The sequence below is a fragment of the Cryptomeria japonica genome, chromosome 8 (assembly GCF_030272615.1).
Source record: "Cryptomeria japonica chromosome 8, Sugi_1.0, whole genome shotgun sequence".
NCBI lineage: Eukaryota > Viridiplantae > Streptophyta > Pinopsida > Cupressales > Cupressaceae > Cryptomeria > Cryptomeria japonica.
This window is the reverse complement of record NC_081412.1, coordinates 55,380,744-55,452,832: the sequence shown is the minus strand read 5'-3', so window position 1 is coordinate 55,452,832 and position 72,089 is coordinate 55,380,744. Positions and strand designations below refer to the sequence as shown.

The following is a 72,089-nucleotide window of genomic DNA, read 5'->3' as shown; positions in this document are numbered from 1 at the left end:
GTACCCTATTGGTAACATCCACTAGATGTGGGATTTACCACTTCTGCACTAGGGTTCCAAACACTGACAAAGCTTTCTTAATCGATTACAAATCATAGATCTCACCAAATCACTTCAAACCTCTATCAAATAGGTTAGATGTTGCCAACACAAGCTCTACTCTACTCTATTCGCTCTTTGTGTGTACACAAGAATGCAATGTGACAAATTAAATTCAAAAAGTTTATTTTATTTACCCATTATCTACCGTATTAAATGCTATTATTGGTAAAACCCTAAAACTCCTTTTAACATATTAATACATACTACCAGATGCCAAACATACATCATTTCTATTGGTTATGATCCAAAAATACTTTATAACATCATAAAGTATCAAAATATATAGATCAAACTTACTCCATATCATCTAGGGGTTCTTCTAAATATTTGACAATAAGCTCTCCCCAAGTTGTATAAACAACTCAATTTACCAGTGAAGGGTTCTCCACACTAGGTGAAGAATTAGACTCCTCAGATGGTTTATCATCACTCTTCTTCTTCCAAATCTTATTTATCTCTGCTCTGATTTCCTTAATACTTACTTTCTTCTTCCCTTTCTGATCTATAGATAGATTTACTGATTGATTCTTCTGTGCTCTACAAAACTTAATAAATGTGTCCCAGTTGGTGACAATGATAGCAAGCCATTCCAGATTCTCTCTAAGGTCCTATATTGCCTCTACCTGTCCTTCTCTAGTTCATAGCCACATGTCAAAAATTATTACAGATTGTGCAAATCATATTTATTCTATTTTCTATCTCATAGGGGCTAGACTGGTTAGCATAGGGTCTCTGCCATTTTGTATTTCTCCAGTCATTGAAATTCCTTCTCCAATCACCATCAGATCTCTGATTCATGTGAGGTGTTGGATTATTTTCTCCATACCTACACTCAATAGATCTATGCCCATACATGTTGCATGTGTAACAATATCCATTAAATTTTGTAGGCACATATCTTGTATTAGGTCTATAACCAATATTGGCATCATATATGCTTCTGCAAACATTAGCAGTATGTCTTGGTTTATGACAATTGAAACAAACAAGCTTGTAGGATTTCTTATTGATGGATTTAGGAGAAGATTTTCCTTCATTCATGTTGTCCTTAGTACCAGAAGACTCATCTTTTTCAAATACAGAGAATCCCAATCCATTTGTATCACCTTTCATCCTCTGAGATTGGATTTGTTCATCAAGCATGGTATAACTTTTCTTGAACTTTGCGAGCTTCTCATTAGCATCAACAAGTTCCTTTGTAAGATCTTCATTCTACTTCATAAGGGTCTCTCTAAGAGACATTTTCATATCAAGATATGCCTTTATTTCTTCTTTTTCTTCTTTTTCCTCATGCCAATGAGCATACAGGGTGTCGACTTCCTGATTCAACTTGAAGATCTCATGTTATTTCTCTTTTATCCTGTCTTCTACTATCCTCCTTGCTTCAATTTATTGACTCATTCAGATTGCAAGGGCTTCAAGTGCTCTCCTTAAATTATCCTTCTCATCATTCAGTTTCTCCACTTCATCAACCAATGCATCTATGCTTGCTTCATTAGAAGAGATACTTTCAAAGACCTCCAACAGTTATTCAGTTAGCTCTTTTCTCTTAGAAAGTGAAGCCTTATACTTGCCTCTCAATGTTTCTAGGGCTTCCTCAGTTTCTGCAAGTTTCTTAGACATCTCTCTATAGCTCATTCCTTCCCCCATGTTTGCCTTAGGGATCCCTTCCAAGCGGTTAAGCCTCAAGGAAGTTAGGATCTTACACCAATTGATAAACTTATAAGGCACTGAGAGGGGGGGTGAATCAGTGCAAGCAAACACAATATGAATCTGATCACCAACTTAAACAACTTAAAACTTAACAAGCATAAGAGGAATATCACCACATAAAATAATTTCCAATAAAAAAAATCCACATAACACAAGATATTTATATGTGGAAACCCAAAAGTGAAAAACCATGGTGGGAGTTAACACCCACAAGATTCACTATCTACAGAATAGAAATCTTGACCAGTTAAGGTCTTACAAATATGCCATGTTAGGAAGAGACCTAATTAGGAGTCACCTGGTTAAGGGATTTCAATGATAAGACATGTTAGGAGCTTTGACATGTTAGGATCAACCTCATGTTATGTTGCAAACTGTTAGGATAACAATAGTCAATAGATCTTCATATAAAACCTTTTGTGTCTGATAAGATCCCCTTCAAATCCTCAAAACTTAAATAACACTTCATTACAGAGCTTCCCTAATCACCACACAATCACATTCACAACATTCTCTAATGATCTCATACATTTACTCACACCGACTTGATACCTCATCACACTTTTTAGAAACATCAACTTTAGTCGGCTACAACCTTGGAACAATTTACTAGGTTCAAGGAATCTATACATTCTTACATTGCATGCCTTAATTATGTCATCCACCAGCATAAGACATCAAAAATAAAACAAATCTTGTGTCGGTTTACCAATTTTAGTGAGTTTATTACTATCGGTTAAGTGTTCATCAAAATGCCTACTTTGTACATCAAATCTGGCTTGTCCAATTGAATCTGCCAATGCGGTCATGAATATAGCTCAAAATACTTGTCTCCAACATTTCTTTAGAACCGCATCATCCAACTCTTCATCGATCACCTATACCAGTTGTCAGAATGCAACTCAGTCCATATTCATTGGTTGAAGTCATAATCACCGGTTCTTTGATAAAGTGTCTTCACTATCGGTTATACCTTACCAGTTGTCTTGTAAGACTTATATGACCACAAAAACATAGTTTCCATCAATGACAACATAAAACTTATTCATCAAACATGAGTCTCAATCTCTTCATCACTTTACACCAATCAATCATTTATCGGTTGCATATAACCAACAGTCTTTACCAGTTCAGTCAAATGCCAACATACATTACTATCTCTCCTATTATGAGGATCATGAACTTTCAAATACTTATCCTATCATATTCCCAGTATCTCTCTAAGTTCATTTTTAAACACCAATTCCAAATGTACCTAATTTCCCCATTTCGTCACTGACCAACTAACTCAATATGATTCCAAACAACACTATCATCATATAAGAAAATCTAATTCTTTTCCTTTCTTAATTTCATCATACAACCCATTGAGATAACATATACACAACCATAAACAAGTTTATACAACAAATGATAGTTACTTCCAAATGAGATCACTTGTAAAAATATTAACTAATAACACCATCTCTACAATAAGGGCACACATAGCTAACCATTTCAAATCTTATTCCATATAGATCTCTATCTCTTTTCTACCTATTGAACATTTTTATGACATGTATCATACAATGAACACAATATTTTATTCCATTACTTGGTCATAATCTCAACTACTACATCATCATGTCCCATTACATAAGAGCACAAGATACAAGTACGTAGTCTATTTTACATTTTCAATGTCAACATGGTTCATTATATTATCTCTATACATAGAGATTAGCTTCACATTAAGGATAATCATAGACTTCATTCAAACCTACAACTACTCATTTCTTTACATATTTTGAGGATAACTAACATTATGGATTAGTATCTTCCAAGTCAATGCATACATGTTCATTAACATATCCACTACCATCCACAAGATATACACAAGATAATCCAATCAAACTGCTTAATCATTTAATTCCTTCCTAATCAGGAGTTACTTACACATTGAATATCTATTACAACAATCTTATCTAGTACATCTCATTCTAAAATCAACCTACTACAAGTCCTAGTACATACAATCATAAGGTATAAATTGCATAGTTTCCTTTACTATTACATCTTTCCTACAATACAAAAACGCATTATAATAGTTCTAATTACATGAATTATGCTCCAAAGAAGCATCAACAAAATGAGATGATATAAATCTATATCCATGTATGCAAGCATCCAACAAAGAACATCCCAATGGAAGAAGGCATCAAACCACCTGACCATGTGGAACCAAATAGGAAACACCCCTCATGTTAGGAGATGAAATGGGGTTCCAACTCACACTCAAGACCTAAGCTGGCACCTAACAACCAAGGGAACCATGACATCCAAAAAGACAACAACCATAAAAATGAATCACACCACATCACAAGGCTGAAGTATAACAACAAACTCTCAAAGGCATGAATACAAACCAAGGTATAAGGATCATGGTCACATGTAGGGGCAGAGTGTCATCACACACTATCCTAACGAAGAAGGGAACAATGCCAAACCTTGATAGACATGCCACTATGTGTTATCCTCAGAAAGAAGGTCAATCCATACCCATGGTAGTCATGCATGTTATCCTCACAAAGAAGAGCATATCCATGCTCCTAATATACATACATGATACCCTCACATAGAAGGGTAATTTCAACCCCCTGATAGATGTGTGGAACCATCTCAACCTATGTGAGAACAAGGGATATTATCTTACCATCTCAATGGCATCAAACCAATTATTATCTTACTAAGTGAATCCTAACCCAATCAATCAATTATTAATGTTATCACTTGTTATATCAAGAAAACTTCCAATGTGCTCTGGCAATCTAGACTCCAAGCATCCATCACAGAACTACCTAGTGGCCAATCGCACTTGACCTCGGTCATCACATGAAATCCCACTCCCCCTAACCATATGCTAATACCTTAGGGTAAAACATACATCAAAATAATATCACAATAACATCATGAATTTGCGGGAGGAGGGGAGCTGTGAGAGGGAAATTCAAATTTCAAACATGGGGATGGCGGAATTCATGGGGATGGCAGTCTTTCTGCAGTTGGAGCTAGAGATCATGTAGGTTCACAGGCTTCTTAGGGTACTGAGGGGGACAAGGCGGCAGTCAAATCAGCAGAAGATAAAGATTCCAAAACTGGGGACCCACATGATAGAGGTAAAGAAAAGAAATGGACATCACTTTTTGGAGTCAGGCCTTTGGTGCAATTTGGACATCTAAAAGTTAAAAATCTTTCTGATCCGGTGACAAGGTTTTTTGCTATATCTGTGTCAGATAAGCTAGTTGATTTCATTGTTTCTAGCTTAGCTATGACCTGGTTGGACGGTTTGCTGGTTTTAGACCTAACATCAATGTTGTAAGGAACTTTATAAGGAGAAAATGGGTTCTCAAAGGTCAAGTGGATGTGGCAGCTTTGCCTTGGGGTTTTTCTCCTTTGCTTTTAATAATCAAGAAGATATGAATAAAGCACTCTGTGAAGGGTCATGGATGTTTGACAAGTCAACTTTGGCTTTACAAAAATGAGCTCCTAACCTTCCTTTGGATGATTCCTTTTTTGTGTTGACACTTGTATGGATGCGTCTTCCTGGCCTTCCATTGGAGTTCTGGAATGAGGAGGTCTTTAAAGGGATTCCGGGATCATTCAGTGAACTTCTATCAAAAGACCCAATGGCTGCAGCCAAATCTAGGTTGGTTTTTTCTCATATTTGTGTTAATGTTAATCAAATGATGGATATGCCTCAATCTATTGAGATTTTTTCTAAACTGGGGAAATGGACCCAAGTGATTGAATATGAATCTCTACCATTTGTGTGTTTTCATTGTAAAAATTTGGGTCATTGGGCAAAATCTTGTCTATCCAAGAAGGGTAAGAATAGTAAAATTGATAGCAACTTGAAGCAGAAATGGAAAACGAAAGGGAAGAATGATGATCCACCTTCAGAGGTTGTCCCTAAGAAGTAAGTGACCGAGAAGGAAAATGAGGAAAAGAAGGGTTTGAAAAATAACAAGGAAAAATATGTTTGTGCCTGTCCCAATAGTCAAAAAGAAAGTAACAAGGAGGAAGAGTATGGGACTGAAGAAATGGTTCAAAAAATTGAATTAGAGGATTTGAAGGTTGATCCTATCATCCAGGGTAAAGTTGATGAGTTTTCCTATGATGATGCTTTAGCTTCATCTAATAATAAAGACAATGAGCAAGACTTTAATGAAGCGTAGGACTGTAATATTTTGGAAACTATGTCATTGTTGTTTTTAACCAATGGAAGTCCTAAGTAGAGTAGAAATATGATCCTAAACTCCCAATGCAAAACTCCTCCTAAAAGCATGGAGACAGTGGGTATTAAGGGAAATCCTAGGATTTTCGGTATTAAAGAAGGCAAGTCAAATAATGGAGGACCCAATGGAGGTATTTCAACCAAAAGTAAGAATAAGAAGGTGGCAGATGTTGGAAGTCATAGCAAAAAATAGGGGAGACCCTCTCTAAATAATCAGAGGGAACAGGAAAGTTGGAAGAACTATGATGATGGAACACAGAGCTCCATTGAGTCAGCCTTATCCCTAGTTAAAGTATGAAGATAATTTCATGGAATATTAGAGGGTTGAACGCCCTCCACAAGAAGGTTGTGTTTCATAATATTGTAAGAGATCATAAACCGGATGTAGTTCTTATTCAGGAAACTAAGATGTGTAAGGATAAAGTAGAAAGGATTAGAATTTTCAAAAGTAATGGGGTAATTGGAACAAGTTCGAAGGGTGCCTCTAGAGGTATAGCTATCTTTTGGAATCAAAATACTATTAAAGGTAAGGAAATTGCTTCAGGGGTTAATAGGACCTCAGTTTTGCTTGAGCATATTAAGGATAACTTTTTCTGGGTTATCACTAATATCTGTGCACCTAATTCTAAAGATGGAAGAGCTAAATTTTGGAGGAGCCTGGCTGAAGAGAGACAAAGTTTTTCTGATAAAAGCTGGATGATCATGGGAGATTTCAATACCCCTTTAAAAGAGGATGAAAAGATGGGAGGCCTTCCTTTGTAGCTAGAGGGAAGACAAGATCTCATGGAATGTATTAATGATCAAGCTTTGATGGATGCGGATCTCCAAGGGATTAATTACACTTGGACCAATAGAAGAATTGGCCCTGATCTCATTCAAGTTAGGTTGGATAGATCCCTGATATCTCCCAATTGGCTCTCTAAGTATAATTATTCTTTGGCATCTATCATTAAGATTGGTTCTGATCATTATCCTATCTCTTTCACTGCCAATTCTACTTCTGCAAAGCAAAATTTCCCTTTTAGATTTGAAAAAGATTGGTTGTCCCACCCTTCAATGGAAAACTTTGTTTCTGAATGGTGGAATTTGAAGGTTGAGGGTACTGCCTTATTTAGAGTGGCCAAAAAGCTTAATATTATCAAAGCCAAAGTTAAAATCTCGAATAAAGAGACTTTTGGAGGTATCTTTAAAATGAAATCTCATATTAAGACAGATATTAAAGAAGTTCAAGATAAAATTCAAGTGGAGGGTCTTTTTGAGGATTTGAGGAATGTTGAAAATGGGTTGCTTTCCAAATACCATAAAATTATCTCTAATGATGAAACCTTTTGGAGACAAAGATCAAGAGCATTGTATTTGAAGGAAGGTGATAAAAACACCCGATTTTTTCACATGACTGATCTTAAGCATAGGACGGCCAACATAATTTCTAGTTTATCTAGCAATAGGGGGAAATTGTTGGATGAAAATGAAATAAGAAAGGAAGTTGTGGATTTCTTTATTAATCTTTTGGGAGGTGTGGACACTCTGGATATCAAAAATCAAGACCTTCTAGCTCAAGTTATCCCTCCTATTTTAAATGAGGATGACAACAAAAATCTCTCTCGGATCCTTTCGAATCTGGAGATCAAAAAGGTTGTGTTTTCCTTTCTTAGAGACAAGTCTCCTAGTCCGGATGGATTCCCTATGTTCTTCCAAACAATTTGGCATATTGTGGATATTGATATTTGTAATGGAGTTATAGAATTCTTTGGATCTAGGTGGATTGTAAAAGAACTCATTGCTACCTTTATCGTTCTTATTCCTAAGATCTCTGGAGCTGATTCTCTCAATAAGTTTAGACCTATCAGTCTTTGTAATTATGTTTACAAGATAATATCTAAGATACTGACTTCTAGAATGTTGAATATCCTTCCCTGCATTATTTCAGCTCAGCAAAATGGTTTTGTCCCTAGTAGATAGATTCTGCATTCCATCATTTATGTCTATGAGAATATTCATTCAACTGTAGCTAAAAAACAAGGCTTTTTTCTTAAGCTGGACATGTCCAAGGCCTATGATAGAGTGAATTGGCAATTCCTTTTAAGAATAATGAAAGCTTTTGAGTTTGGGGAAAAGGTGATACAACTTTGTTCTCAGTTGACTGGCACTACCTCTTCTGCAGTTATTATTAATTGATCTCCTTCCAGTTTCTTCAAAATTTCTAGAGGTCTAAGACAGGGGGATCTTATCTCTCCTATTTTGTTTACTATTCTGGCTAAAAGTTTGGGAAGATTTATTATGAGAAGTGTGGGAGAAGGGAAACTCAAAGGCCTTAAACCTTCCTCGTCCAACTTAATCTGTACCCATGAACAGTTTGTTGATGATTCTATTACCATGGGAGAAGCTATCATAAGAGAAGCGAGAAACATGAAGAGTGTTATGGATTCCTATGAAGCTGCTTCTGGTCAAAAAATAAATTGGGATAAGAGTTCTTTGTTCTTCATCAATACCCCTATGGAAAGACAAAGAGGGATTGAAAGGATCCTTGGATGTAAAATTGTTGAGTTCCCTTCTACTTATTTGGGTCTCCCTCTGTGCTTAAAGCCTTCAGAGAATTTCTGGATGAAGCTGGTTGATAGATTCAATTCCAAACTGGCTGGATGGAAAGGAGCCCTCCTTAGCCAAGAGGGTAAGGTGATGATGCTTAAGGCTACCCTTCAAAATTTGCCTATCTATGCCCTTAGTCTGTTTAAAATCCCTAGGAAGTTTGTTGAGGCCATTGAAAGAATTCAAAAAAAATTCTTATGGTCTAGAGTGGAAGATAAAAATAGAATCCCCCTTATTGCCTAGACTAATATTTGCACTTCTAAGGCTTTTGGGGGTTTGGGAATAAGGAACATTATGACTATGAATAATGCCTTGTTAGCTAAACAAATTTAGAAAATGAAAGGGGAGGAAAGGGAATGGAATTCTATTTGGAAAAATAAATACCTTCACATGCAACCATCCGAGGAAGAATTTATGGATAAATCTTTTCTTGTGGAAGGTTCTACAATTTGGAATGTAGTTCAAACGACTAAAGTTTGGGCTATTGCTGGAAGAAAGTGGAAACTGGGGAATGGGAGAATTATTAGATTCTGGGAGGACAGATGGCTAATGGATAAACCACTGGAGGAAATCTCCATTCTTGAGGAATGGAAAGATTGGTTTAAAAGAAGGTATGCAGACTTTGTTAGGGACTACTGGAGAAATGGGAAGTGGATAGAGTTTAGCCAGCTATGTCTAGGAATAAAATTTTTGGAGACCTTGCTTTCTTTCAAAATCTTTATGGAGCATTCTGAGGATTGTTTGATTTGGAAGGAAACTTCTGATGGGAAATATTTCATGTCTTCAGTGGTTTCTATCCATTACAAAGTTCTGGAAGAGATCCCTTTGTGGGGGAAAGTGTGGATAAAGAAGTTGACGCCCAAAATTAATATCTTCTTTTGGATTTTTATCCAAAATAATGTGCTAACTCTTGATAATATCCATAAGCGTGGATTTGTTTTTCCTAATAGGTGCTCTCTTTGCTGCAAGGAGGAGGAGTCTTCCTGCCATATCCTCTACCAGTGCAATTTTAGTCAGGAAATTTGGAATATTATTCTTAGTAAGTGGAAGTTGAGTTGGGTTTTCCTGAACTCTTTGGAAGAGTTCTGGCAGCAATGGTATTGCCCTAGTTCTAATTCTAAGAATGTTGAGCTTTGGAAACTTACTCTCCCTATTGTCACTTGGAACATCTGGAATGAGCGTAACAACAAGATTTTTAGGGAAAAAATTATGAACCCTAAAGTGGTGGTGGATAAAATCTATAGAGGGATCCATGAATGCTTATATGGAATTGATAATGGTTTAGCTGCTAAAGAAGACTTTAATGGAAAATGGAACCTTTCCAATAATAGAAACAACAAGGATAAAGGTAGGGATGGTACTTTCTGGTGCTTTCCTTCCCAGGGATGGATCAAGGCTAACTTTGATGGGGCCTCTAAGGGAAATCCTGGGAATGCTGGTTATGGGGGCATTGTCAGGAATTTTGCTGGAAGTTGCCTTATGGCTGTTGTTGGCCCTTTGGGTAACCAAACTAGTCATTATGTTGAAGCCTTAACTGCCTTAAATACATTGATTGTAGCTAAAAATCTCAATCATGATAATCTATGGTTGGAGGGAGACTCTCTTAACATTATTAAATGCCTTAAGGGAGAAGTTGAGCCTTCGTGGTCTATAGAAAATATTATTTTTAAAGCCAGAGAAATTATTTCTAGCTTTAAATCAATTATTATTGAGCATGCTTTTAGGGAAAAAAATGTCGTAGCAGACAGTCTTGCTAACCTTGGCGTTATTTTCGAAGATCAAAGCATATGGAATGGGGAAGATAATATCGATTTTAATATTAAAGACCTCATTAGAAAGGACATATTTATGGGGAAAGAAGGATCACATGTTAATCATGGAAGTATTAATGATTAATCATCAAATATTTAGAAAGGTAATGATAGCTTGTCAGAAGGGTAGAGTGTTAAATAAGAATACAAAAATTTTGCACGTTTTGTGGGTGTATTTTCAAAAAGCTGAGTGTCATTTGGAAGATAGCTCTGAAATTGCAGAAGCAGAGAAATTGTAAAAACTAATTCTAAAATGGGAGGTGATCTTAGAAGAGAGGAACCTGATAATATTTCTAGATGGCGGGAGATGCCTAAGGTATGGACAAAGTTGGAGAAGGGTTTCATGACTCATTTCATGGAAAAATTGATGGATTGTGACAAAAGAAGAGTTAACCTGGTGGTTACCAGAGTGACTGAAAACTGGAAAAATGGCTCCTTCAAAATTGATGGTGTTAGATTCAAGTTGGGCGTAGACCTCATCTCTATGGTCATAGGTATGCCCCATTCTGGTCTCAATTTCTTTAGGGACCTGAAAGTGTCTAATAATGCTATGAAGCTCTTTCCGCTCAAAAAGAAGGAGAGAGGGAAATTAGGAAAAGCTTCTGGGGGATATTATGATACTTCTAATATTAAAAAAATTTGGGGTTGTGTGCTTAATGCCATTATGGAGTATATCATAGTGGAGGGTTGTTTCACTAGGGTCCATACCTACCACTTTGTGCTTTTGAATCACTTTAGGCATGAGAAGAGGACTTCTCTTCCCTATTACCTTTCCAGGTCTCTGTTGTGGTCTTTGAACAAGAACAGTAAGAACCCCTCTTCTCTTGTGCTACATTATGGCCTTATTTTGCTCATTTATGAGCATGGTAAGATTTTGGCAATTCAAGAAAAAAAATGTTGTCGGTGTCATTGGGGAAAGGAAAGAGGAAAATTGAGGAATCTAGGCCTAGTAAGGATGAGTTGAAACAGAGTAAAAAGGTTAAAAAAGCCACTGTGGAGAAAATTCAAGAGTACATGGATAAACAAAAGGATACAGAGGTTGATTATGAGGATATGGGAAAAGAAGGAAGTGAGATGGAGACTGATGAGTTTGTCGGAGAGGAGAGATAGAAAGAAGAGGAAGTGGGGGAAGAGGAAAGAGGAGAAGAGGACGTTTCTGATCAGAACAACCCTACCCACATCGTGAGTACTGGTAATTTTAACAATCAGCCTATGGAGGAGCAGGACAACTAGATTAATAAGGAGGAAAGGGAAATGGAAACTGAGCAGACCAAGGATAAGGAGGATACGAGTAGGGAAAAGGATAAAGCTAGAGATGAGATTATTCTGGATAAACTCAAGAACCAATCTGAGGCTCGTCTGGGTTTTGATAGTTGGGTATATGAAAGAATTAATAAACTGGAAAAAATTGCTAAGCAGTAGGAAGAGTAGGGAAAGAAAGAGGAAAGTAACCAGGAGCAGTGAAAAAAGGTTATGGATGAAAAAGTGGAGAAGCTGGAAGCTCAGATCAGTAAGCTAGAGGAAGGAAAGACAACCATGAAAAACTTCCTGATTATGATTCCGGATATCCTCAACTCTGTGACTAGGAATATGGAGGAAATTGCCAAGTACCTTGATGGCTCCAGCACTTCCAAACCTGTTGTGGACCTTGATGTTGATGATGATGCTATTGAGGCTGGGAACATGGATAGTGCTCCTAGAGGTGCGGCCAAAAGGACTGGGGTGAGTATGAAAAAAGTTGCCTTGGCCTCTTCCAAGGAAATCCCAATGCTTGGGGATAATATTAAAGAAATGCAAGGGATTAGTGGAAAATTGGCTAATGCCCTTAAAAACATTAAGTAATTTGTCTTTTTTCTATTTTGGCTGGAAGTTGTTGGTTTTGTTGGGCTTTTGTGCTGGCTTTTGCCCAGTACTTTGTTGGTTTTTTTGCAGAATGTCTTGTCTTGTTTCTTAATGCTCTTATCTTTTAAGGTTCTTTTGTAAAGGGTTTTGGGATCCCTTCAAAACCTTCTTTTCCCATAATCAAAAACATCATGAAGGCTCACAAATCACATAAGCATAGTCACAACATCACTGCCACAAACTAAAGTACAATATGAGGCATACTTCCAAAATGCAAGCAAGAGCCTTCACCAAAGCAACATATAAATGATCCAAAGCATACACATGAGATCAAAGACCAACCCAAAATCAATTCCAATCCTCAATAGAAAGGCAATAAGATCCCAATGTAGCTCTCATAAACTTTCTTCAATAGCGAGGCATTCTTCCTCTCACTTGAGCATACAAGTACAATAACCTCAATAGTAAGGCACAAAACCTCTTACCAGAGCACAAGGTAATAATACAAAGATCAAAGTGGTATCATAGAAAACGTAGAGAACTCAATACAGATCCAAAAATGTCTCTGGAAAATGCACAAATCCAAAAAAACTAATCACACAAGTCAAAAATGTCAATTTTTGTACCCCTGGAGTAGTTTAGCACTCTCAGGAGCTAGAGTAGCACATCTAGGAATCAAATTAGTGCTCCCATATAATATTTTAATGCTCATGGTCTTAGAAATAGCATTCTAGGTCTCTAAAATGGCATTTTGGGTTTTATGTACAAAAATAAGTGAAAAGGAAAGAAATTGATAACAACACTTACCCAGATTGCCAGGCTCAGTTTGACCAAATGACATTCCTAGGAGGTGTGGGAGGATTATAACATCAAGGAAACACATAATTGATATTTCGTTGTCTTATGGAAGAAATTCAAATCAATTTCAAGCCTCATACATGCTCAGAAACATATAGAAACTCATCAACACTTGCACAAAAACTAGGGAATAAAAGATAGGACCAAAAAGGGGAAAACAACCATCATTTCTAAGGCATTCTATTTCCAATACAATAATAAACCATTCATAGGCCAATACTACAACAAAAAATGCATCTACAACACTCAAGAAAATACATCTCCGAGCAATGACATACTCACATCAATTTGTAAATTTCACAAAGACTGAGGAAGATAAAAAATAAATAAAAAGGTATGCAATATCAATTCCAAAGGCTTAATAAAACTCAATCTGAGTCACAAGACAAGGAAATCATAGACTCAAGAATGAAATGTTCAGAATGTGCATTCATGACAACTTCTCAATTTCTAGATTTTAATTAATCAAATATAAATCCTCTTTCCAAAATATTTCCGTGAAACCACATTTTCAAATCCAAATAACAAATCCAAACCCCAAAATGATCTTTTAAAAGACACATTACAAATAATCTTTATGAAACAAAATTGTAGAGAGAGAAGTCAAAACTCCAACTCGGAATCACAATCCAAGACAAAAATCAATCGATGAAGAGAAATCAATCCAAAAATCTCCAATCCAAATCTTCAATCCAAAACTCCCAGCAATCCAATACCAATTCGATCAAAATCCAATCCAAATTCAAAATTCGCAGAGAAGCCAACCCAACAAAGCACGATAAAATTCCAATAAAAAAAATTAAACTCCAAACTATAGAAAATCACTGGCCAATCAGAAAATTCAATAAAATAATATATTATACCTACCTCGCATAGTATCGAGGTAACTATTATTTAATAATATTATTTACTTACCCCACTCAAAATCAACGAATAGAGATAAGGGGTAAGTAAACTTTATATTATATCCAATTATGCAAATAATTATAAAATAATATTATATTTTTTTTTTTGATCGATAACATTATGTATTATATTGCTAATAATAGAAAAGTATTACATCCAAGGAGCAGATAGACAATCTGCAACACAAAGGGTCACTCCCCTACTACAAAAAAGAACCCAAGCACCATCCCACCATGACCCATAGCCACAAAAAGGGTCGCTTACATAGACAAAAAACCACACATTAAACCCCGACCAACCCAAACCTAGCTACAAAACCACCCCAATGCCTCCTCTCTTGAGAAATTGGGAATACCCCTGCTAGGTCCAGCCTCCTACGTCGTGCTCCCTCCACTTGGCACCATTCCTGGCCTGCTTCCACATAATGATCCATGCTCCACCACCTTCACTGATTTATTTGGAAGCTGATGCCGAACCAAAGGCCTCCCATCCTCATCCAGAGGGGCCTCAGACCAAGTGGGAGTCACCTTCCCGTGGATCTTAACACGTTCAGTTGGCCCCAATTGGCGAACAAAGTTCATGATCTCACCCCAGCCATTCCTTGCGTCCTCCTCCTGCAAAGCAACCGATCGAGAAGTAGACCAGATGACAAAAGGCTACAGCTCCCCAACAGCCACTCCAATCCTCCTGCTCGGGCCTTCCGCTATCTTCAACCCCTTGCCAATGACAGCTCGGGCCACCACTTCCTACAAACCTCCTGCCCATTTGGGTCTTAACACCAGTGAAGTAATCTATTGCACTTCCTCAACCGAATTCCCCACCTGCAAGGCCAAAGCAGTAAAAAGCAATGAAATGTCAAGATTTGTTCTAGGCTGCCAATCCTGAGTCAGAAATTCCTCTCCCAATAGTAGCCTAACTACCCTCCAGGAAATGTCTCCATCCACTCTGAAGATGTTCGTTAACCTAATCCTCGAGACCAGCCCATGAAACGCAGGCAATTGTCCATCCGATTCCAAGGAAAAATTCGCTTCCATCCTTGCGCTCTGCTGCAAAAGATGAAACCCTGTACACTCTGCCTACCACCAAGAAGTCACCACAAAATGCCAGGAATCAAAGCACAAAGGCCTTTAAAGCCACCTCCATCACATGTCATGAGTACATCACATGCTTCGCTGAACTCAAAACATCATCACCAGTCACTCACACCGCTTGCCTCCATCATCAACCAACACCTCAAGGCCACTTGCAATAAAATTGTAGAACACACACCACGAGGAACTTAAATTCCCACAGAACCATGGCAACGAATGGTCATTTCAAATCAAGCTTGGGTTCACTTTTCTAAATAAGCCTTCTACTCAAAATCATAGTCAATAGGACTACAATTTCTAAAGTCCTCAAACAAACTAAACATATTTTCCAAGGAGCCATTCGCTCCCACATTGGAAAGTTTGTCAGCTTCCAAGTTTGCTTCCCGAAGGATGTGAGTCACCTTAAAGTCTTCAAATTCATTCAGCAAAAGTTGCATTCTACGCACCTGCTTGTCTAAACGCCATGCTTCCATTCGCCCTCGAGCTATCCCATTCACCACAACCTAAGAGTCACCTTCCAAATGAAGTTTCTTGACCCCCAATTTCCTAGCCATTAGGATTGCTTCCAACACTGCATGACATTCAGCAACGTTGTTCATTCCATCCACTAATCTCTTGGCCCCAATGGCCAGAATGTTTCCCCGATCATCACGAGCAATCACCCCAACACCCGAGGCCCCTGGTTTGCCCCTCGATGCGCCATCAAAATTAATCTTAATCCATCCCTTCTCAGGTGGAGTCCACTCCGGGATTGATATGCCCATACTCTGAAGATTAGCCCTCAGCAGCCCATTAACAGGCCATAAAATAATATTATATTATAAACATTAGTAACAAATAATAAATCAATCCCAATAATAATTAAATAAGAAAAAGCTTATATAAATAGAAAATCAATATTAAATATAAAATCGAATCAACAATAAGGCATTAATCAATAATTAATTCTTAAACAATAAATAATAAATAAATAAATATACATTAAACAACAAATGAATAATACACCAATAAATGATTAATGAAGCATTATATCAATAAATCAAACTCAATTAAATAAATATAAAATCTCAACAATAAATAAATGTCACTAAATTAAACAATAAATAAACCAGATAAATAAATAGCCAATAAACAATAAGTCAATTAATTAAATAAATCAAGCTCAATTAATCATTAACCAAGCCAATAGAAATAAATATTAAATAACCATGCAAATGATAATCAAATAAGCATACCGTCAAATAAATGAACCATAGTATTAATACCATACTAACCAATATTAATTGCTTATAAATCACATACTCATAACACCTCAAGCAACCCAACATAGGGCTGAACACCAACACAAGATTCTAACCACCAATTGTGCCATAACACAACTGACAAGGTGAACAACTTAAGTCTAGATTATGAGAGGGAAACACATGCCATCTTTGACAACTTGCCATTGGGATAGGACACGCTCAAACCTATGAGACCAGGTAGAGTCGATGTCTGGTACCTGCAAACCTGCAACCACCACTAAACATGATATAACATATATACGTCATAAATGATCAGGCAAGTGATAGAGAATCACAATGTCATATCATGCTCGCAATGAGTCTTATGACATCATCTATAATCATGAAGACACTAGAAGATAATCACAAACATCGTAGCATCAATTCAAACATCGCAGTCATGGAGTAGGGTTAGCATAATCATAATATCATCAAAATCTCATGAGCAATATGATTCATGGTGAATAATGAACACATATAAATCATCAAATATAGATCCATCTTTATATCCAATTCAATCATGAAATAGGGTTAGTACATAGCATGATACCAACAAATCATCATAAAGTAGACTAAGCTAGATCAATATAATCCTCCGAAGTACAACAAAAAAAAAAGAGAGAAAAAAAAAGAAGAAAAAAAGATGAGTCGGTGAGGGGCACTACATCATCACCTTGGATGGCCTTAAAAATCCATTTAGAAGCAAATTCCATGTGTTGCAGTTTTAGGTCTTTTAGACCCAACCCTCTTTTTTCTTTGGGTAAACAACACCATTTCCAAGAGAAAATGTGCCTTTTTTTGTTCCTCTTACCATCAGACTAAAGTAACTATCTTAAGATATTTTAGAGCTTATTAAATTGAACATTTGCAAACAACCAAGTAGAAGAATGGTAGGTGGCATGGGATGTGAAAACCTTTTGTACAACTTGCACTTTTCCAGCCAAGGAGAGGAGGAGGGTTTGCCACTTATCATGTTTCCTTTCAATTTTTTTGAAGATCCATTTCCACGTTGTCTTGAAAGAGGGAGATATAGAAAATGAGACACCTAAGAATCTCACTACTTTGAAGGGATTATACCACACCAATCCTAGCCTTTAGTAGAAAACCAATGAGGAGGCTCTTCTGACCATCCAATGATAGGAGACTTGTGAGGAGCAAATTTTGAACCCGAGGCCTTACAAAACAACTGTAACTTATTAACAATATTATCAAAGTTTTCTTTAGATAGTTCAATAAAAAGAGCCACATCATCAACAAATTAGGCACCGAGAAGCATATCTTTATTAGGGAGTTTGATTTCTTTTAAAGGGGGAGAAATAAGATCTGACCTAAGAATATAGTAGAGAGCATCAACTGTTATTACAAACAAGATAGAAACAATAGGGCACCCTTGCCTAATAGAACTTTGGATAATGATAGGTTCAAAGATATCACCATTAACATCAATAACAATGCATGAATCATTAAAAAGCATGTTAATCCACTTGCAAAACTTTAATAGAAACCCAAAATATTGAAGCATACCTATTACAAAAGTTCATTCAACTTGATCATAGGCTTTCTTAATGTCAAGCAAGATCATTGCCACATTTTGACCATCTTGTTTAGCCCAATGCATACCCTCCCAACTTTTGATCTTCCCAACTTTTGATTAGATTCTCAAGAATAAATCTTTCTTTAATAAAACCGGTTTGAGTTACAAAAATTATCTTTCCAAGCACATCTACAAGCCTTCTGACCAGGGTTTTTGCCAAAATTTTATAGGACAAGTTTAACAGAGTAATAGGTCTCCAATTTCTAACAAGGGTTTTGTCCCTCTTCTTGGGGATGAGCTTGATAAGTCCCTTATTTATATTGTCTCCTAACCTGAGTTATTGACATATGCTACCTTTTAAAGCTCAAAAATCTCTAAACTAATCCAATCAATGTTCTTCTTATAGAATTTTGTTGAGAGCCCAACCAATACATAAGGCTTCCCATTGGCCGAAGATCTAAAGGTGCTAGATAAATCCTATTCTAGCATCTTAGCATTATCTTCAATTTTTTTTTTAGGAATCATATTCAGACAAGGCTCCACGACTTCTTGATTTTGGGGCCCCTATTTAGAAGAGAATAAATTTTGAAAGAAAGCATGAAAGGTTGCCTTCAAGAAAGCCCAATCACTTGAGGCTTGACCATTATGAGAGATGAGGCCTATGAATTCTATATCCTATTTGTATATGATTAAATTGAAAAAATAATTAGAACCCCTATCTCCTTTTAGCCAATTCATTTTGGCTCTTAACTTATGCCCCCAATACTTGAAATTCAGAATTTTTCTAAGAAGGGCCTTAGTCCTGACCAATTTAGCCTCAATAAGTTGATCAAGACCACTCTCCAACATTTGTTCTTCCAGGTCAAAGAGTTTCTGGTGAAATAGATTATCAATCTTATTTATGTCCATGAATTTTGTTTTTCCCACAATTTGAAAGAGTTTCCTTCACACTTCAACTAGATAGTCCCAAACTTGAATAGAGGTTTTATGCTTATTGAGGGCTTTTGTGATTGTAGTGGAAAATCTTATAACACCCAAGTTGTCATAATCATTGAGCTACAAAGTATTAACCTTAAAAAGGCCAACCCTTAGAGCTATCTTTGGAGCAATAAAGGCACCCCAAGTAACATAACTAGCAATAGGAGAATGGTTTGACTTTGAGGAGGGTGTTAGAATCAATGATAGTCCCAAAGACACTGAGAGGGGGGGGGGGTGAATCGGTGTCTTACCAGTTTGTATAAATTTAAACTTATTTATAACTTCGCAACCCAAATCAATATACCGATAAACAAGAAATAATGCAGTAAAGAGAAATAATAGAGACAACATAAATACACACCATAGCACAGATATTTTTAGCGAGGAAAACCCGGTGTGGGAAAAACCTCGGTGGGATTTGTGACCCACAATATTTACTCACTGGCCAATATGAATAAATATTACTTACAATAAAGGCCTGCACATGCACGAAGGCCAACAGCTTGGAGTGCACTGCTCAAAGAAGAGTCTCACTGACTACAAAATGGATAATTAAATCCAATACAATGTATTGCTCAAAATAGCATCTATAATGCCTGGTTCAGTATCGGTTTAAGCTCAGTCAGATACCTTAACCAAAACCTTTCGTTGTCTTACATATACCAACAATAATTATCCTATCATATGTCACACCTTATACTACTATTGTTCTCATTATATCAAAATGACCTACAAGATCTCATACATATATGAGTCTTTTACAATATATCAAGTCGGCTTACAAATAATTAATTATATTTACAATACAATCCATATAAGAAAAACTTGTCCATGTTGGCCTGAGTGTCAGTATACTTCTTTTCTGGGTAATCTGGATGTCGGTGAAAGTGCCTCTTGGTGTCGGTGCCTACTGGTGTATGATGTTTGCGATGCCAGTGCATATGTAGAACGGTTGGTTGCCATCAATGACAAAATCAACCATTTCTCATAAGAGTGTAGAATGCCAACAGAGGGAATCACTGATATTGGATTACCACCACTGGGATAATTGAAAGAGAAGAAAAACCTATTAACTTTATCGATATCAAGTCTACAATAGATTCTATTATATAGAGATTGATTATTGCACTAGGCAAACCTAGTTTAAAGATCTCTTGAGCTTAGACCAAAAAAATAGCTCATCGCCTTTCCCCCCTTTCTTATCTTCTTTATATTCCACCATATTAAAATACCCAATACAAATCAAAGGCACCTTAGGAAGATTAAAATCCATCAAGTTTCATAAGACTAATCTCTCCCTATAATCATTGGATACATATAGAGAGTAAATACCAAAAGAATCATTCCCAAACTTCAAAGTAACCCACAACAATCTATTGCAAGGGAAGGTACCAAAAAGTTCCACATTGTCCCCCCGTTAGGGTGGATCAAAAATTAGTAACCCCCTTTCCTTTTTCATGATATCAAATAATTGTTTTGGCCTTCCTCCAAATGAAGTTCAATACATTGTAAGCTAAACCAACCACTCTAATATATTGTAGATACAAGAAGTCCAAATTAGGTCTAGAATTATAGAAAGCTCTAGCAACATACTTCACATCCCTTGATTCCAATCCTCTCACATTCCAACTACATATGTCAAAATTCATTAAGGATTAGGAAGGGGGGGGGGGGTTGATTATCTATCAAAATATTTTGGTTCATCTCTTTCTTTGTTTTTTGTTTTTTTCTAGACCCTAATTCTAAATTGGTCTATCTGTGTTTGTACTTCCTTTTCTTGTTGTCCTATTCACTACAGATCAAGTTTTGATTTATGGGAGGATTATGCAGAGAAGGGTATTGCAAGCTAGATGCCAAATTAACTACCACAAACTCTTTACCAAAGGCCTCATCACCATGATTGATGCTAGAACCAATAGACTAGAGTTTATCTAATATCAACTATGGAAAAGGTCACATGATTTCTCTAATTTTAGTTGTCTTGTCCAAAATAGAGTCTATAGAGAGCTATTGAGTGTTTTTTCTAGGTAGATAGGGATTAGGAGGGCTTCACTAGCTAAGCAATATTATATCACATGCGTTCTTTTTTTTTTCTTTTTCTTTCGGGAGGGGTGAGGAGGGTTTAATATCCTAAAAGTTGAAAATAATATATTGCTTATTTGGTATAAATAGGTGGGTTTTTAATTCAGGCTATGAAAAAATATAATATTTGGTAAAAATAAGCGGGTTTTAATTTAGGTTGTGTACTGGGAGGGGGTGACAAAAAAGGAGATTAAAGCAATGTTTTTTGAAAATAGGGGGATTCTTTTGTATGTCATGAATGCATGTGATATAACTCAAGTTCACTAAGTGAAATCCCTTGTGGGTTCTACCCTGCTCGAGAACAAGAGAGGGATATATGAGCAATTGAGCCTTTGGCAAGAATAATTTCAAGTTCTTCTTCAAATAGAGGTCCAATAAGGACAATAACTTATTAATAACCCGTAGGGAATATGTTTTAAGAACATCTTCCACATAAAGGTTTGAATTTTTGTCACTACCAGGTCATTAGATCTTACAGAGTTTGGCCCATGTATGTTTATGTGAGATTTTGCCAAGATCAAGAGCTCAATGAAAAGTACAAAATAGAGAGACAAAATATAGGACAAGAATAAACTGTATTCTCATCAATAGATAAATGATCAATAGTTGTTGCATACAATAAATATGAGCCTTCTTATATAGGCAAGGCTATATGGATAAGTGAACACACAAACATGACATGTGGTTCAATAAGAAATAAGGGTAGGTAGGAGAAACAATATAATATTCCTCAATAGGTGGATCACCCACCAAATATGGAATGTAAGAACAAGATAAGACCACAAAAGGTGGAAATTCTCCTACACACACTATCCCAATGTGGCACAAACACCCAAGTGTCTCATACCCAAACTACTATGATATGCATGTACCTAAGTAAACTTAAGTAAGGTGTAATACTATCCAAGATGAATAAATAATTACAACAACACCCCCCCTTAAGTGCAACTTGGGAATGCACTTAATTCTACAATGCAACTAAGCAATGCAAGATGGGTCCCGACTAAAAGGCAATGTTAGGTACCCATGTACAAATGCAAATGCATGCAAACAAATGTAATGAAATCTCTCACAAAGCGGGGAGAGAGAGGAAAACCCAATGGGGAAAAACCCTCCCCCAAAAGAGAGATGAAAACTATACAAGAGAAATCTCATAGAAGTATGTGAGGAACCAAACCCCATGTGAAGAAAATGTCCCCCCCATATGAGAGAAGAAGAGAACTAGGTAGCCCCCTCTCAATGTAGAATCTACACCAATGGTAGAATCTCGAGAATGAATGAAGAAACTGCTCCATGAACATCGAACAACATTCCTCCCCTTAGGAAGAAACAAAACCAAAGGTGAATCCATGAAGTCTCCCCAATCATGAAGGGAAGATGTAGGAAAAAAACTCATGATGAATGAAATCTCTGAAAACTGCTCAAGTGTCCCCATGTTGAGGATGAAAGATACCCCCTCCAAAGGTGGTGAGCTGCTCAACACTGCTGAAAAAGGCACACCAAGATCTAGTGGAGAAGAATATAGAACAAATCCCAAAGACTCACATGTCTCCTCTAAAGATAAAGAGACCTCCTCCAACTGTTGTACATAAGTATCCACAATCATGTCAACCTCGAAAGATGATCATGTAGAGAATGAACAAGAGGGTCAAAGTGTGCCCTCACAACAATCAAAGAAGGATCATCTTCATCAAAGAGAAGATGAACATCATCGATGATGTCTCCCAAATATGCAATGCTTGTCAAGTAATCATCCCATTAAACCGAAGCTAGAAGACAAGATATATCTTGTTGCACTGAATCACAAGAAGGAAAAACTATTGCACTAGTTGCATCATCAGGTGCAATAGGTGATGTGATATCAATAGGAGGAGATGAAATGGAAGTCTCAAGAATGGGGTCACATGTGAGAATCCCCAAGTTCAAGTACCCAAAGTTCTCCTCAAAATATGAATCATCACAAGAAGTGTGATCATCATATGTAGAATCGTCATGTGTAGAATCATCATATGTGAAATCATCCTCATCAACAAAACCTGAAAGGAAATATAACCAAGATGCATGATCAACCACCACAGTTGCATTGATAGCTATAGTCTCCAAGTCTCTAATTAAAATTGACTCAGGTGTGAACTCCACAATTCTCTTTGTTGTGACATGTGTGATTTGATAGATGGAAAGAAGATTGTTTGTCAAATGGGGTACACACAACACATCATTGAAGGAGCTATCCCCAATGGAAATAGATCCTTTCCCAATCACATCCATGTATGTATGATTGCCCATCAAAATCTGTGGCATGTGGCAAGGCTCAAATGTAGAAAACATAGACTACAAAGATGCCATATGATGAGAAGCCCCTGAATCTAGAAGCCATCTCCCTAAATCATGACTTGTAGTAGCACAAAAATCTTTTCCTTTTCTTGTCCCAAAAGAGTGAGTCTTCCCACTTGTTGAATCCATGAATGCTTTCCCTTTGCCTTTTGAATAAGAGGAAGTGGAAGTTGATGAATCCTCCTTCTTGTAGGAATTAGACAAATCAATGTTGTGCTTTTTGAGGATGTGTGTGAGCTCATCAATCTTCTTAGAATGGCAATGATGCTCCTCATGACCAACCTTTTTACAATAGGCACAAGTAGGTCTCTCCTTATTTGGTGAATTATCGTTCTTGGAAGAAGATGAATCTCCTTGTTGTGGAGAAGGTGGTGCTTTGTCCTTAGGCTTTGATTTGCCTTTCTTGTTTGAGTTGTCCTTTCCTTGAGTTCCTTTGTTCCCTTGATTTGCCACTAATGCTTGAGACTTAGAAGCCTTAAGAATGCCCATTCTTATCAACTTAGTTTGTTCCATTATCAACATTTTAGCGAAAGCATCAAATGTAGGCATTGTGTAGCTTGAACCCATTGTCATCATATGGGTTTGGGAACTAGAAACAAATGCTGCATATTCTTGTGGAAGTTTGCCCATCAAATTGAAGATCAATTGAGTATCCTTCTTATCAATGCCACAATCCTTGAGTTGTGCCCTCAACTCTTTTGCCTTAGTGATATAGTCTTGTATAGTATCAAAATTCTTGAGATATAACATGGTGAGATCACTATCAATCTAATATCTCCTGATCTCATCAACTTGACCATACAAGTCTTGAAACTTTTGCCAAGCATCCTTAATTAGGGTACATTTATCAATATGAAATATGAGGTCCTTTGGTGCATACTTTCTTAAGGTACGAATTTCCATGATGTTCTTAGTGAGACAATCCAAGTGAGCATTAGGATCAGCCTTAGGATCAACGGGAGCAATGATAGTTCCATCAATATAATGAGTTAATCCTTTTTCCATAAGTTTACTCTATGCATCAATTTTCCAAGTAGCATAATTATGAGGAGTTAAAAGATGAAACTTTGGAGAACCCATAGAAACAAAAGGAAAGAACACAAGAGAACAAAAGCACAAGAGACACCCCCCCAAATTCACTCAATCAAAGTACCTCCCCCCCAAAATGATGATTTTGGCACTTTATACGTAGTGCGTGTACAATAGGACACTTGCAAACAAAGGCAAGGTGAACTTATGATGTTGTTTTACAAATGCCCCAATAGGTTGAGAACTACAATGCAAAAGACTAGAAAGATAGATCTATGCAATACAAGTGCCAAATTGGCCAAAAATGACCATATAATGAAAGTACAATTTACACTCAAAATCACTACAAACTAATAGCATATTATGAAAGTAGATGAAAAATTATGCACTTAAAAAAAATGACACTTGAAAAGGATTTTGTATGAGCCCAAACGGAGTCCCGAAAGTTGCAAAAATGGGGATTGGATAGGTATAGTCACCAAAAACTAAGATTTATAAAAAAATATGTCCTTCAAAATCAGAAAATAATGCCACCACAAGAAATTAAATGAAAAATTAGCCCACTTCAAAAACAATTGCACCAAAAAAGGAGCAAAAATGAGCAAGATATGGCCATTTGAAGTTGAACTACAAAATCAAAAAACTCAATGGGAGCTGCCTGCCAAATTTTTTTAAAATGATGACATTAGAAAAATGCGAGGTTAAATTTGACGACCATGTGATCATCACCAAAAATTCACCTCCCTGCTTATGCATACGTTCGTACCGTACAGATATGACACGTGGCAGAAAATGATTGGTTTGCCTTGATGACATGGTTGTATGGTCTGCTGACGAGGCGACTGCATGTTGTGTTGACATGGCACCGTACTAAGTGTATAATCAATGATGTGACAACTAGCTATGCTGATGACATGGTGGATGGGTTGGCGCCAATTGGGTCCTGAGTGTGCAGGTTGTCATGGCAGTGATGTGCCATGTTGTACAATGATGACTATGCACTACAACAGAGTGACATGGTGGAAAGTTCACCCAATAAATGCTGATGCCATGCATTTGCTTCGAGCAATGTTCTCGGTCGGTGGAAGCGGTCAACGGTGGGAGCTTGGGGGTCGCGACAGTGGGAGCTCGGGGTCTGAAAGAGCACCGACCAATGGGGAACCAGGAATTGGAGCGGACATGATAGAGCAGGTCACTGAGAGAAGACAGTCATCGCTGGTTGACAATGAAAGCAGGTTGACCAGAGTCATAGGGAGACTGCAAGCAATTGTTAGTGAGGAAGCACGAGCCGACAAGTGGAGCGACGAAACATGGATGAGAAGATGCCAAAAGAGATAGTACGATCCTGCAAAAATGCATCCAGGGTACAGTACAAAGAGCGGGGTGGTCTGCGGACCCCCCTCCCCCCCTAAAAAAAACATTTTTTTTCTCATATAAACTTTTCACCAATAAAATGCAACATATTTTGAAAAAGAAGTTGAAATTTAATTAAAATAAAAATATTTCGCAGAAAATATAAATTTTCTTTTTTGAAAATTCGTACCGTAGCCCAAATAGGCTAAATTTTCCTCCAAGCCCGAAATTTGACTTTCACCCAATATAAGCGAATTTATAATCAAAATTCATGGAAACAGCTACCCAAACATGACGGTGAGGTCAGATCTGGTCTAGGACGCCTCTAGAAGATGCTTCTCCTCAGATCTACCTCTTGACGTCCTTCAAAATCTCTCCAAAGATGAATCAATGATGCTCTAATGGCTTTGATACCATGTGAGATTTTGCCAAGATCAAGAGCTCAATGAAAAGTACAAAATAGAGAGACAAAATATAGGACAAGAATAAACTGTATTCTCATCAATAGATAAATGATCAATAGTTATTGCATACAATGAATATGAGCCTGTTTATATAGGCAAGGCTATATAGATAAGTGAGCACACAAACATGACAGGTGGCTCAATAAGAAACAAGGGTAGGTAGGGATAAGTAGGGGTAGGTAGGAGAAACAATATAATATTCCTCAAGAGGTGGATCACCCACCGAATGTGGAATGTAACAACAAGATAAGACCACAAAAGGTGGAAATTATCCTACACACACTATCCCAATGTGGCACAAACACCCAAGTGTCTCATACACAAACTACTATGATATGTATGTACCTAAGTAAACTTAAGCAAGGTGTAATAATATCCAAGATGAATAAATAATTACACCAATAGTCTATAACCATGTAACTATCATTTGGCCCCTCTTTTTCTAGAGGTTAATTGTTATTTTGAGTTTGACTTGGATCATGCTTATCATCAATGGGATTTAAACCACAATTGGTTTCTGTATGATGTTAGGGAAATCTTTTCTAAGTTGTTCATTTTTATTAACAAAAGAAACAAGCATTAAGAGTCCACAAAACTTCCATATCCCACACAATAGCCTCATTTTTAATACCCATGGAATTTTTGTTCTAGATGGCCCCTTTAGGATCTAGGGCAAATAAAAACCCTAACATTTATGTGAGGAAGTGTAACTCGGGACTCCTCAATTTGTGTAACATTACCTATGGGTTTCAAAATCGAAGGTAAAATTTCCTAGAATTTATTTTTTAACAATCACTCTTGCATACCATGAGTCCTAAAAAACACAGCAAATAAGCCCTTCTAGATCATTCTGCAAAAATTAACTTGTATTCCTAATAGTTTTTCCCCACACAACATTGATCTGATCATCAAAGAACTTACAAGAAGAGAGTAGTTTTGATTCAAAGAAAACAAAGAAAACAACCACATTTCTCATCCTAAACTGGTATGCTTTAATAACTTTTAGCATATCCTGATTTGGTGAAATGGAAAGTACTTTTGGATTAGAGGAAGACACCTTACCTATTTTTTTCTCTGTCTCCAACTCTTCCTTGGATGAAACCTTCATTGTTGGAAACACCAATGAAGGAAAATTGAGAGGGGGGGGGTGGTGAATCAATTTTCACTGGATTAAACTAATTAAGCACAATCTCAGATTTCAATCAATTGCAGCAAGAATAAATATAAACACAATAACAAAAACACACATAACACCAAGATTTTGATGTGGAAAACCTAGTTAACGGAAAAACCACGGTGAGAACCTGTATGGTGGAAAAGTGGGCTAGTAGAACTCAAAATATGAAAATATTTCAAAATACTAGTCCACACACACACACAGGACTTCTTGGTGCAAGCTATGGAGTAATGTAGTATTACTCAGCTTCCCAAGGAGGGTCCCATGGTTCTCTATCTCACAATGTCCCTCAAACCAATGTTTTTGCTCTCAGATCACTGAGCAAAATGGTTTAGGGATGACAAATATGAGAACGAGAGATGCTTTAATAAATTTTAATATGAAATGGATGCTAAGCTATGTATGATCTTAGAAATGCAATAAACTAGATGATAAGATGACAAGGTTAGTATGAATACTATCCTAGCATACTATATTTAGTCTATGATTGAGCTAAAATGATAAAGAAATTACTCTAAACATGCATATTTAGTCTACTTCCTTATTTAAAAAGAGGCTAAATGATGAGCATATATGAAATGAAAGCTTGAATATATTTGAGCATAAGTGTGATACTACAAATTTGAAGGATGATTGTTAAAAATGGAGGAATGAGAGCTCTATTTATAGTCAAAATAGGGCAATGGATGGTCAGGATTGAATGATTTAATCAAGGGTTCAGTTTGAAAGTTGGGGATCCATGTTTGTAATTGGCACCAATGAAATGGTGACAAGTGTCAACATAGGGTTGGTTTGAAAGAAGGGGTTGGAGGCATTGAATGCCTGAGAAGATCTCATGGTTATCTAGAGGCTAAGGGTCAAGTCTAAGTTAGGGTTACCCACTGGATTAGGAGTTAATCCAAGGATAAACCTTTGTGCAAATGATTAAGAGATAATCATGGTCAAAGCATTAAAGGCCTGATGAGACCCTTGGGTTGGGTAGAGGTTAAGTCAAAACAAATGTTTTAACCATGTAGGAGGGTTTGGGTTAACCATTAATGGTTATTGGAGACTTTGTGGATTAAGTGGTTGAAGGTTGGAAGCTTTCAAAGGTTATCAAAGACTTTGAGACATTTAGTGGTTGAAGGTTGAAAACCTTTAATGGTCATTGGAGACTTTTGAGGTTTGAGAAGTGACTTCCCTTTGCTTAGGGATGTGACAAAGTTTAGAGGAGGGGTTAGGTTAATTAGAAGTGATTAGAAGATTCTAGAAGGGATTAGAAAGGGTTTTGGGATTTTGCAAGTGGATGGGGGGATAATAGGATTTAATTGATTTAAATGATTTAATTCAATTTGGTTGCCATTCGGGGAAATTAAATAAATTAGATTTATTCAATTTAGGATAACTATTTAATTAAATTTGAATTTAATTAAAAGTGGCTAGGGGGATTTAATTGAATAAAATGATTTATTCATTAAATGGTATAGTGAATTTTATTTAAATAAATTGAGTAATTTACTTAATAAAATAGAAGAATGTGGATAATTTAATTAAATTGGATTTAATTAAATAGAGAAATGAACATAAAATATTCATTTAGGAATATGGTCATTTTTATACGTCTATAGAACCTATCCACAATAAGATGATACTCTATAGCAGTATGTGTAAATATTACAATGGAGAATGCACATGCATTAAGACACACTACTTAGAGCTTACTGCTCAAGATATAATGACCCAAAAGGCTTCAATCCTCAAGGGAGGTTCACTACCTTACAATAATGATCAGACTACAATCCAGATTACATGAACTGTAAAACAACATCCGCTAATGCTTGATGGCAGTTTCAGTTAAGCTCATTTGTCTGCCTTGCAATAATCTCTGCTCAATACACCACATTGAAGGATAACTTTGTTTATGCGCACATACACCACTCTCTGATGATGCAAGCACTACAACCACACCCAGATTACATGAATCTAACACTTATTTATGCAATTCATCAACCTTAACTACAAGGTCAACCAAACCCTCAACCCTTAATTACAAAATTACATCACATGATACATAAGTATACCATTGAACCAATATAATACCATTGAACCAATATAATGCCATAGATGACATAAAATGGACCTAAATCAAATCTCCAAACACTCATCACCAACGGAAATCTCATCGAGATCAACTGCAACATGCTAAACCACTAGAAATACCACATAACATGAAGAATATCACTGGATCAACAAAATCACCAATACCGTGCAAAAGGATCAATGCAGACCACCAAAACAAATAGGACATGATTAGGAAACACCAACAAGCAAATTAGAACCATCTACAATAGCTGCACCAACACCACTTATTCAAATCTTCATCGATCAACACACTGACTCTCAAGAACATTAAACAACAAAAATTCAAACTATAAAGATGACTTGTGGAGCACCAAATCACAAACCATCTAAAATAAAGACACACATGAATATCCAAAACATTGTCCCAAATCTGCAACCAAAGATATGATCATACTGGAGCATGATGGATCAAATACTAGAATCTGCCAACCACTGAACAAAAAGACTAAACTTCAAACCGGATCAAATGATATGATCAAGTAAACTTCTGGATCATTGAAACCAACAAGGAATGAAGTATGTCAGCATCCCAAACAGATAAACTAACCATATCAACTCACTACAAACACTGGATCACCAAACAACTTTTTGCAACACTAGAACACAAGAATATGTTGACATCAATGACAACAACATATTCTAGCAGCAACAATATCCAACATTCATTTTGATCTCCATCTCCTCTTTCTTCCATTAGTTTCTCACCTCCTTGAGAGCACCCTATAGCCAATTTCACCCCTCCATAGAAGGCAACGAATAGGGACATTGAGTTTCTCCTGAATCCATCACAAGGGCTTCCCTATATGAGTTATTCTGCACAAAGGGTTTACTCAACTAAATATGCTCATCCACATTATCATCAGAATCAATATTATTATCATCTTTGTTTTTAACCACATTGTCTCACTTCTTAATATCCAAAACCGAGGATGGGAAAAATTGAAGAAAAGAGTCAAGGTAGGAAACAAATACAAAATTTAAAAGTACACAACCCTACAAAAAACTTAAAGAAAAATGCAAACTCCAATCTTACGCACAAAATTCAAAATGATGCACAACACCACAAACCAATCAAACAAAGGGGGAAGAAGAATCTCAATCGTGACAAAGAACACCAAACTAAGCACATAGAAGCGATAACAACACTTTGAGGACATCAATGGTAGAAACCCCTTCTACATCCCTACAACATTGCTCTCACCTAACAATTGAAGTGTTCCAAAAAAATCTCTTTTTTGGAAAGCAATTTCAAAATTTAAACTAAATATCTCCATTTATCACATTTACTTTTCATTATTTAACATTTAATATTTTAATAATGCTCATCCACATTATCATCAGAATCAAGATTATTGTCATCTTTGTTTTTAACCACATCGTCTCCCTTCTCAATATCTCTCATGAGCCAATAGGCTCGGGAGGCACCACTTATGTCGTTGCCAAGTAAAACACTTAATGCTAAGTGGACTCCAAAATCAAGGATAGGGAGAAAAGGAAGAAAAGAGATAGGGCATGAAACAAAAAAAAAAAAAAAGTACACAACCGTGCAAAAAACTTAAAACAAAATGCAGAGTCAAATCTTAGGCACAAAATTCAAAATGACATATTGTTGGTAAGTGTCCAACATATCCCCTCGGTATTTGTGACATGGCTTAACAACCTCCTATGAGATCCTTAATTGGGATGGTATCGGTTTCCTAAATAGATGTATCTTTTGGGAAAAACAGGCAACTCAACTCCCTATAAGTGGTATCAGAGTAGGGTTGTAGGTTTGAATCCCCTTGGTTAATGTTGTGAGGGGGAGATTGATGGTAAATGTCCAACATATCCCCTTAGAATTTGTGACATGGCTTAACAACCACCTGTGAGATCCTTAACTAGGATGGTATCAGTATCTTAAATAGATGCATCTTTTGGGGAAAATGACTAGCTCAACTCCCTATAAGTGGTATCAGAGCAGGGTTGCAATTTTGAATCCCCTTAGGTAATGCTGAGGGGGAGATTGTTGGTAAGTGTCCAACATATCCCCTTAGGATTCGTTACATGGCTTAACAACCCCCTGTGAGATCCTTAACTGTGATGGTATTAGTTTCCTGAATAGATGCATCTTTTGGGAAAAAAATGACCAGCTCAACTCCCTATACACACAACACCACAAACCAATCAACACAGAGAAGGAGGAAGAATAATCTCAATCATGATGGAAATCACCAAACTAAGCACAGAAGCAAGAACAACACTTTGAGGGCATCAATGGTAGAAAACCCTTCTACATCCCCAGAGCACTACTCTCACCTACCTAGTGCAATGTTTCGTAAACAATCTCTAATCTGAAAAACAATTTCAAAATTAAAACTAAATATCTTCATTTATCACATTTACTTATTATTTAACACTTAATATTTCAAGATTTATTAAAACACAATCTAAATTAATTTATTATTATATATATATTTTCTTAAAATGATTAAACATTATTTTTCCTTTACAATATAGAATTTCTATATTATTATTTTGATGAAATTATCTTATTTAGTTTACATTAATAAAAAAATAAAATATTAAAAAATTCTAAAATATATATATATCCCAATTCCACGAGACTCTCAAAATATAATCAAAAGCCCAAGCCCCTTCCATAGAACCCATCGCTCCAAAAAATAAAAATAGAAAAACCTTCAAAATTAACGAAGTAAAAATGCTGGTGGGTTAGGGTAAGATTAGGGTTAGGATTGTTGCGAAAATAATTTATAAAATGACTGCCCGAGGGCAAAATCATTTCATTACTTGATCTTATCTGAGCGGTTGCAGCTGCTCTCCCATCGTTTCTTGACCATGTTAGGCATTGATTAAAATGTCTGTCGCTGCTGCTGGACATGGCGGCCTGGTGGCAGATGTTTTGTCCGTTAAAAACCCTAATTTTGGCCAAGGGCGATACAGAGGGACTGTTGAAAGCCGCAGTGAAGATTGCCTGCAGATTGAGCCCTTATATTTCCGGGCTATGATGCATAAGCAGGCTCCCCCCACACAATATTCTGGTTTCCCCTATTTATTGTTTAAGATTTGTATTTAATGTAGAGGCGCTCAAAATCAATATTTTTACGGGTGGTTGCAGAGATTTGTTACGGAAAATGGACGTGCCAAGCCAGTGAGCTTGTTTTCGCAGGATCAGCGATTGAAATGATTCCGTGGAACGGAGGCGCATGCAAAAGGTACGGATTTTTTCAAGGTACGCGGGTTTGCCGAAACGAAGGCTAGGGTTTTTTACATTTCCTGCATTTGTAGAACAGGGCATTTATCTGTAAATTTATTTTTGTCAAGAGCTGCAGTTATTTTTGTTCCCTTTTTTCTCCGATGAGAAATTCTCTCAAAGTACTGTATGTCAATGGACTTTTGCACGGGAAAAAATGAAACCGGAAAGGCTTTTTTATTCTGGTGCATATGTAAATTTGATTCTGAACATTGCTGTTGTGTATAGCGGATGTGTGTGGGTGAACCCACTTTCATTGTTTATTTATTTATAGCAAGGTATGAAAAAAGTCAGATGCATACTATTTTGATAGGTTATCTACTTTGAATAGTACATAAATTATTTTTAATAAAATATTGACGAGCAGTAGGGGAAGTGTACAGATTCTAAATGATGTATTGGAATTTGATAATTAATCCCATTATAGGTGTAAAGCAGACAAAAATGGTCACCTTTACCCAGGTAAAGGGTACCAATAAAGTTGCACAAGATTTGTGCCATAGTCTATTTTTATATATTTTAAGTAATTTATAAAAAGGGACATAAGTGTAATTATTAATAGTAAATGTTTTATATAGTTGTTTTACTTTATATTAACCATACAAAAACTTAATAGTAAATGTTTTATATAGTTGTTTTACTTTTATATTAACCAAGGACGATGTAAAAAGAAATAATCAAGGTCATATCATTCACATAAGGAGGTCATATCATTGGTCAAAGGATTTCAAGAGGAAGGTGTAGTGTCCCTAAAGAAACTAATGAATAGCAATGTAAGTGTAGAACCAAAGTAGAACCAAAATAAATGAATAACAATTTTGAGTCCCCAAACCACAAAAAAGTTTTGTTGATTGAGAGGTGTAGTTTGGATTGTAATCTATTGTCAACTCTTTTTATTTTTGTTAATAATGCACAATCAAAATGTAGATTAGCAAGTGTTTATAAAGAAAATGATAACCAAAAATATTGGTATTCAAATGTTAATAGCTTACTTAGCGTTTCTTTATTCTTAAGTGAGAAATGAGGCAAACAAAATAATTTCTATGTTTATGGGAGTGTTGTTGGAGAGGAAGATCCATTTGAAGATATACATTTTATGAATAGCTTGAGCATTATTAATTTTTTAATTATAATAAGAAATCAAATTTTATAGTGAAATTTTTTATACAATAAGATGATTGATTTGCATGAGCTGTTTGTTTATAATATATCGCCATACTCTACATTAGAATCCTTAGAATTTAAAGGGAATTAAAGAAAAATTGATAGTCAAAACACTAATAGCTTGTTTAATATTTTTTGCTACAAGAAAAATAAAATTGAATTCGAAATTGAACTCATATATTGGCCTAACTTATATGCTCTTGTAGTACAAGGGTGACTATCCTTAGACTATTGTTTGCAAATGTTTCAACAAAAAATCTTAATGACACTTATAACAATCTACGCTCAAAAGATAATGACTCATTTGGACATCAATTTGAATGATGTTAATGGATATTGTGATGTTTACTAATGATTCTATGCATAAATGCTCAGGCCACCCTAACTGACCCATAAAGAGAAGATTTGAGATGATTTCCCATTAATTAACGAAGAATAGAACAAGGCCTAACAAGATGAGCCAGATCGTTTATGTAAGATTGTATGCTATAATCATCGCAATACAATTTTTGAGATTCTTGAGAAATCAAGATCAACCAAAACCAATTTACCAAAACAAAAGATTGTTAGTCTTGCATCAATCCAATCTTATCTATAAAAAGATTCTATGCATAACCACAGGATTATGATTGAATCTGCATAAGCACACCGATATATATATATATATATATATATATCTGCTCGTCAATGGAACGAAGAAGAGAACAAGGCTTAACAAGACGAGCCAGATCGTTTATAAACACATATATACATAAATATGTAAAAACATATAACTAGAGTATGCAACCTTAGTGAGTGGAAAGTATAGTGGGTAGCAAACTTAATTGAAAACAAGAAAATTAGAGGAATTTCAGACTTACTTCCATTTTCTGCTAAGATTGTATACATGTTAACTTCGCTAAACTATAATCATATAACTAGAGTATGCAACCTTAGTGAGTGGAAAGTATAGTGGGTAGCAAACTTAATTGAAAACAAGAAAATCAGAGGAATTTCAGACTTACTTCCATTTTCTACTAAGATTGTATACATGTTAACTTCGCTAAACTATAATCATCGCATATACCTGTTCATCAAAGAGCCCTATGTCGAAAGCTTACTATAGCATTATAATAGTAACAAAATTGTCCTAACTCTGCTAAAATAAACGGTCAAGTCCAGTATTTGCAAAAATAAGTGTCTAGAAACAAACCAGAAGGGACAACATACAAGCCCTATGATTCCCTTTCTTTCGAGATTTGCCTTCCTCAATTGGCTTAACAAAGGACTCCCCCAGTTGTGTTAGGTAATTTACTCCTCATCGTCTGGCACTACTTCAATACCTTCCTCCAAGTAGTTGGCAAACCATCTCTTGCATATCAAACGTTTAACATGTAGGATCCACATCAGAAAATAAAAATTATGCTGCCTAATTGGTCTATATGCAGCAAAAGCTTTTCCTCATCTTCAATTTTCAGAATTGGAAATCTTGGCACCGGTTTGTTCTTCCACATAAATCTATCATAGTGCTTCAGCTTAGGAACAATTAGGTCATCAGACACATTGATGACCACCCTATCCAGCTCACCCAAAAAATCCTTCTTAAAGACACTTCGGCACAATTTCTTTTGCCACCTCCTTTTCTTTCTCGAAGTGCATGGCCATGCTAAGAACATGGCTGCTATGTCCGAGTTTGCCCAAGTTTTGTCTTCATTTATTATATACTCCTCTCCTAATGTCTTCTTGATCGCTCTGATAACTAAATCATGAGGAAAGACGAGGATGCCTCTTAACCTATCCTCTTAAGATTAGTCCGTTTGCTTTTAGATAAATAAATTATATGTGAGGAAATCTTCGCTTAACAAGCGTGCAAACTAAAATTGCCGCTTAACAAGCGTGTGAACTAAAATCACCATAAAAAAGTGTCAGATAAATAAGAATCTAAGGCAAGGGCTTATGATGAAAATCATTCTTTGAGATCAAGTTACTTAATACCGATGACTACACTGCTTCCAATGAACCCAACTATGATTGAGCCTTAAGAAAATATCATAGACTATTAAAATCCAACATATAATATTTATCCCTATAGACGTTACTGGATCAATGAATAATTGTATATGCATTTAGGCCACTGAAGCCTTGTCGATTTAATAATAGGACTAATCCTCTTCGAGAGTCACCTAATACTAATTATTTATGCTTCTATATAATAATAAATGCGTGTGTATATGGAGCTATATATATATATATATATAGATTAACCTACACCTACTTTTTCTTCCCAAATACCATTGGCTCCTTGGTTAGCTAAAGAGTCTGCTAACATATTACCTTCCTTGTAGATGTGGTTGATTGTAGTGTGCTTGAAGTATTTCAGCAGTTCTGTGGCTCTTGACACCAGATTATTTTATTTCCAGTTTGGAGTCTTGCCCGTCCTGATTGCATTAATGGTTATAGCTGAATCTCCTTCTATCTCCAATCTTTTGATGCCTAAGTCTTTACGAGAGAGGAGACCTATGATGGGTGATTCTAGTTCTACCTCATTATTTGTGGCCAAACCTATAGGTTTTGAAAACGTTGCTACAGTTGAGCCATCCCATAAATGGACCACCACTCCAATTCTTGCAACACCAGGGTTGCCTCTAGAAGCGCCATTAAAATTGAGTTTGAACCAGCCTTTGCTTGGAGGGGACCATTTGCATTCATTCCTTAGAGATGCTGATTTGATTCCCCCGAGGCCATAGAAGGGGGGAATAGTGAGTCCAGACCAGTTTTTCCTAACTTGTTCATCCCTAGTAGTAAAAGATAGGCTATTGTTATGTCCATTATTTAATCTTCCATTAGCTACTTCTATGATAGAAGCTTCAATTTTGTTTTAGAGTCGATCAGGGGACATTGCCTTATTTTTGAAAATCCTTCTATTCCTTTCCTTCCATATTTCTCATAAGAGGATCGAAGGAGAAATAATCCATAACAGTCCATAAAGATCAGACTTGAGATAGTTTGGTCGACATAAAAGGAGTTCTAACAAATGATTGGAAAGGACTATAGCCCAATTTAATCTATAAATTAAATGCATCCAACATCTAAGAAGTAGATGATCTACAATTTCTTCATTACTGGGGCAAAGAGGGCATCTACTAGGACCAACATACCCCATCTTCTTAAACCATTCTAAGGTCAAAATTCTTTTTTGCATTGTTGTCCATAAGAAAAGGCCTACCTTCGAGAGGCATAGTTTGTCCCAACATAATGATATAGGTAGCTCTGTTTTGGAAGGGAAGAGATTTTTGCATAGGGAGTTATATCCATCCTTGATCGTGTAGTCTCCAGTAGAAGAAGTAGACCGCATAAGACGATCATCTTTATTAGTAATTGTTATTTTCCTTTGAGAAAGGACTTATGCAAGATTTTTACCATCCTCAATAGATAAACCCAAATCATCAGATGATTTCCATCTCCATCTAGAGCTGGCTCTACTGGGTGACTGATGATATAATCAACCATAATTTTGCCAATTCTTTCTTCCATGCTATTTTTTAAATTCCGATCACTAAGGATCGTAAGGATTGGTGGATACCCACCCCACGAGTCTTCCCAGAATAATGCTTTATCCCCAATCCCTACATTCCAAGAGAGCTCATGAATGAGCACCTCCCTGCAATTGATAAAGAAATTCCATATTCTCAAGCCTTGGGGAGGGTTAAGAATTCTAAAGATACTATTTAGGTCTTGAGAGTCTAAATATTTACTAGTCAGGACTTTCACCCATCTTTTATGTGGTTCCTAATAAATTTTCCAAACTAACTTGGCTCCTAGAGCCTTATTTTGTAACTCTTGGTCTCTAAGTCCTAACCCACCTCTGTCTTTAGGTCTGCAGAGCTTCTCCCAAGCTATAAGTGCAATTTTTTTCTTGTCTACCAGTCCTTGCCAAAAAAAAGTTATGAGCTTTTGGTCCAATTTCCTTTTCACTCCTTTTGGTAAGGGAAAACATGTCATCTGATATTGGGGAAGGGTAGGGAGTACAAAACGAAGCATAATTAATCTACCAGCTGCTGACAACCATTTGCCCTTCCAATTTTAGAGTTTTTGATCAAGCTTGGTCAGAATATGCCCCAGAGAAGCGTTCCTAACCGGAAGCCTAGAATGCTAGCAATATCTTTACTTAGCTTCTCTTTTGTGTTGAAAAAGAACAGGTTTGATTTTTCCTTATTGACCACTTGTCCTGAAGCTCTGGAGAACCGGTCTAGGATAAGTTTAAAATTTCTAGCTTCTGCCAGACTGCTTTCCCCAAACAACAAGGTGTCATCAATAAATTGTTGATGTGTGATTGGGGGAATACTGCTAGAGATCTTAATTCCGACAATATTACTCAAACCCTGAGATTTTTGAATGGTCCTACCTAAGGCTTCTGCTATTATGATGAAGAGGAAGGGTGATAATAGGTCACCTTGTCTCAATCCTCTTGACATTTCAAAGAAGCCCTCTGGCATTCCATTGACTAAGACTGAGATCTTGGGACTTGAAATGCATTCAAAGATTAAATTAATCCAATCTTTGCTAACTTCCGAAATGATGCTTGAAAGCAACAGTTTTAGTCGATTGGCTAGGGCTTTTGAATTTTGTAGATAGTATTATAGAGTGAAATAGGTCTAAGATCGTTCATACTATCCACATTCTCCTTTTTAGGGATGAGGGCTAAAAAAGTGTGATTTATTTCCTTAAGAAATCTACTCAACCGTTTTGCTCCTTCCAAGGCATCTACAAAATCATCACCTAAAATATGCTAGTATTTCTGGAAGAAACATGTCGGGAATCCATTTGGACCTGGGGCCTTATCTGGGTGAAGTTGGAATAGAGCCTCTTCTATCTCCTTTTTGGTAAATTTTTGGTTTCAGAGTAAATTTTTTCTGTCATCAATAATTTTGGGGATGTTGTTAATCAAACTGGTTTGAGCTGCCAAATCAGAGATAAGTTCTTTGCTTAGTAAGTTGTGGAAGAAAGACACGGCTTCCGATGCTATACTTTCAGGGTCGTCTACCATTACCCCTACCTTGCTTCTAATATGGGTCAATTTATTGATTCTACTTCTAGTTTTTGTTGTAGCATGGAAAATTTTAGTAATTTGGTCTCCTTCTAAGATCTAAGTCACCCTAGATTTTTGCCTCCAAAAACATTCTTCCTTTGTCAGAATTTCTTTATGTTTTCGGAGAAGCTCTTTTTCTAATAGGAAACTATTTTGATCCATACCTTCCATGATAACTTTTTCGTTAAGTTGGGCTAAGGCTTCTTCTATATCCCTCTTAGAAGCAAAGATATCTCCAAACCGGTCCTTATTCCATTGGATAAGTTTTCTCTTAATATTTTTAATTTTAGTAACAAAACGATATAATTTTGACCCCAAAACTTCTACTTCTTTCCACCATTTTTCAATATTTTCCATAAAAGACTCATTTTTCATCTACATTTTCTCAAACTTGAAAGGGCAATTCTTAGGTTTAACCTCTTCCTCAATGGTTAATTGGACTGAAAAGTGGTCAGAACCTATCTATCCTTTCTGCAATATTACTAAAACCCCACCTTCTGTTATTCCAAGTGAAGGTGCCATTATCGATTTTTATATCTATCATGTTGTGAGTATTAATCCAGTCTCTGAAATCTATCAGAGCTTGGAGTTCTCTTCTCAGACCACCCGCTTTCTTAGAGAGATTAGAGATAGCATTGAAATCCCCTCCTAAAAAACAGTTCCACTCTGGATGGGAAGTTAACACCGACCCCACTTCATGCCACACTGTTGCTTTCTCATGTGTCAAAATGGGACCATAAATATTAAAAAGAACAAAATTTAAGTTACAACTCAGATGCTTGGCAGAAACAACCATCCAATACTTGTTATTGGCAATCATATTGATTACAACCCGCCTAGGATCCCAGATAATTCCCAAGCCCCCTGAGGCACCCGCCGCAGGTATTGCTTCCCACTCTAAATGACCTAGTTTCTTTTTGAAGACTCCAATATGAGATTGATTGAGTTTTCTTTCTTCTTAGATTAAGGTTAGTTCTTCTTTTGAGGCAAGGATGCAACACTTTAGTATACGTTGCTTGTTAGGAGCATTTAGGCCCCTAACATTCCATGTTAGGACCTTTATGGTTGAGTGGGAAGGAACTTCCCCTTCCTTGCATTCATGATCGATGTTATTTTTGCCTGCTCAACAGCTTCCCCATCCTTATTTCTAACCTCAACTATGGATTTCCTGCCTTTCTTTTTTGGAATTGAGTCACAATCTGGTTTAGTCTTCCTCCCTAAACAAAACCATAACCCCAACTTGTTCTCACCTAAGGCTTTACCCTCAATCCTAGGGGTTTGACTCCCTAGCGCAACTGCATCATCTTCATCTATAGCAGTGAAATGGTCAAAAGGAAAATCCATCTCGAAGGCAGGGTCCAGACCATTCGTTACCTGGTCAATAACAACGTTCTTATTGATCTCTATTTGTTGTTCCAATAAATTCAATTGCTCCTGCACATCCGCTTTGAATTCCTTTGCATTGATTAACAAATTTTATAACTTTGCTTTACTATTAAGGTGTTCTATCCTCTTATTCCTATTCCTATTAGAGTATAGACTTCTACTAATACTACAGGCTCCATCACCTCAGATTTCTTGAGCTGAAACCCTATCTAAAAGAGGGGTTGCTTTAGCTAGCAGAGGAGAGGGTTCATTATTAGGGTTATCAGATGAAATTTTCTTAGACTGTGAAATATTTGGGTTCCTGGCTATTCATAGAGGCTTGCTTCGGGACTTGCTTTGATTTTCTACTTCCTTTTCAAAGTTCGATAGAGCCCTAGAGGGTGACTTAATATCTACCGGATTTTGACCTGACATTCCTTTCTTATTTGGAATATTTGTAATTGATACAGAATCTTCATTGTCAGAAACCTGTTCGTCCACAAGGTTGCATAGGAAAATGTTGGAGGCGATGATTTCCCCTTCGTAAAAGGAAGGATTAATAGTCCACTTACATGCTTCTGAGACTATCTCAATCGGACTTAGAAGTGGATTTTGAGAATCAAATTGAATGAGAAGCTTAATATCTTTTGCCAGATCTTTATATAGACATTTGATCCCTATAAAGTCACCTAAATGCGAGCCTATAAATTCCATGATTGCAGGGCAATGAAATTCAACCGGTAGAGGACCTATATTAACCCATTTAGCAGTTTTCTTAGGTTGAAAATTTTTGGGGTTAAAATTTGGCATCCATTCAAAACACTGAAATACATATCCTTCAATCTATTCTCTTGAACATTGAAAAAACAATAATATACTATTAAACATAAGAGAATCAACTCTTTCTATTCCTATGAGGATGACAGTATCCTTTTAGAATGGAAACTCACATCTCTTATGTTCAAAGGGAGTCTGCTAAACAATATACCTAAGAGTGTTAACAAGAAAGAAATAAAATTGAAACCCCTTGATAAAAAAATTGTCAAATTGAACATTGATGAGGCTTCGAAAGGAAACCCTTGTATTTTGGGGGTGGGGTGTATTCTTAGAGACTCCATGGGGTTGGTTGTAGCAGCTCTTGCTACTAAAGCTCCAAATGACACTAATAACATGGTTGAAGCAAGGGCTTTGGTTGTGGGTCTCAAACTAGCAATGAAGTTTAAGGTGAGACAACTAATCATTGAAGGGGACTCCTAGATTATTATCTTAGCATTTAAGAGAAGGGAAGCTCCAAACATGAAAATTAATTACATCCTGCAAGAAGCCTGGGATTGTCTTCCATACTTCCACTATCACCATCTCCTTCATTGCTTCAGAGAAGCAAACAAGGCTGCAAATGTGTTGGCAAATAGGGGTTGTTCCCAAGTTGTTGAGGACGAATCCTTTAATCACCCTGAACTTATGGCAGATCCCTTAATATCCTCATTTGTTAAGGATGATGTTAATCATATTTAACTTATTCATTGTTGGTCTGCTCTTAGGTTTTGGTATTTCCATCTTTCTCCTCTGCAGTTTGTTCTTAGACTCTTTTGGTGGCTAGATGCTCGTGGTTTCAAACACACTATTCAAAGATGCTTTTGTGCTCATTCCCTTGCGTGCCGCTCAACTTTGAAGCAATATGCATCTCGTGACCCCTTCAACTTGCAGGTACCTATGTTCTCAAAGTCCTTGTTTGGGGATTGGATCAATACGTTTTGCTGGTCACATTTTCTGCGTATGGTCTAGTTAAATAATCTCACCATGCATCGCGTAGTCCTCTTGATATTTTCTTGAAACCTTCAAGTTGTATGTTGCTATTCAATCTTCAGTCCTTTGTGTTGACAGTAACTATGTCAGAAGATTCAGTTCTCCGCTCCTTGCAGTTTGTAGGTCCCTGTTGCTTGAATCCTTGTTTTGGGGTTGGATTGGTACGTTCGCTGATCACATATTCTTAGCGTGATCTTGTCAAAGAATCTCAAAAGTTGGATTTATTTTGATATGGTGTACTCCTGTATGCCTCTCCTAAATCCTCTCGTGATCAAGGATCGCATGCCTCATACTTTGCCTCTTTCTAAGGCTTTCAATGGATTTCAATCACGAATGCCCTCTCAAATATCTTAGATCTAATATTTTGATTCCATTTTGGGTTTCATTGTGTATCTAAGCAGATTTGTCACTCTATCCGAAATGTCAACATACTTTGGTGTGTCATGCAACTGTGACAATGAGGCCCTGGATTAGCAATCCCATCAACTCTTTCATTATGAGGATGAGCATGTTTGGGAGGCAATATCCCTTATACTCAAGGACAACACTGGTGGAGATGACTCTCATATACATGATGGTCATGTTTTTGAGTTTTTATTCACCCCATTACTCCAAATAGTCCCATTCTCAGACTGGGTTAGCATAGTGGGTAGTAAATTGGTGGTTGTCTAGTATTGGCTAAATGTAGCTCAAGCTTTGGGTGGTATTGAAGCTGATCTGATCTCGGGCTCTTTAAGTAAAGCATTTGATCTTTCAAGGGAGGGCAACAAAGATAAAATGAAGGAGGCATGAAAGCCCTTCAAATCTTGTGTAATCTATGACAACTATGTGCCCATGAACATCTTCTATTTAAACAATGAGGATTTCTTTCCATAAGCACACAAGCATAAGATTTTGGATTTCTTTACAGGCCTTGCCACAATTGTGGCCAAGTTTAATTAAGGGCCTCCTTTGCTAGTGCCTCTCTCTCATGTTTTGGTTTGTTTTAGTGCTGCCCCTCAGTAGTTTTTTTTTGCTACATGTCTTTAGTCCAATCAAATGGTATTAAAACTCATGATTTTATAATATTAAAAATGATTGAAATTAAAAACCTTCACGGAAAAAAAAATGATTGAAATTGAAAATCTCTACTGCTCGAGTTTCTGTAATCCTACAACAATCTTTCCCACCATTGAAATTATTATCACTATTTATTTCCACTCTTACCACAATCTTTCCCACCATTGAAATTATTATCACTATTTATTTCCACTCTTACCGACCAATTTGTGGGGACAAAAGAAAATTCTAAAAAGACATTGCATGTGAAAATAATTAAACTAAAAAGGACTTTATTGAAAATGACAATTTAATTAGACGACAACTTCCTGACCATTGATTAAATGTCTGGCTCTCTCTCGTTGTGGACCATTGACAAATACAAATTCATTAATGCCTAAGCAAACATGTCACGTACGCTACGCCCTTTTCACGCACTTACAGAGGCCTGTGTCTATGCAGCACCCAGACTGTATCATTGATCGTGTTTCTTAAATAATTAATAATTAAAATATAACAAGTATTTCTTTTTCAATTAATTATTAAATCTAATCAATGATACAATTTGGGTGCTGGATAGACATTGCCCTTACAGAAGCATCATTGATAGATACAAATGGTCTGTAACTGCTTGACTTGATAGGAAACAGGCCAATGAAATCTCTACACACATACGCTACACCCTCACGCTTGCATCTTTTTTTATTTAAAGTTGTTCTATTCCCCTCCCACTGCACAGTAGTAATACGATCATCCGTGTAATTTGTTATATTGGAGAGTCAGTAACAAATGCAAGTTTGTTTTTCCAAAATTAGTGAGAATTTGATGGAGACACTTAAGGTTCATATTTCACAGTACTGATCTTTATAACGATTTGGTTGTCTCACACCAAGAGTTATACTCAACCACGCTATATTACTTATGTTATAGTTTGGTTATACTCAATCACTTATTGAGAATAACTGAAGAGAATACTCAAGTAGAAATGGTGCCTCCTTTGCACGCAGTAATTGTGGCCTGCCCTGCACAAGGCCACTTCAATCCAATAATGAATCTTGCAGAGCTGCTGGCCATGCGAGGATTTTTCATAACCTTTGTTACTACTGAATGGATGGATCAGCGGCTTCTAAAAGCAGCTTCCAAAGATGCAGCTGCACGTGACCGTGAGATTCAAGAAAGGGGCTTCAAATTTCGGTTTTTAGCTATCCCAGACGGCTTACCGCCGGAGCATGGCCGAACTTCTGAGATTGGTGAGCTTTGGCTTGCGATGCAAAGTTCGGGACCTGCTTTGGAAAGTGTGTTGACTGTAACAGATAAATCTGTACCGCCAATCACATGCATTGTTTCAGATAGCTATTTATCCTGCACAGCAGAGGTGGCTAAAAATCTTGGGGTGCCCAGAGTTATCTTCTGGACTAATTGTACTGCATACGCCACTATTCAGAAAAACGCTAACTTTCTCTGGGCCATATCCCTGTCAAAGGTATTTATCTTGTAAATTTTTTGTGGTAGGAAAGAATTTATGGTTATAAATTTATATTACTAATGCCCTGTGTTGCCTGTATCATTTATTTCGTAATGCCCTGTGTTGCTCTGTTTGCCTGTATTATTTATTTCATTCTTGTTTTTTGTTCTACTTGTTTCTTTTGGTTCGTCCAGTCACATTAAACTTATTTGAGTTGGTTTTGTTTCTCGTCTAATCTTTGAGATACAATTAATTGTTCCATTAATGTCTTCTCACATGATGAGCATTGCTATTGCAGAAGAGGATTTAAAGTCTAAAGATAAACTCATCACATGCCTTCCCGGAAAAATCCCACCTATCAGGCCTACTGACATCGTCTCCTTCCTCCGGGAAAAACACATCTCTGAAATAGTTTTCAGTGCCGCTCTCGACGAATCTCGCTTCCAAAACATAGGAGACTACGTGCTAGTCAATACTTTCGAGGAGTTGGAAGGAGGTAAAGATGCACAAATGTGTCTCAGCGTTAATGGATGCCCTGCTCTAGCAATAGGCCCTCTGTTTCTTCCAAATTTCTTACAAGGTAAGAATTCCGTGTATAGTATGTGGGAAGAGGATAGAACGTGCTTTCAATGGCTAGACGGTCAAGCGCAGGGATCTGTGTTATATGTTTCCTTTGGTAGCATTGCTATAAAATCTGAAAAGCAATTGCATGAACTGGCTCTTGGCCTAGAGGCTTGTGGGTACCCGTTCCTGTGGGTGGTAAGATCAGATATAGCAGAAGGAAAGTCCCTTGATTTACCAGAAGGCTTCAAGGATCGAACCAAGGATCGGGCTCTGATCGTTAGTTGGACGAATCAGTTGAAGGTAAGGCTGTTTCTAAACTTCTGATTATTGTAACTTTATAAATTAGTTTTAGTTGGGAGGATAAGAACGGATCATTCTTTGTTGTTTGTTGGGCTGTTGGTCATTCTTGATTTGTAATTTTCTTTTGTGTTTAATAAATCTTTACTTCTTTTGTGTGAGAGTTAAAACTATTTTTAAAAAAATGTATGTAGGTGCTTTCTCATCCATCAATTGGAGGATTCCTTACACATAGTGGGTGGAATTCTTCTTTGGAGGCGATTAGCATGGGAATCCCGATGATTGGATGGCCTTATTTTGGCGATCAATTTCTTAATTGTCGGTTTGTAAAAGATGTTTGGAATGTTGGATTGGACTTTGAGGGTGTTGATGTAGATGAATTTAAATTAGTGACAAAAGACATTGTTGAGAGTACAATTAGAAGTATAATGGAAGGTTCTATTAGAATGAAACTATGTGAAAATGTTGTGAGGCTAAAGAAGGCAGCACACAAGACAGTGATGGAAGGAGGGACTTCTTATACAAACTTGAACACTTTTGTAGAGGATATGCAAAAGATAGCAAAATCAAGGGTCTAAGGAGTTCCCAAGTTTACAAGATTTTATCTAGTGAAATGAATGAATTTTAAGATTTTAATCAATTCAATATAAGAAATCATATACTATTAGTAATGTCAAGGAACCTTTAGAATGATATCAATGTAAATTTTATATTCTTTTTGTACTAGCATATTGCTATAGGAAAATTCAGTGCTTTTATCTTTCTACTATTTTGCTACTTTTGACTTCTTCAATATTCAAACTTCTAATATATTTTATTATTCCTTAAATATTTGGATTCACTCTTCTCACTCAACTATTAACCTTCAACTTTCTTACCGCTCTCTTAAAGTCAAAATGTTCTTTCTTAACACAATACTTGAAAAAAGTGAAAACTGAACTCTACCACTACATTAGTTTATAGGGTTATTGGGCCTAAAGACACTAAAATTATTCACCTCTTCAAGAAAACTATAAATTGAATTAAAACTTTGAACCAATAATTATATTAGTAGATATTCCTTATTATATCACTAATGAGATTATATTCAAATATTATGTACCACTATAAAAGATAATTTTTCTAGAAGAAATAAAAGATGATTTATGTGTTTAATGCATGAAAGAGGTTTAATTACAAACCAAGGACGATGAAATTAAGACAAATAAAGTATTTTGTTAAACTAATAGTGATAAAGCAAAGGAATAGGACTTATAGAGACAATCCAAAGTTGTAGAAATATAATTTTGATTGTAAGTAGGCGCTCAAATTTTTGTAATATAAAAGGTATGATGTGAGGAATCATAACAAGAACTTTCCAAGAACATTATTTTTTCTAGCCCATAGATTTGTATTCAATTTCCAAGATTTTAGAGCCACTATAAACTCTATAGCTACATTAATTCTTTTCTAGAGAATGTATATAAAGATGGTAATTTTTAAAACTTGCTTGGATCATTTCTTATAATGGACTTAGTCTATTTGTGTGCCTAAGGGATACTTGAGCATAAATTTTACAATTGAATAATAAAATTGATACATTTAGACATTAATGGGATCTTCTTAATAAACCTCATGAGAAATGTGTACCATCTAAAATAAAGAAAGTGAAGAATGTGAAAGAGAAACAAAAGGGAGACTTTGAAGAATAAATTTTTGAATGAGAGAAAAAAGGAATTGGATAGCTAAGAAGCTTGGTGGTGTTAGACAAGGGAGATGAAATAGAGAACAATGAAATCCCAAACTACAGAAACTCATTTAACAAAATATGAAAAATGTATAGAGATCACAAGAGGCTAAGAGAGAAAATATCTTAAAGTACGGCATTAATTGTAGAACACATACATATGAAAATTAAGGAGAAGAAAGATAAATAAACATGAAATAATGTAGTTCTATAATTTTAATAATATCAAATGTCCCAACCAGATGATGTTATAATTATTTTTAAATCTTGAATTAATTATTTCACATAATTTTCATATGTTGCATTTTATTTCTCTTATTGAGTAAATGTTTAAGATATCTGGACTAATATGCCATTATTTAGAAAAATGCTAACATTCTTCTTTCTTTGGACCATATGCCTGTCAAAGGTAATTTATCTTCTAATGTTTTTCAATTTTTTTAAATTTTTGTGGTAGATGAGGAATCAATAATTAGACAGGGTTGCCCATTAATGGGCTTGTTTAGGTTGATCTGATGCAACATGAAGAGAAGGAGCTAGGATGGAAACCACCAGAGCCAGGTTGGATCAAGTTGAACTTTGACGGTGTGTCAAGGGCAACCCAGGGCCCTTGAGTGCGGGGTGTGTTGCCAAAAATAGTAAAGTATGTCTAGTGGCTACAAGGAAACGTCGTCTTTCACCTGGGATGAACAATGAAGCAGAAGTGAAAGCAGCTTCATTAGTTATCCAATTGGCGATTAACATTCAAACGTTGAAACTACACCTAGAAGGCGACTCTTAGCTAATCATCAATGCTATCATTCAAGGGAATGACAACATGGAAGCGGATAGGCATGCTAATGAAGCTTTTGATTTGCGAACATGGGAACTAAAGATTGAGGTGGTTTAAGATGTCCTTATGCATCGTGCACTTCAAGTTAAATCGATAAAAAAATTTGCCCATTTGTAAAGGTGGCCAGATGAAGTTATTGCGAATAGAATGTGGAGGATTTTGGCGGTAGTACGAGATGGCAAGAGGGAATGAGCCCAACCCCTACGATGCATCAACATGTAGGCATGCAGTTATATATATATGTAACATGTAATGTATGGTTAACATGTATTTTATGTATAGGATGTGGTAGGCATTGCCATGTAGTTATATGTATGTGTAACATGTAATGTGTGTATAATATGTATTGTATACATAAGATGTCGGTGCATCGTAGGGGGTGGGTAGACGTTGCCATATCTTTCCATATCCTCGAATATTACTCTTTGATCGCTCCATCAGGCAAGGTGAAGTTTTTTGGTTGGCACAGGCTGGCAGTAACAGGCTGGTAGTGTATCAACACTGGCTACCCACGCAGCAAAATGACATGGAGCATCCCCATCCATGTGTTATGTCTGCATACCCATCCAATGTACGTTGTAGCAACTGACATTTACTACATTTACTTCCTTTGCTGATTAGGTGTCATGTCCAACAAGTACGTAAATCCTCTAGTTTTAGATGTTAAAAGCAAAATATTTTAGATTATTTTTTTTTTAGGTGAAAATAATAATAAATCAAGTTTAACTTTTTAATGTTAAAAGCAATTTTTTTATATACAAAAATCTTTAGTTTCAAAACATTTTTCTTTTTATTAGAAAATAGTAAGAGTATAAATACAATTGCACATTATTTAAGAATTCTTGAAATTCAAACTAGTTTTTATCAACATTTTACGTTTCAGATAATATTTTATAAAAATAATATCTTTTTGATATTTTTAATAGTTAAATTTAAATTATTAAAATCTAGTATTTGATAGTTTAATTTTGATTAATTGTTTTTTATGAATACTTTCTACTAAACTTGCACTAAAAAAAAAACAGAAATAGTACATTATTCACAATGTTGTCTTCATTCTTCGGTACCTAATTTATTGTTGTTAATAAATGAGACATTTAAAAAAAAAATTGTATATGGTAATTTGAATGAACGTTGACCATTTTCTCCATTAAAAAATAAGATTATTACAATTCTTAATCACTAACATGTAATACAATGCAAAAGTAAATTTACCTTAATTGTGTATTAAAAATAATTTCTTTAAATAATCTCTCTTATTATAATACTAATTAAAAATATATAAAAAATAGTTTTGAAATGGAATAGATTTAATGCAGAGGTTTATAGCAATTTTACACCTTATCAATGCTAGGAAGTGATAAATAATTGTCATATTTTTATTGGTCAATAGTTCAAATTGTATTATTGTGGTAATACTATAATACTACCATTTAAATTAACCACTATATTACGACCATTTAAATTAACATCCATAGTACTATATGAACTATTGATATATTTGTTCAAACTAGTCTTTTACTATGAGGATATGAAAAAAAAAGCCTATCATGTCTTTATACAAAAATTGTAGTATTATTTTTTACATTAAGTGTTATATGGTTAAAGAGTTCTTTAAAAAAGATTATACATAATGATTTTATTAGATTGAAGTAATATTCTTTAACTAATTTATTTGCATCATAATTTAGATTCTATTATTTACAATGGCATTAAACTAAAATAATTAAACTACAAATGTAGTATAGAATAGGAGCAAGGTCCCACTCTTTGCGGAATTAGGAGTCATTTGTACAACTTGGGGGTAAAGATAACTCTTTGCGAAATAATGAGTGACTTGTTTGATTTAGTTTTAAACAAATTTTCAACTCTTGCATACAAATATATCATCTATACACTAAATTATTGCTAAGGGATGAATGGTAAAAACAAGTTCAAAACAAACAAAAAGAAATAATAGAATAAGGACCTAATTCTTCTTTATTCCTAGATAATTTTCTTATTTATTACATTTTTTTCTTTTTATTACCGTTCTTTTCTTTATTTTTTCTATTTCTTAGATTTTATTTCCACTTAATATCTAAGAGTGTCACTAATGTTGTTCTTAGATATTTTTGACTTCTTTGCCAAGAAATTAAACATATATGATTTATAAGAATTTCTTAGAAATCATTGTTTCAATTTCTTACTTTGTTCTTTTATTTATTTTCTTATTTTTTTTATTCTTTTTCGTTTTTTGGATTATCTTTTTTCGTTTTTATTCTTATTTGAATGATATCTTTTTTATATCATTAAGAATTTTTGGTTTTCCTTTCTTTGTCTTGTTTCCACTATTTAGCATTTTTTATCTGTCCCCCTTCCTATAAATTTTTATCTCTTCCAATTATTTTTCTCTTATCTTATTTTATTTATCATTCAATCTCTTAAAATAATAAATAACTCTTTTCGGATATCTACTAATTTCTTTTTTCTTTGATTTCAATCTCTTAAATTTTATTGATTTCTTTGATTTTTATTTCTTTGTTTTTCTTGTTTCCTTTAATAAAAGATATTACTAAGAGTTTAATTTCTTAGAAGTTCACTATTTATTTAGAATTATATTCTTAGTTATCTCTTTTACCTTTATTTTTTGATAAATTTTAATTGTCTTTTCTTTCTTTTTTATTTTTAATTTTTTTTTTCAATATTGAACTATGTGCTCTTTTCTCACCTTCTCTTCTATTTTAATCAATCTTAGTTTACTCATACAGTTGCTCTCCCACAAGATGTGGATTATACACAGTTGATATAGTTAATACAAGAGCAAATATGTAAAAATCTTAAATCTTAACTAATCTTATACAACATTTAATTTGACAATCAAAGATAAATCTTAACCAATGAAAATATGACAATTATTTACCACTTCCTAACATTGATAAGGTGTGAAATTGCTATAAACCATTACATAGAATGGTATTTAAAATAGAACTTAAAACACCATATAAAGTGGTCAATGTCTATCTAAATTACCATATGCAATTTTTTTAAAATTTATATTTATTAACAACAATAAATTTTTCATTTAATAAAATTTAGAAAGAAGTATTCATTAAAAAAATTATTAACCAAAATTAAAATATCAAATGTCAGATTTTAATAGTTAAATTAATTTTTTTAAAATATATTATTTATACTTTTACCATTTTCCAATTTTATTATTTTTAATTCTTACAAATGACATGTAAAGGGTAAAAATTATTTTGTGGATTGAAAAGCATCTACTTTACACAATGTACCTATTTTCTGTGAACCACCTGAGGAAATTCCATTCTCTAATTGTTTTAAAAATTTCTTTTAACATCTAAAAATTTTAAATGTAATTTATTTTTATCTTCACCCTTAAAACCTATTAACTATATTACATTTGCAGTTAAATTTCACCAAGATATATTATCATGAAGGTAATTTTTTTTATTTGTTAAAATCTAAACTATTGGCCACTCCCTATGTCCGTCAGATTACTTTCTTTGTGCAATCTGTCCTGTCAACGTTTGGATTGAGAGACGTTGGTACTTACAGGACAGGACACCGTAAATGTTAGCCACTACACCGTACATTGTGTTAGCGCATGCAACTGTGTCTCATGTGTGTTTGGTGTCCATGATTTACGGGAAACTATTGTTCCACTGTAACAGGCACTCATGCATTGCATAGATCTAAGCTAACAACAAAGAGTTTGAGTTTTAACTCTGCCTCCTTCAGAAATTACTCTGCTCTCCTCCATAATTTCAGCTCTTACGGGAGTTCAATAATTGTATTTATATTCATGTAATCAGTGTAATTAAATATACAAGAGAACCATTCAGATCTATTTTTAGAACTCTTTTTATCTATGTTTTTCTGCAAGTTTTGTTTCTTGCTTTCTAGCTAGATTTGTATTTTTTGCTATGTAGGAAATTTAACATGGTATCAGAGCCAGATTGCTAGGAAGAAGAAGCTAAACACGATTGTTTGTAGGCAGATTTCTAAAGATTAGCATTACCATGGAAGCTGATGTAGACCTCTATTTCTAGATGCATGCATATTCTTTCCCTAATTTTTTCACGCTCCTTGTTGTTTTCTCATATTGATTCTTTAAAATTGTATGTGCTTTGCAAGCACAACATGATAAAGATCTGGAAAATTTGGGGCTTTGTAAAAATTAAACTTTTAGAAAGTTTATAAGGGGTTTTTGCTTAATGCATTTAGTACAAGTTTCATTTAATAAGTTTCCTGAATAAAAATAAAATATTAAAATTGCTATACACTCTTCCTTCAATTGATAGCCAAAAGTATTCTTTTGTTCTAAATTCCTATCTACATGAGATTCCAATGTTGCAACTTTGTTTGCTCCTAGAGATTCTTTCTAGCGGGGTTCCTAACTACATGAGATTCCAGAGTCGCATCCCCGAGTGCTTCCAGAGTTCTAGTGGGACATTATTGGGCAATGGATATACAATGGCATCATCCCAACCAGAGGACATCTTTGCAATTCTTTAGTTTGGAGCACATTGTTTGCAGATTCATATCTTCATGTCTTTAGCTGATTAGTTTCTATATTCAGAGACTGTGTCCCTGTTTGTTCATCCATTTGAGCAATGCAGAATATGTACAACTATATTTTCAAAGTATTCTAGAGGTACCCATCCAGTGGTTTCTATGATTTTGATACAATCCTATTGCAGTGTGGATTCATTTGTAGTTCTTCTTCATCGACAATTGCAACTTTCTTCTTTAGTTTGAATAAATGGTTATGAGATTTTCTCAATTGGGTTTTATCCTTTCTTCTATGTAATTGGGTTCCTCATCACGCTTTGTTGCCAGGATACATATCTCTCGTTAGTTAGGCTTAAGGGGGGTGTAGCGCATGCAACTGTGTCTCATGTGTGTCTGGTGTCCATGATTTACGGGAAACTATTGTTCCACTGTAACAGGCACTCATGCATTGCATAGATCTAAGCTAACAACAGAGAGTTTAAGTTTTAACTCTGCCTCCTTCAGAAATTACTCTGCTCTCCTCCATAATTTCAACTCTTACGGGAGTTCAATAATTGTATTTATATTCATGTAATCAATGTAATTAAATATACAAGAGAACCATTCAGATCTATTTTCAGAGCTCTTTTTATCTCTGTTTTTCTGCAAGTTTTGTTTCTTGCTTTCTAACTAGATCTGTAGTTTTTGCAATGTAGGAAATTTAACACGTTGGAGGGGTATGCACGTATGGCAAATGGATGGGATTCTCCAAGCCGTTTTGCTGCCTGGATAGCCAGTGCCTAGCGTACCCAAACCCTTTCATTTATGGTGACAAGCCTTGCCACACTCTCCAACTTTCAGGCTCAGTACATCTCATTAATGCGATGGTTGTCACCTTGACGTCTATGTCAAGTAAACTACTTTGTTAGTGCGGTAAGACAGAGTGATACTTGGTTTGGACTCAGAAAGGTGACGGAGAACGCAAGCCTTTGAGAAGGTGGAAGTTGGGGCAACAATGGAGTCCAATTTTTCTTTGTGAGTGGCTAGACCAATGGTGGCCTTCTGGGGCCAAATATCAAATGAGCGCCTATCAAATGTATTTTGGTTTGAAGACCCGAAATTTCTTTCCAAGGTGAAAATTGTGTTGGGAGAAGAATATACGACGGTGGAGTTTAAATACCATTCCAATGTTGATATAGCATCGATGTTCACAATGTGGTGCTTTGAACTAGTGGGAGTGGAAAAGGTTCGATGGATTGTTACCAATAGTGTGAAGGAGGAATGGCTGGGTGACTTGGAGAGCTTCTTACGCATGTCGATGGATGATGATGGGTTTCTATGTCTTAAGGGAGTATGGCTTCATGCCAATGAATTTCATCCCCCTTTGTGTCCTTACCTCCTCCGGAGTGCAGACAGTAATAAGGAGGTTCGCAAAGCGTCGACTCAAATTGGGTTGCATGGTGTGGAGGAATATATCCGAGCGTGGGAGAGAAGGGAGATTCGAAGGGAGCTAGACAAATAGGGTCCGAGGGACTCAAAATGGACTGAAGATGACTCCGGTTCTTTATCAAGAAGGAAAAGAGGGCGACTACGAGGCTCCAAGAAGAAACCTCAGAAAAGAACCTTGTGGATTGGATTTCTGCCAGAAGACCATGATGATTTGGATGACTCAGCAGGCCTGCAGGATGATGGCAACAACGAAGATGGGAAATGCAAGGAACTTGCAGTTGGAAGTGGACCATAACTTAGTTCTATGAGCTTGTTTTTTGTTTAATGGTATTTCATAATCTCGGGTGATAGGCATTTAGGTGTTTAACTATCTTGGGGTCTTTTGGCAATGCTTAGCTAGGTGGATATCAACTTTTATTTCTGAACTTTATGGATATAGTATTGCTGGACTCTCTATATTTTTTGATTATCAATATAAATAATCATTTATCGATAAAAAAAATATAATTGGATGGGGTTCATAGTACTTGTGGTTATAATTTTTGTTCTAGTAATATATTCATATGATATATATTGTCAATATCTGGTTCATATGTAAATACAAAAGTAGTCAAATGTTGGTCATGATGGATACATGCATGAACATATGAGAACCTATGAATGCCATACTTAAAAAAAGGTACATTCATTAAGAAGTGATATATTTTTTATGGTGTCCACTTATTAATATCTTTGTATATAATGTTTTAAAATAAACAATTATTTATTTGAAATATTAAATTACAACGACTCTAATTTTAAATCTTCAATGATTTTTTTTTTTTTCTAATAATATTAAAGTCTATGTAATTAAAATGAAAATATTATATTATTTTGCTCTTTAAATAAATATCCCATTTGCCTAAATCCCCTTCAAATTGAACTTTTTGTATATTTTAATAGTGTGAAATTTTTTTCGCCCCTCTTTATAAGCCACCTATTGCACAGATAATCATGTGGCTCCTAGTTTTTAAAAACTAGGAAAATTATAATAGAGAAAATAACCAACAAAAAGAGAGAATAAAGATACATCTATATGATTCGACATTTTCTCTTGCACACTTTGAAATACTCTTACCCACCACAATTTTTCCAAGCAATCACATATCAAAATAACTCTTCCACAAGTTCTTAAATTTCCTATAACAAGTTCTACGCTAGTATGAAATCCATAATCATAGAAGGAAAAAATATAGATGAAGAAAAAATGATCTATTATATTCCAACACTACAATTAGTCTTATTAAAGGGTGAAAAAGATCTTTAGGATTAAATACCTCATAATATGACTTGGATCTTAATTTTAAAAGGGTTACTTTCTTCACAAATTAGCCTTTGCTCCAAGTAAGTTCACAAGTTCAAGTCAAGAATATAGATTCCAAGAAGTGCGAGTAGGAGGCCATTGTCTCAAATATTTCTCTAGAAAGAGGATTACAACCCTTAAAAATAGGATTGTCATTTCCCTATATTTTAATGCCCTCAGGAGTCCCTACAATAGAATGATGATCCAAAATAGACTTAACACCCTTAATAAAAGGAATTGGACATCTATGTACAATTTTCTTTGCCTAAATAAAATGACCTTGCCACAATTTGTTTCTCAATACAATGTTCACTTAATCCTTTGTAACAATTACCCAAGTCTAATGATTAGAATTCAAGACCTTGTTATAAAAGCCTTATTTGGTTGGATCTCTTTTCTCTACAAGAGATAAGTTTAATGATAATAATTTGAGACCATGATAAAAACCATTGATTTGGTGATATTTCTTTATGGTCCAAATCTATAGGAGTCATGCCAATTGACAATATTGCTAAGTGATGTTATAAATCATTTTGTAGAATGAAATACCATTATGAAGTTTTCTTCATGAAATAAAAAACCCACACATGTATAGGTGTTATTCTAGTTTTTTTTTTAATATTGTCTAAATTAGCTAAAATAAGTACACACATGTATGAGTATTATTCTATTTTTTTTTTTAATTTAAATTAATATTGTCCAAATTAACTAAAATAAGCATTTTTCTAACCAACATTTCAATTTTTGATAAAAAAAGAAAAGGCTAGAATTTTGAAAGTTTCAAAGACAGTTTTGGCAAATAATAGGCAAGAATGACCTATTAGTTGAAAGAAAACAACATCCTATCAATTATCCAACCATAGTCTACCTTATGCTAATGTAATAAGAACATGTAGAATACTAGACATCTCATTACAATTTTTCAAAAATGTAATTAAAATAACAATTGTATGAATCTCTAACTCAAGATGTCATTAAAATACAACTATTTTTTTTGTTTAAGCATTTTTAATATATGAATAATTATTTCTTTTCATAATAGAATAATTATATTAATTAGTACTTAATTTTTTTCAGTTAAGTTTTCAGCAATATAATACAAAAACATAGGGGAGAGGATCAACTTCCCATTTCTTAAAATTCTATGTGGAAATTTCAAATCACTCCCAATTTTTTACAACAACTTACTTGACAAATCTCCTCCTTATAACTAAGGTTTTAGGGTCACATCAACAAATATGATGCCTCATCAACATGTTTTTGCCAAGGTGTCCAAAACAACCCCCAAAAAGTAGACCAATAGTTGTGCATAAGTGACCGCATACTTGTGCAGCTGATGTGGCATCACATGATTGGTTGCTTTTTACAACTAAGTGTGCATTTCATTCAATAACTGATATTAAAGTCACAACTACTAGTACAATATTGTCAAAAAAAGGTGGGCATTAAATCAATAAATATGGATATTAAATCAACAACTACTATTACAATAATTGAAATGTGCTCAACTGGTAGAATCCTCTCCCTTAGACTAATAATACACAATAATTAAGACCAAAAAATAGTGGTCCATATTATCGTACCTCTTTCACTGTCCCACAGACACCGAATCATCATCAACTGGTTCACTCACAAAGAGCTACACGATACATTTTAAAGTGTTTCTTCCCCAGATAATAAGAGTCAGTAACAAATGCAAGTTTGTTTTTTCAAAATTACTGAGAGTTTGATGGAGACACTTAAGGTTCATATTTCACAGTTTGTTTGTAAACTGATCTTTGTAATGTTTTGGTTGTCTCACACCAAGACCACTGTATATTAATTAAATGTGATAGTTATACTCAATCACTGCATAGACAATAACTGAAGAGAGGGCATTATAGTGCATAGTTAAGCTAAAATGGTGCCTCCCTTGCACGCAGTAATTGTGGCCTGCCCTGCACAAGGCCATTTCAATCCAATAATGAATCTTGCACAGCTGCTGGCCATGCGAGGATTTTTCATAACCTTTGTTACTACTGAATGGATGGATCAGCGGCTTTTAAAAGCAGCTTACAAAGATGCAGCTGCACGTGACCGTGAGATTCAAGAATGGGGCTTCAAATTTCGGTTTATAGCTATCCCATGCACGTGACCGTGACCGCCGGAACATGGCCGAACTTGTGAGCCTGGTGAGCTTTGGCTTGCGCTGCAAACTTTGGGCCCTGCTTTGGAAAGTGTGTTGACTGTAACAGATAAATCTGTACCGCCAATCACATGCATTATTTCAGATAGCTTTTTATCCTGCACGGCAGAGGTTGCTAAAACTCTTGGGGTGCCCAGAGTTATCTTCTGGACTACCTGTACTGCATATGCCATTATTCAGAAAAACGCTAACTTTCTTCTTTCTCTCGGCCATATCCCTGTCAAAGGTAAATATCTTCTAATTTTTTTCAATTATTTTTTTTTGTGGTAGGAAAGAGGGGTCAATAGTTGGATGGGGTTCATAGTATTTGTGGATATAAATTTATTTTAGTAATATCATCATATTACTAATGCCCTGTGTTGCTCTATTTGCCTGTATTATTTATTTCATTCTTGTTGTCCAGTCACATTAAACTTATTTGAGTTGGTTTCGTTTCTCGTCTAATCTTTGAGATACAATTTCTTGTTCCATTAATGTCCTCTCACATGTTGAGCATTGCTATTGCAGAAGAGGATTTAAAGTCTAAAGATAAACTCATCACATGCCTTCCCGGAAAAATCCCACCTATCAGGCCTACTGACATCGTCTCCTTCTTACGGGAAAAATACATCTCTGAAATAATTTAGAGTCTCACTCTCTACGAATCTCGCTTCCAAAACATAGCGGACTATGTGCTAGTCAATACTTTCGAGGAGTTGGAAGGAGGTAAAGATGCACAAATGGGTCTCAGCGTTAATGGATGCCCTGCTCTAGCAATAGGCCCTCTGTTTCTTCCAAATTTCTTACAAGGTAGGAATTCCGTGTATAGTATGTGGGAAGAGGATAAAACGTGCTTTCAATGGCTAGACTGTCAAGCGCAGGGATCTGTGTTATATGTTTCCTTTGGTAGCATTGCTATAAAATCTGAAAAGCAATTGAATGAACTGGCTCTTGGACTAGAGGCTTGTGGGTACCCGTTCCTGTGGAAAGTCCCTTGATTTACCAGAAGGCTTCAAGGATCGAACTAAGGATCGGGCTCTGATCGTTAGTTGGACGAATCAGTTGAAGGTAAGGCTGTTTCTAAACTTCTGATTAATGTAATTTTATAAATTAGTTTTAGTTTGGATGATAAGAATAGATCATTCTTTGTTTTTTGTTGGACTGTTTTTTGTTTTTTTTTGTTGGGTTGTTGGCTATTCTTGATTTGTATCTTTTTTATGTTTAATCAATCTTTACCTCTTTTATGTGAGATTTAAAACTATTTAAAAAAAAATGTATGTAGGTGCTTTTTCATCCATCAATTGGAGGATTCCTCACACATGGTGGAATTCTATTTTGGAGGCGATTAGCATGGGAATTCCAATGATTGGATGGCCTTATTTTAGTGATCAATTTTTTAATTGTCGATTTGTAAAAGATGTTTGGAATGTTGGCTTGGACTTTTAGGGTGTTGATGTAGATGAATTTAAATTAGTGACAAAAGAGATTGTTGAGAGTACAATTAGAAGTATAATGGAAGGTTCTATCAGAATGAAACTATGTGAAAATGTTGTGAGGCTAAAGGAGGCAGCACACAAGACAGTGATGGAAGGAGGGACTTCTTATACAAACTTGAACACTTTTGTAGAGGATATGCAAAAGATAGCAAAATCAAGGGTGTAAGGAGTTTCCAAATTTAAAACATTTTATCTAGAGTTCAAAATCAATGAGTTTTAAGATTTTGATGAATTCATTATAAGAGATCATATACTAGGAGCCTTTAAATTGGCATTAATGTAAATTTTATATTCTTTTCGTGCTAGCATATTTGGTATATGTACATTTTGTACTTTTGTCTTCCTATTGTTTTACTATTTTGACTTCAACATTCAAACTTCTAAATTATGTTATTATTCCTTAAATATTTGGCTCTACTTCTCTCACTCAATTGTAACCTTCAAATTTATTACCTCTTTCTTAGAAGTCATAATGTTATTTCTTAACACAAGAATAAATCTAGCAAGCCAAGGCTCCAAAAGCTAATATTGTCTAAAACTTATCCAAGATTTAATTATGTGTAAACTACATATATGAATAGCATATGTTCATTAGACCCCATGCAAGACATGACATTATCTATGGGATTTTCATGTTAAAGGACACTTATGTTGCTCTTGTGAATTAAATTTAGTATGTTTGGTTGGGTCCACTAGGCAATGTTACTTTTCATGCACAAAAATGATATAGCTAATGCAAAAAATTCATCAAGCTTATTAAATTTATATCTATATAAGAATAAAAGTTGTAGATCGAAAATCCAAGTTAATCATAATTTATATGCACTAATGGGTCTATGGAAACAAGCTCACAAGATCCAATCATCTAGAAAAGCTCACAATCAAACATGAATAACTTAAAGAGAAGCTCACAATCAAACATGAATAACATAAAGCATGAAGATTTTGGAAATAGCATGTATTGAAGGAAGTCTATTATATTCACTTTTACTTTTTTAAAATCGTTGGAAACTTCTAATTATTGAGACAATATGTAATAAATTATATGTTTCTGATGATTTTCATCAACTGATCCTTAATTTCATAATTAAAAAAAAAATTCAATCTAAAGATTCAATCGTGTTAAAAATTTATTGCTATGTAGCAATCAAATTTCTGTGATATTTAATTCTCTTCGAACCCCTCTCCTATACTCACAGAAGCCCACGTTTTTCAACAAGTAAAAGTGGAATTGTACATGCATCTTTATCAGCTGTTGACATGAAATTATCAGATCTTTGTCTCTTCTTTCTTATGTTTGTTTGCCTTCTCTTTCCACTGTTCTTCCATCAAATTTTTGGGTGCAGCGCTATATGCAATTTATTGTTTTTAGTACCTTATGACCTGTTGCACCCTACCATACCACACAATTTCCTTGGTCTAGCGCTACTCAGGTTAACGACAACAATTCGATGGGACAGAGCTTTAGCCAGAATAGAGTGCCATGTGAACATTCATGAAGCCTTGTACTATCCCAATTCTCAAGCGCCTGAAAAATGCATCAGAACATCATGTGAACATCTGCAGCGGTTCGAAAGCTTTTGAATATGAATCTAATTTTTCACAAATAATTTACTCATTAATAGCCTCTTCAGGATTACAACACTAACAACTCTTTATGATTACTACATTAACAAGGGACACAATGCTTAAGCTTGTGTCAATAGTGTTAAGATATATATTTAGAGTTAGGATTAACTAGAATTAATAGAGCGATGTTATATTAGGTCGGGGTCTCATGGAGGGGGCTTCTTAAAAAATAGAGCTGGAGTTACTGAGATTTTTTAGAAATATTTTAAAGTTGGCAGTCTCATGAATTTTGCATTGCACTTCAGCTTAAAAATTTAAACTTCTAAATTTAAAGATATTGGCAGTCTCATATTAAGTTTAAACATCTTAAATTTAAGCAAGCTGGTTATAAATAAATTTAGTTAAATTAGCTTTGATTCTAAGATCAACATGACCTTCATCTAGGATGTTTTTGGACATATTGTTGGTCCATCATATTGAATAAAAATAGTGGGTCTAAAAAAAATAGTGGGTTTAAAAATGATCATTCTTTTTTAACATGGATATTAAAATTTAAGAAGTAAAGATGGAGGCTTGAGCGATTTTCTATGCTTTAGTTTGAGCTTGTTCTATGGTGTAGAAAAGAGTTCTCTATAAATTTGTCTCTTTGATCCTAGTTCTGATATTGGTGAGCTTTTGCATGCGATGAAGTGTTTGGGATGTGCTTTGGATAGCGTGTTATGTTTAGCAGATGAATGTGTACCGCCAATCACTGCCTTATTTCATATAGCCTTTTATCTTGCACAACAGAGGTAGTAGAAAGTCTTGGGGTGCCAAGAGTTATCTTCTGGACTACTTGTATTGCATATGCCATTATTCACAGAAACGCTAACCTCTTCCTTTCTCTCGGCTATATCCCTGTCAGAGGTATTTATCTTCTTATTTTTTTTATTTTTATTTTTAGTGGTAGCAGGGAGAGGGGTCAATAGTTAGATAAGGGCATATGTGGTTATTTGATAAAATATGATGATAGATATGTTTCTATTTGATAAATATAAATTATAACCACAAAATATGTAAATAAATATATTTGTATTTCATAAATATAAATTTTAAGTGATAAATGTTTAGGGATTTTGATTGATTAGTTCTTATATTTTCAACCCTTGCACACTGTTAGGATTTCCAAAGATACTGAGGGGGTGGGGGGGGGGTCAGTATCTGACCGGTTAATGAATTTTCTGAACTTATTATATGAAAAGCATTTCAACACAGTGTACCGGTTAATCAAAATTAATGCAGTAAATAAGAACAATAAGCACAACATGAAAGACACATCATAACACAATATTTTAATGAGGAAACCCGGTGTGGGAAAAACCTCGCTGGGATTTGTCATCCACAATATTCGCTTACTGACCAATAAGAGAATATTACTGTTACAATAGGGGCCTGCACATGCAAGAAGGCCAAGTGCCTAGAGCTCACTGCTCAGTTACAAAAGAAGTCTCACTGAATTACAAAAATGGATTATACAAATAAAATGTCATGTACTGCTTCAGATCAACATCTGCTATGCCAGATTCAGTACCGGTTTAAGCTCTGCAATAATCATAAACCCTTATCCAAAATTTGCCTTACAATTCGTACATTAGGTCTGCAATAATCTAACCATATCCACTTTCTCTCTCCTATATACAAATGTTCTCTCAGATCTCATACTTATATGAGTCTCATTACAATCCCCCATGTCGGCTTACAAAAAGATTTTACAATTAAATACAAAATAGAATTAAACAAAATTAATATCGGTCATGCTGTCGGTAATCAATCTTTTGGTGCCGGTGTACTGTATGCCGGTGTAGAGTCTGCCAGTGCCGGTGCCTGCCGGTAACATATGATTGTAAGGTTGCCATCAATGACAATGCCTTCAATCACCTACAATTTCTCATTGGAGTGTGCATTTGCCAACACACACAAATGCTATTTCATTACACAATGCAATTGAAAGATGGGGCCTACTTATAACAAATAGGTTTATTATTAGTTACCCATGCAGATATGAAGAACATTTAACATCATCGCCTTCAGAAAAGTATACAAACTTATCTTTTACTCAACGGTTTAGGAAAGACACTGGCATGCCACTCATTGGTTGGTGTATAAACTAGCTTAATTTCTTTAGGGGTGACATGTACACAATGAAGTGATGATGTGCTTTAATATGCTTTATGTAAGCACGGAGCACTAGAATCTTGGACATCTTCAACAATTTGGTTATCATAATACATAAATGTGAGATTAGGTTGTGGATGCAAAAGATCCTCAATAAATTGTCCAATTTATATTGCTTCATATGTTGTAACAACTACCATACACTTCACTTTAGTGTATCACAATATCTTGTTAGGTTGATTTTTATAACTGCATGAGACAAAGATAGATCCAAGATTGAAAATATAACCAAAGGTTAAATTCCTATAGTTTATGCAACCTACCAAATCTAAACCTAAGAAACCACCAAGTTTGAACTTTTTCCTTGAAGATACCTTAAAAATTACTTTGTGGGTTATATATGATTTTGTTTTGGACAAGTCACAAATTAAGACAAGATTTCAAATGTAGAACATATGCCTAGATGAGTGGTAGTCAAGTATGAAATTTTTTCTATCAAACTTCTATGTAGTTTTTCATTAACTATTTTCTCACTTGGTTTTTCAATCAAAGTAGTTATTGTTTCCATTGATTTTAGTGAATCTATGCATTTATATGTTGAACTATGTTGGATTTTTTTTAAATGCATTTCATTTGAAAGATAAACACTTTTCCAAGTGTTTTGCACAATTTAATTTCAAGAAGGCAATAAAGTATTCTCAAATCTAACATTTTAAAATTGGTCTTAATATCTTCTCTAGCTTAACGTATAAGTGATTAATCATGTTTTAAATAATGAACAAAACATCAACTTGAAAAACATTTTTTTACAAGTGTGGTTGTCGTTGCACCAAAAGATCGGTTGTTTAATGCCCGATACAACCACTAGACTTATAGAATCCACATGAGGTGGTTGAGCCATGCCACAAACCCAAGTGCTGCGCTGCACAACACAAGGAGACCAATGACACACACCTAAATTAAATGTAAACTATTTTGATAGGTTATCTACTTTGAATAGTAGATAAATTATTTTTAATAAAATATTAATGAGCAGTAGGGAAAGTGTACAGATTCAAAATGATGTATTGGATTTTGATATTTAATGTTGTCTATGCACTAAAACAAACACAAAAATCGCCTATTTCTCTCCCATTATAGGTGTAAAGCACACAAAAATGGTCATATGTACCCAGGTAAAGGGTACCAATAAATTTGCACAAGATTTGTGCCATTGTGCTATTTTTTCTATATTTTAAGTTATTTAAAAAAAGGACATAAGTTTAATTATTAATAGTAAATGTTATCTATAGTTGTTTTACTTTATTAACCAAGATGATGTAAAAATAAATGATCAAACATCAGTCATTTTTTGGAGAGGTTATACTATTGGCATAAGGAGGTCATATCATTGGCCAAATGATTTTAAGAGGAAGGCGTAGGGGTAGATAGTTGAAAATGTAGAATTTGTAGTGCTCCTAAAAAAACTAATGAATATGTTACCAGCAATGTGAGTGTAGAACCAAAATAAATAAATAACAATTTTGAGGTCACCGAACCACAAGAAAGCTTTGTTGGTTGAGAGGTGTGGTTTGGATTTTAATCTTTGATTCCCAAGCCTTCTAGGTAATAAAAATAAATGCAATTATATGGTAGAACTTTCTATGTTTCATTGTCATGAAAAAATTCAATAAAAGTTCTCAAATTGAGATTTAGTAATCTAACGTCAACTCTTTTTATTTTGTTAATAATGCATAATCAAAATGTAGATTAGCAATGTTTAGAAGGAAAAGGATAACCAAAAAAATTGATATTCAAATGTTAATAGAAAGGTACTTCGGAGACGGGAGTACTTGGGTACTTCGGAGAGGGCTACTTGTATCGATATGACAAATTTTTAATTTTATAATTTTTAGTAAATATCATAACATAGAATTTTTAAAACAAGAATAGTGGAAAAGCTTAACAAATCAATATTAACTTTCAAGTTTAAATACACATATGTCAAATTTCATTGTGTCAAAAAGATTGATAAGTTCAAAACTCACACTACATATTTGATATTTCATATTAGTTAGCATCATCATTACAAATTGAAATTCAAAATTTCAAACTCACACTACATATTTGATATTTGATATTAGTTAACTCACACTACATATTTGATATTTTATATTAGTTAGCAACATCGTTAACGAAAAACAAAAACTAGAAATATATCATTTAATTTGCTATGTCTGGATCGTCCATATGAAGGTCCTCAGCTAGGATGGTTGCCAGCTACTCATCACTTTCTAACTCGGGATTACTCTGATGGTAGTGGAATTGGGGGCAATTCATTAAGGTCATTTGGTTCAACTGCTTCATCCCCCATGGCTGCAACTCCATCATCAGGTGCAATTTGGTCCCATTTTGTTGAAGGACCTTCCATGTAACCAAGATCAACACGAGAGAGAAGATGAAGTGATCTATGAATGTAGACCAAGTTCTCTACTTTCTTTGACCCCAATCGGTTCCTCTTTTGTGAATGAATAAAAGCATAAGTGCTCCAATTCCTCTCACAAGATGAAGAGCTAGCTATTTGTGAGAGCAATTTGATTGCAAATGATTGCAATTCAGGGGCTTCACCTCCATGGTTCCACCACCACTCTAAAGGATCTTTCTTTTCCCACATATCATATAAAGCTTCCACTGAAGATAAATCACCTTGCCCACGTGAAAAATTATTCCATTGAGTCCTTATGATTGAGGCATCCTCATGTTGACCATAAATCTTTTTTACCGCAACCCAAAATATTTTCATTACCTCTCTATCCTAATGTGGAGCCCTCTTTTTGGTCTCGGATTTAAGGCACGTGAAACACAATGAAGGGGTGTGTTGAGTTTGTTCCATTTTTCATGTAAATTTTCTTCTATCAAAGGATATAAAGAAGAATATTTTGCATCAATTATTGTTTTTACTCTTTCACACATGGAATCTATTTGTTCATAAGCTTCCCCCAAACATGGCTTGTCCGAGTCTATAAATTTAATCACATATGGGCCTGATAAATTTCACAACAAATCTCACATCAATCCAAAAACGGTCATCAAGGACCAAACCTCTCACCTCAACTGCAGTATTTGATGCAGATTGCCTCCAAGATGCCCATGCATCACTAACAACTGTGGAACACAAAGCTCCTTTGACTTCACAAAGGTGGTCAAGAAGAATAAAATAAGACATGAACCGTGTATCAGTTGGTTTGAAAAGTTCCACCTTGACAAACATACAATGAATGGCTTGTGTGTGATGATGGTTACATATGAATATCTATATTTTTTTCCCCATTTCTATGAGGTTTGAAACCCATTGGAACTTGCCAATATCTTTTGAGTGCATTGCTCAATGAATGCACACAACAAGGTGTCCAAAATATATGCTTGTCCTTGTTTTGCACCGTCATACATGTTGTTTTACAAACAAGGGCAACATCGGTAATAACTTGGACTACCTGTGATGCCCCCACCTCCTCAATGTTGTCACATAGTTGGTTATGAAGGAAATTTGCATTCTTTTCTTGCCCTGAACAATCTATTGCCTTCAAAAAATAAGGCCCTTCGCTACATGTCACCATGATATTAAGTAGTGGATGATTTCTAGCATTTTTCCACCCATCCATCACTATACTGCAACCTTCTGTAGACCACACTCTCTTCATTGGTGCAATTTAATGCTCTAATAAAAAAATTTCCTTGTCAATTAGAGTTGTGCCAAGCTTTTCAGATCTAGGTGGTTTATACCTAGCTGGTCCATTATTGATAGCTTGTACCATCTCTACATAGAAAGGTGAGTCAGTAACATTAAACTGTATTTCATTTACATAAAAGAAGCGTGCAATTGCTGCATCAATTGCTTCTCGATCTTGCACATCAAATAGCCTTCCAATGGGGTTTGAGATGCTAGTATGTGGTCTCTTGTGAGACTCATACTGTTGTGCTCCTACAACACTAGAAGACACATCTACCTCTGGCTCTCTAGTTGCCCCTGTGGTTGAAGCATGAGAGAAGCTCAAATTGTAAACTTTTCCATCAGACCTTTCTTGCTCCCTCACAAAGTTTACATTTAATAGTGGTTGTCCCCCTATTCCTTTTGGCCTTGGAAAACAAAATAAAAATTCAAAAACTATTAGCAAGTCCGATGTTTTAAATTTATTACACTGTTGAAATTGTATAATAATAATATTTTAAATTTGTTATTTTAATTTATATCAGATAGTTATAAAAATTTTAAAATTTGTATTTGATAGTTAGAATAAAAAATGTATCATAATCATACTTTTTAATTTATAAAATTATAAAATCTATATCAGACTGTTAATTTGTTAAATTTGTATCAGGTTGATATAAATTTAAAAGTCTGATATAATTTTTTAATTTTATAATAGTATCAGTTTGAAAATTGAAAATAAAATTGTTAATTTAATAATCTGTTATTTTTTTAATATTTATTTTTCAATTTTTAATAAATATAATATATTAGTATCACTTGATAAATAAATAATACCGTATAAGTAATATACCATAAAATATTATTACTATTACTTAATAAATAAATAATAATTAATACTGTAAAACTATATTACTATTACTTAATAAATAAATAATACTATTCAAAATTTAAAAAATAAAAAATGAGCATTGAAAATGATGAAAATTAAATCGAGAAATCAGACAAATAAAAAACCTAGAAAAATGCAAATCGAAACTGCAATATAACGAAAAATCTACTTGGATCTATGGGAAATTGAAACGAAACACTTGCCTTGTTATTTTTCTCAACTATGTCATATTTTTCTCCACCTGTGCGATTTAGGTTTCCGTTTATTGTTCAGCGCTCGGAGTTTTGCGGGCTGCGTTTTTAGTGTCGTGATTTAGTTTTGTGATCTAGGTTTAAAGTCAATAAAAGCACCCCGCTCAGGATATTTAGGTTTTCATCGTCCTTTTTCCAACACGACTGTGATGCGACCGAGCGTGGTTTTAAAAAAATCATTTTGCAGTGTTTTTCATGGGAGATACCATATTTTCCAACATGAGACACAAGAGACATTAGGAGACGTATCTTCAATGCATCCTTCTCAGAATGGTGCCTCCAGAGATGTTTTGGAGATGGGAGATGTGTACCAGTCTTCGAGATGCGTCTCAGGGGTCTGGAGATGCGTCTCCCAGTAACGTTGGTTAATAGCTTACATAGTGTTTCTTAATTCTTAAGTGAGAAATGAGGCAAACAAAATAATATCAACTTGATGGGATTGTCGTTGGGGAGGAAGATCCATTTGAAGATATACATTTTAATTAATACCTTGAGGGTTATTAATTTTTTAATTATAATAATATATCAAATTTTATAGTAGAGTTTTTTATACAATAAGATTACTAATATGCATGGCCATGAGCAGTTTGTTAATAATAAATTGCCATAATGTAGATTAGAATTCCTAGAATTTAAAGGGGATAAAAGAAAAATTGATAGTTGAACACTAATAGCTTGTTTACTATTTTTTTATAAAAGAAAAATAAAGAATGAACCATGAACAAAATAATTATTAACAAGTTAAGCAATTTTGTAGTAGAGCTATGTTTCATAATCCAACCTTGAATGTGCAAGTTTAGAACTTAGTTAGGGATAAATTACCAAATAAGAGGCATGGACATGTTACACATTCCTAGGTAAGTAAAATTATGGCAAAATTATAAAGTAAAATTTGTCAAAGTACATTTTATATGTATTTTTTTGTTAGGAACTGGGAAAATTATAATAGAGAAACATAACCAACAAAACGAGAGAGTAGATGATTTGATATTTTCTCTTGCACTTTGAAAACTCTTACCCATCACGCCTTTTCCAAGTATTCACATACCAAAATAACTCTTACACAAGTTCCTGAAAAAAATGTATAGTTTAGAATCTACCATATTTTTAGGATTAAATAGCTCATAATATGAAGGATCTTATTTTTTAAGGGGTTGCTTTCTTCATAAATTAGCCTTTGTTCAAATTAAGTTCACAAGTTCAAGTCAAGAATATAGATCCCAAGAAGTTTGGCGAGGAGACCATTTTGTCTCAATTTTTTCTCTACAAATAGGATTACAACCTTTAAAATTAGGATTGTCATTTTGCTTCTCTTTTAGCCCAATATTTTAATGCCCTTAAGAGTTCTTACTATAGGATGTTGATCTAAAATGGGCCTAACACTGTAAATAAGAGGAATTGGACATCTAGGTACAATTTTCTTTCCCTAAATAAATTGATCTAGCTACAATTTGAGTCTGTTCACTTAATCTTCTATAAGAGAAACATAAGTTTAATGATAAGAATTTGAGATTTTTGATATAAAACCCTTATTTGGTTGGATCTCTTTGCTCTATAAGAGATAAATTTAATGATAATAATTTGAGACCATGATAGAAAACCATTGATTTGGCTATTTCTCTTTATGGTCAAAATTTACAAGAGTGATGTCAATTGATAATAATATTGTTAAGTGATGTTATAAATCATTTTGTGGAATGAAATAGCACTATGAAGATTTCTTCATGAAATAAAAAACCCACACATATATTGTTGTTATTTTAGTTTTTTTTTTTTTTAATATTCTCCAAATTAGCTAAAATAAGCACTTTTCTAACCAACGTTTCAAATTTTGGTAGAAAAGTAAATGCTAGAATTTTGAAAGTTTCAAAGATAGTTCTTGCAAATAATAGGTAAGAATGGCATATTAGTTACAAGAAAAGAGCAACCTATCTATTATCCAACCTTACTCTACCTAGGCTAATGTAAATCAAACTAGAACATGTAGAATACTAGACATCTTATCGCAATTTAACAAAAATGTAATTAGATCAACAACCATATGAATCTATAACTCAAGATGTTATTCAAATACACCAATTTTCGATTGCATGGCCAAATGGGCTTCTGATTGAAGGGATAGATGACATATTGAGGAGAAGAGCCAATCACTTATGGAATTGTCTCACATGTTAGAGGAGGTTGTCGCTACAGATAATGTGTTGTTCTTTGTAGAACTTTTGATTCTTATTGCTTTGTAATTCTCTTTGCATTGAATAAATTTTTACCTCTTTTATTAAAAAAAAAAACACACCAATTTTTGTTGTTTAAGCATTTTTAATAAATGAATAATTAGTTATTTTCATAAAGATATAATTATATTCATTAGCACTTAATATTTTTTACTTAAATTTTCAGCTATATAATACAATAACATAGACTAATACTTCACAATAATTAAGGTCAAGGCAGGGTGGTCCATATCATTGTACCATTCAGATTCTAATAGTCTCTATATAAATAGCAATATTTCACTTAATGGGTATGTTTAAATATTAAAGAACTTCACCCAAAATAAAGATTGAAATTTAAAATAACAACTTAAATATACAATCTACTATTCTAGAATTTCCTTTATCCTTCAACAATCTTTCCTACCATTGAAATTTTTATCACTATTTATTTCCACTCTTATCTATCAATTTGTGAGGACAAAAGAAATTTCTGAAAAGGCATTGCACATAAAAATAATTAAACTAAAAAAGGACCTTGTTGAAAATGAATATATAATTAGATGATGACTTACTAACCAATGATTATAGTATCTCGTTCTCTCTCATCGTGCAAAATGGCTATGCAGTCAACAAATCGGCCCCCTTACTGACCATTGATTATAGTGTTTTGCTCTCTCTTGTTGTCCCAAATGACTATGAAGTTGACAAATTGACCCCCTTGTTAATTGTTAGAAGTGTTTTTTTATTGAATATAATAGTTAACTTGTGGACGTATCTATTCTGGCTCCAAAACCTTCAATTTGTACCACATGTTGACAACTTAAAAAATCGTGATCATTCTTTTCAAAATCAACGGTATATAATAATCAATAACCTGCGTGTTATTGACTCCGTACTGCGGTTTTTAAACAAAAATAGCTGCACGTGTCTATTTTGGTTGCAAAACCTTCAATTCGTACAGCATATTGTTGACAACTTATAAAATTGTGGCTGTTCTTTTCAAAATCAACGGTGTATAATGATCAAACCTGTGTATTATTGACTCCATACTGCAGTTTTGAAGCCAAAGTCGAATACAAATTCATTAATACATAAATGAAGACAAGACAGAGGATGCGTAAGCAAACATGTCACTGATCACAATACCAATGTATTGTGATAGGAAACAGGCCAATGAAACCCCTATACGCATACGCTACACCCTTTTCACGCTTGCATTTTTTTATTCAGACTTGTTTTTATCCCCTCCCAGTGATTGGAGTCAGTAACAAATGCAACTTTCTTTTTTCAAAATTACTGAGAGTTTGATGGAGACATTTAAGGTTCATATTCTACAGTTTGTAAACTGATCTTTGTAATGGTTTGGTTGTCTCACACCAAGACTTATACTCAACCACGATATATTACTTATAGTTTGGTTATACTCAATCACTGTATTGAGAATAACTGAAGAGAGGGCAACTAGAAATGGTGCCTCCATTGCACGCAGTAATTGTGGCCTGCCCTTTACAAGGCCACTTCAATCCAACAATGAATCTTGCAGAGCTGCTGGCCATGCGAGGATTTTTCATAACCTTTGTTACCACTGAATGGATAGATGAGCGGCTTTTAAAAGCGGCTTCCAAAGATGCAGCTGCTCGTGACCGTGAGATTCAAGAAAGGGGCTTCAAATTTCGGTTTATAGCTATCCCAGATGGCTTACCGCTGGAACATGGCCGAACTTCTGACGTTGGTGAGCTTTGGCTTGCTCTGCAAAGTTTGGGACCTGCTTTGGAAAGTGTGTTGACTGTAACAGATAAATCTGTACCGCCAATCACATGTATTATTTCAGATAGCTATTTATCCTGCACAGCAGAGGTGGCTAAAAACCTTGGGGTGCCCAGAGTTATCTTCTGGACTAATTGTACTGCATATGCCACTATTCAGAAAAACGCTAACTTTCTTCTTTCTCTGGGCTATATCCCTGTCAAAGGTATTTATCTTCTAATTTTTTCAATTTTTTTATTTTTGTGGTAGGAAAGAGGGGTCAATAGCTGGATGGGGCTCATAGTCTTTGTGGTTATAAATTTATTTTAGTTGGATGGGGTTCAATAGTATTTGTGGTTATAAATTTGGGGTTCATATTACTAATGCCCTTTGTTGCCTGTATCATTTATTTCATACTGCCCTGTGTTGCTCTGTTTGCCTGTATTATTTATTTCCTTCTTGTTTCTTGTTCTACTTACTTCATCGTTCTGTGATATACAACAATCTTTTGGT

General features: G+C 35.0%; 2 protein-coding genes and 1 long non-coding RNA gene across 4 annotated transcripts in view; all 3 read left to right on the top strand.

The window, feature by feature from the left end:
- The first annotated feature begins 32,286 nt into the window (after positions 1-32,286).
- On the top strand, positions 32,287-46,321 carry LOC131078051 (UDP-glycosyltransferase 85A1). Of its 2 annotated transcripts, none has more exons than XM_059209732.1 (3): positions 32,287-32,769; positions 44,995-45,560; positions 45,752-46,321. In XM_059209732.1, exons 1-3 carry the CDS (start codon positions 32,721-32,723, stop codon positions 46,133-46,135), a joined length of 999 nt encoding a protein of 332 aa, XP_059065715.1. In that variant the 5' UTR covers positions 32,287-32,720; the 3' UTR covers positions 46,136-46,321. The 2 variants fall into 2 exon arrangements, 1 of the variants encoding a protein (XP_059065715.1); XR_009358699.1 differs by lacking the exon at positions 32,287-32,769 and adding an exon at positions 43,816-44,714.
- A 10,945-nt stretch (positions 46,322-57,266) lies between these two features.
- On the top strand, positions 57,267-59,342 carry LOC131078050 (uncharacterized). Its single transcript, XR_009358698.1, has 3 exons — positions 57,267-57,814; positions 58,096-58,635; positions 58,850-59,342. It is a non-coding gene; the product is annotated as an uncharacterized LOC131078050 (long non-coding RNA).
- An 11,882-nt stretch (positions 59,343-71,224) lies between these two features.
- LOC131078049 (UDP-glycosyltransferase 85A1) overlaps positions 71,225-72,089 on the top strand; it is a 2,279-nt gene continuing 1,414 nt past the window's right edge. Inside the window, exon 1 of the mRNA XM_058015669.2 lies at positions 71,225-71,802. Within this exon, the coding sequence (XP_057871652.2) occupies positions 71,298-71,802 (505 nt within the window). The 5' untranslated portion in view covers positions 71,225-71,297. The remainder of the gene's footprint in view (positions 71,803-72,089) is intronic.

Bases quoted from the DNA above. Each gene is read 5' to 3' on its own strand.
- LOC131078051 (XM_059209732.1), top strand. From the start codon at position 32,721: ATGATTCCGTGGAACGGAGGCGCATGCAAAAGGTACGGATTTTTTCAA. The intron at 32,770-44,994 runs GTACGCGGGTTT...TTGCTATTGCAG, and splicing joins AAGGTACGGATTTTTTCAAG to AAGAGGATTTAAAGTCTAAA. The intron at 45,561-45,751 runs GTAAGGCTGTTT...AAATGTATGTAG, and splicing joins GTTGGACGAATCAGTTGAAG to GTGCTTTCTCATCCATCAAT.